Source organism: Zalophus californianus, chromosome 4 (assembly GCF_009762305.2).
Source record: "Zalophus californianus isolate mZalCal1 chromosome 4, mZalCal1.pri.v2, whole genome shotgun sequence".
Taxonomy (NCBI): domain Eukaryota; kingdom Metazoa; phylum Chordata; class Mammalia; order Carnivora; family Otariidae; genus Zalophus; species Zalophus californianus.
Genome location: NC_045598.1, coordinates 158496291 through 158568379, shown reverse-complemented (window position 1 = coordinate 158568379; position 72089 = coordinate 158496291).

Here is a 72089-nt window from a genome sequence, read left to right as displayed (position 1 = left end):
CTATAGGTAAACCTTGGAAGGAAATCTAGTCCATAAGCACAGCGATCAGATAATTTAGCAATAGGCAAGACCTAGAGTGAGTCTTAAACTATTAATGAAGTAGTTGACTGAGTATAAGGAAATGGAGCTGATATTAACATATCAGAGGTGCCCTCATTGACTAGAAGGAAGAAGGTTTAAATTCTAGAGACCTTCAAAAATTGCATGAAAAAAAAAATCAACATGAAGGATCATCTCTGCAACTGGACATTTTTCCTACATGATCAAAGTCTGAAAACCAATTAAGAGCAAGTTGACTTCTGAGCACTAAGGAATTAGTATTTGTCCCACTCAAAGAATTTATAACTATTACCAAAAAATCACATATAGCAATGCACACACATTTTTAAAAATGCCATATTAGGTTAGAATAGTACCCATCAATACACTTTTCTATCTTTGGAACTGCCCCTTGAAAATGTGTTCTTAGAGGTGAAGGTTTTATGAAGCTCAGTTTTAACAGCACTGATAAAAGAAAGAAATTTTTCATGACAAGGACAGACTATTGAAGGCAAAGAATCTGATGACAGCTCTAAAATTTCATACTTCGACTGAATTTTTCTCCTATTTACGTTACCATTGGAAATTAAATATATGAAAAGATAAAGTTCCCCAAATTCTGTGTGATTTTTAACCTGCTATGCCAAGTTAATCACTCTAAGCTCCAAGCTTCTACATCCAGCTGGCTATTGGATATTTCCACTTGTATGTACCATAAATCTCTGAAACTCATTGAATTCAAGGATAATGATCGCATTATCTTCATGTCCAAACCTGACCTTCCTACCCGGTTCCCTATTTCTATGAATATTGCTGTATACCGGAGCCAAAACCATTGTCTATTTCCCACATTCTCAACAACACTTAGACATCTGACATCCTTATTGACTCCTATTCTATATATTCCCCGAGCTACAACTTGTTGACTCAGCCCTCATTTTCCACATCTATATTATATCCATAACTACAGTCTCCTCACTGCTTTTTCTGACTTGCTTCTGGTTTTCCTCCAGTGTTCTCACCAGAGTGAGGTTTTAAACTACCAGTATGACCCCACAACTTCAACGGCTTTCACTGACCCGCGAAATAAAGTTCACATTCTCAGGCCACCCAAAGGCTAGTTACCCTGGCCCCTCTCCAGTCTACCTTTCCAATCATATCTGCTACCCCTCCACCTTACAGTCTATGCTGCAGCTATTCTAGAATATAAATGTTCCTGGAAATATCCTGCCTCAAATTGCTGTTCCTGTGAATGGAACATACTTCATCCTCTTCTTTTACCTGGAGAGTTCAGGCTGTCTTCAAGACTGACTCAGCTAAAATGGCAACTGGCTAAAACTAGGAAATATAGCTTGGAGATCAATGTTATAGCACAATCACTATTTCTACTGTGATTTCTTTTAAAACTGTTCAGTCCTCTCCTCCTCCAGGAAAAGCAAAGTAATCACAAGGACATCGGATTTTAACAAAAGACAGAAATAGCTGTTCATTCCTGGGAGCTTTTATTTTCTGCTCTGCAAAAATACCAAGGTAGGGAATTATTAAGGGCTTTTCTCCCCACTTGAAATCATGTAGGAGGGAACATTACAAAGAATACTGTGTCTCAAAAAATTATCCTTCCTAGTGGCCCTAATGCAAAGCAGGAGAGTAGAGTCAACATAGGATTTGGTAAAAGAAATTTTAATGGACCCTTTGGAATGTCTGCATGGCCTATAAACCAACGTCTCCTTCCTTTTCTGTGAACTACTCCTAACCACGTGACTCCAGGAGTGGGATTCCAGAAGCCATGTTTGATTCTTGATACTCGAGAAGTGGAAATCTTACAATAAAGGTTGAGGCAACAGAGATCTTTTCCCTACGAATTTGAATTGAAACTTAATCTGTAACAAATGAACTCAGGAGTTGTGGGACAGCTGTGTTTTCCACCATATTCCCTGAAGAGCAGAGGAAGCTGCTTTGAAGAAAGAGGCTATGACTGGTGTATTAGCCATTCTGACTGGGGACCTCATACCAGTCAGAATGGCTAAAATTAACAAGTCAGGAAAGGACAGATGTTGGCGAGGATGTGGAGAAAAGGGAACCCTCCTACACTGTTGGTGGGAATGCAAGCTGGCGCAGAAGCTCTGGAAAACAGTATGGAGGTTCCTCAAAAAGTTGAAAATAGAGCTACCATACGACCCAGCAATTGCACTACTGGGTATTTACCCCAAAGATACAAATGTAGGGATCCGAAGGGGCACGTGCACCCCAATGTTTATAGCAGCAATGTCCACAATAGCCAAACTATGGAAAGAGCCTAGATGTCCATCGACAGATGAATGGATAAAGAAGATGTGGTGTATATATACAATGGAATATTATGCAGCCATCAAAAGGAATGAAATCTTGCCATTTGCAATGATGTGGTTGGAACTGGAGGGTATTATGCTGAGCGAAATAAGTCAATCAGAGAAAGACATATATTGTATGATCTCACTGATATGAGGAATTCTTAATCTCAGGAAACAAACTGAAGTTTGCTGGAGTGGTGGGGGGTGGGAAGGATGGGGTGGCTGGGTGATAGACATTGGGGAGGGTATGTGCTATGGTGAGTGCTGTGAACTGTGTAAGACTGTTGAATCACAGACCTGTACCTTGGAAACTAATAATACATTATATGTTAAAAAAAAAAAGAAGAAGAAGAAGAAGATAGTAGGAAGGGAGAAATGAAGGGAGGGAAATCGGAGGGGGAGACGAACCATGAGAGACTATGGACTCTGAAAAACCAACCGAGGGTTCTAGAGGGGAGGGGGTTGGGGGGATGGGTTAGCCTGGTGATGGGTATTAAAGAGGGCACGTACTGCATGGAGCACTGGGTGTTATATGCAAACAATGAGTCATTGAACACTACATCAAAAACTAATGATGTAAGGTATGGTGATTAACATAACATAATAAAATTTTAAAAAAGGTATGTAATTTAAATGTCTCTATTATAAATATAAATACAATAAATATAAATAAATCTACTTTGTTATATTTTAGTGAATATACTCTATTTTGTTATGGATTTCTTTCATATGTTTATCATCCAACCCTCTAATAAACAGGCTATTGCCATTTTTATGCCATATGTACATAATTGAAATAAATTATGTTGTACTTCTTTAAAATACAACAAAAAAAGAAAGAGGCTATGAAAAAATGAAGCAGATGCACAGAAAACTGAGACAGAGAGAGATGGCCTTGATTTATTAATGCTTTCCAGTTTTCATTTTTATTTTTTTAAGACCTATACAACTTTCATGACCTTAGATTCTGTATAATCATAATACCTCTAAAATTTGTTTATTTCTGTTACTTGCAACAAAAACAGATGCAGAAACAATTGACTATAGTTTCCAAACTTACAAGCCTCAACCTCATTCATTCCTTTAATAAACATCTTTTGAGTGTCTTCCATGTGTCAGCACTATGCTAGGCACAGGGGTTACAAAAAAGAACTCATCATTGTCCTTGAACAAATCTCTAAATCTGAGCCTCCGTTTTTTTCTTCTATTTAACAAGGAGACTAATAACAACAATAGCAATATCAGACTTGGACAAAGTTCTAATGAGGCCATAGACATGAAAGAACTTTGCAGATGGTTAGTACCAAATGAAGATTATTTTACATTCAGTCCGGCATAATTTTGGCTCTCCATCTTTTTGGTCATTTTTATAATTTCTAGGAAGAGAGTGTCCCCAGTTTGACTTTATCTTGAAAAACTGCTCTTCCTAATAAGGCATGTTACTGGCATATTTCTAGGCCAGTTAACCCCAAATCATAAAGTGTTTTACTGTACATTTGAGTCTTCCCTGGTCATGGACACAAAGGTCATCAAAGTGAGACACCAGTACACCTGAAACTAATATTACACTATATGTCAACTAACTGGAATTTAAATAAAAACTTAAAAAAAAAAGAAGAAAAAGAAAGTTACCAAATCTAGCTTTATTCAGGTAGAAGCCCCTTGCTAGAGGCCCCTTTGCTGTCTACACTTCTGTTTAGCCATGTTTCTCCCCTTCAAACCTGCCAAATGAGAGGCCTGGATTTCCTTCTTCATTACACTCATTTAAATTTCCAGCCCAACTTACATATTTATGCCATATCTACACACACACACACACACACACACACACACACACACGTTTGTATGTATGCATATATTTAGTGTAAAGCTAAGTTCTCCTTACACAATAATGAAGCAAGTAATCTTTTCTTGTTTTTCTAGGTTCTGTCCCTCCCTCAAGTACAAAGTCAACCCAGCACTAACAAGTTTCTCTGACAGCAATTGTCCTCAAGAGCTGTACCAATCTGACCAGTCACATATCAAAAGTTTCTGAATATTTCTTTTCTTCCCCTTTTACTCTTCTGCTTTAGTATATACATGGGATTTAAGGTCACATCTTTCATTAATTTTGTGGCACTGTCTTTCTATCTACATACTACTCTCTTGTTCAATGAATGAAAAGAAGCATAGGGTTTTACTTATGGCAGGTGATAGTATACATTTAGCAAAGGAATAGTTAAGGTTATAGTTCAGTTCTATAACTTGGTTATGTGATTGGTTAATGAAAAGTCTGAGGCTCTAATGGAATTCAAGTTTATTTAAGAAGTTCTTAAAGATTCTTGACTCTAATAGCATTAGATGTGTTTGAATCTCTGTAAAAATGCAATTAAACAGTACTAGTATAGTATTTTTACCAATATATACCCTATCCCACATGTCAGTTTTTTCAAATATCACCCTAAGATTTAATTGCAATCAAAGAGCAAATCAAGTGTTCACTAGGCAGCTAAGCAACGTACTTACTAATGGCCTAGTACTTTTCTAAGAAGGTTATCAGTCTTCACTTTTCTTTCAAGTCTTATGACTTTTATCTATGGAATACATTTTAGCCACAGCATTAATGAAAAATACATAAAAGACTCATACAGATTTCAGATTACTAATCAACACACATAATTCATCACTAAGTACTAACCTAGCCTATCTTCTTAATGTACAACTTAGCTAAAACAAGAAAAACTATAGTGTATATTAACTCCAAAGACCTACTGCATCTCCAGAGAAGGATGGTTGTACACAATTTATTAACAGTAGGTTGCTGATTCCCAAATGGTGTGTTACTGATTATAAAACAATTTGACTGTGATCATTCTGCCGCTGTTCTTAAAGCAATGCACATTAACAGAAGATGAATTCTTTTTTCTTTTTTTTTTTTTTTGAGTATGGTTAAACAGTACAAATGTAAACACTGAAAATTCCCCAGACTGATATAAAGCAAATATCACACTGGGTAAAGATTCTCCATACGGAACTTTGATGTGTAGGGAGAAGTTAAGTGCCACAATGTTACACTCAAGTTTACTTTTTGGAGAGTACATCAGAAGGGAGCATAAGGCACAGTGTCTAGTGAAAAATACTCTTTCTATTTCCTGGGAAAGTACACAACCCCATTGGTTTATACCACATTAGGGAGATCTTTTAAGGCAAGAAAGAGGTAAATTGTTTCCAAATAAGATTGATTCTGTAAAATTTTACCACTGTTTTCTGGAGACTAGGTTATTATATCTGGGTACCAGTTATGCAACTGTGACTCTCAGTCCCAGCACCAGAGAGAAAATTCAGCAGAACCATTGTTTTTCCCTATATAGATTCCTACCGAGTCCTCATCTCTAGGATCTGCCTCTGTCATTGGTATTGTTAGAGCCCTGAGGACCTAAAATGCCTTAAGAATCACCCACAAGATCAGAGAAAGCTGAGCAGGGAGGATGCTAGGTTTCTCACTGCTCTTCAGGTAAGACATCCCTAGTTTTCTAAGTTTTTTTTTTTTTAAAGATCCCATTTATTTATTTGACAGAGAGAGAGATAGCGAGAGCAGGAACACAAGCAGGGGGAGTGGGAGAGGGAGAAGCAGGCTTCCCGCCGAGCAGGGAGCCCGATGCGGGGCTCGATCCCAGGACCCTGGGATCATGACCTCAGCCGAAGGCAGACGCCCAACGACTGAGCCACCCAGGCACCCCTGGTTTTCTAAGTTTCAGATATTTGCAGTTTGTTTGTTTTCCACAAAGCAGTCCTCTGTCAAATAAGTTTGAAAGGTGCTGCTCTAAAAAAAAATAGAATGACCCAATACATGACTTCATTTACCTGGGGCCTCTAAAGATGTGCCCAGGGAGGAAACCCCCATTAATTTTTGCCTACATACCTACTGCACCATTTATGCATCAATATATGTCTGAAACTTCCATCCTCTACAAGTTTGTAGTGCATTTTTTTGTGACTTCGTCTATTTTTTTTTTTTTAAAGATTCATTTATTTATATTAGAGAGAGAGAGCACAAGCAGGAGGGGCATAGGGAGAGGGAGAGAGAATTTCAAGCAGACTCTGGACCGAGTATAGAGTCCAATGTGGAGCTCAGTCTCACAACCCTGAGATCACACCCTGAGATTATGACCTGAGCCGAAACCTAGAGTTGGATGCTTAATGAATTGTACCACCCAGGCACCCCAATTTTAATATAAATACATGACTTTCAAATGAGTTGGAAATGAGAACCATCTTTCTGCTTTTGAAAAATACTGTGAAAAACTTTTTAATATAATATTTTGTGTTTTATTTTCCTATTTTCAAAAAGATTCTGGAACAGCAAATAATCACAAAATGGAGAAATAGCCTCAGAATTTGAAGTCCCTCTAGCCTCCAAAAATTTTTTAATAGGACAGAAAAGATATATTTAAAAAGTTTGAGGCACTCAAGGAGAAATTCTTTTTTTAAAAAAAAGATTTTATTTATTCATTCGAGAGAGAGAGAGAGTGAGAGAGAGCATGAGAGGGGAAAGGGTCAGAGGGAGAAGCAGACTCCCCACCGAGCGCCCCATGTGGGACTCGATCCCAGGACTCCAGGACCATGACCTGAGCTGAAGACAGTTGCTTAACCAACTGAACCACCCGGGTGCCCAAGGAGGAATTCTTTGATTGTAAGATGAGTGACTGTCAAGTTTGAAATAGTTGAGTGATTTTCACAGCTCATAAGAAGCAAAAATTAGAAACTGAGTTCTATGCTACTGAACAGTATCTAAGCCACGCTAAAAGGAAAGCTTCTCTGAGGAAAAGCAGACTCTTACTTCAACCACTTCAACTACTTGCAGCTAAGAGGGTCCAAATTTTGACTACATGATGTTTTAGTTTTATGAAAATTCCTTCTTGTAACGAGGGATGTGTTCTGGTACTTTCTTTCTCACTGGAGTAGCTTCATTGGATTCCTTCTTTCCCCAGTTTGCCCAGGCTTGAGGGACTATCCCTCTCTCATCTGCATCACCTCTCTTATTATCCAGAACCATGAATACTGATCTGAGACCAAGAAGTGTTGTTCATTAACGATGGGTCACATGAGGAACTGAGCACAATCCCAGGACACAAGCAAGCACCATTTCTGAAAGACAGTCAGGGATGCTGATGAGATGCTGTTGATGGGCTGTCTTCACTCTTCCACTATGAAAAGGATACTGTCTTAGCTCCTAGGCCCAGGTGGTGGACAGTCTTGCTAACATGGATCCATGCTGCTTTTGGATGCCACTTCACTTTACACCCACATCTGAGGCTCTGCCAATTGGAGGGATATAACCAAGTCTTTAACTGACTCCATTTTTCTGAGGAGGCCCAACTGGCATTAGAAACTTTTACAGATATTTTCTTTTTCTTTCATCCAATTTTCATGCTTATAAGCCCAAGAAATTTTGGAATGCTTTCCATACCTCTCTGGGAAATTCAAAGCTGTCTCTTGCCTTCTTCTTCCTAGACTTAGAATTCTACTAGAGCTGCTATATGGCATTTGCAATTATACGGTGGTTGCCTCCTCTCTGGGCCTCACACGACGTATGTGAAATACAGATTCTCTTTCCTATCAAAGAGTTGGACTGTCTATTGTGCACCCCACATGGCACAAGGGGAAAAGTCTACCTTGAGGGGCAGGGGGCAGAAAACACAGCCTTACATACTAACACTATTTCATCCATACTGTCTTTTCTCTTTCTCCACCTCCCAAATTCAGAGGTTCTATAATGAGTTTGGGTGGGAGGCATGTGGACACAGAATACATCTGATTTTGATCATTCTTCCTGCCTTCTAAAACATTTTATCTCACTCTTGCATTTCTCACCTTTTGTGTTATTCAGGATTCTCCAAAGAAACAGAAGAAATGGGATGTGCGTATATATGCACTGAGATTTATTTTAAGGAATTGGCACACACAACTGTGAAGACTTGGAGAGTTCAAAATCTAATGGTGGAAGCAAGCAGGCTGACAACTTGAGAAAGAGTTGCAGTTCAAGTCCAAAGTCAGTCTTCCATGAAATCAGGAAGAGCTGATGTTGCAAACAAAGTCTAAAGCAGTCTGCTTGGGAGTGGTCAGCCTTTTGTTCTATTCAGGCCTTCAACTGATTGAAGGCCTGAATGAGGCTCACTCACATTATGGAGGGCAATCTGCTTTACTTAAAGTCCATTGATTTAAGTGTAAGTCTCATCCAATCACACCTTCATCAAAACATCCCTTGGGGCTGGTGGTAGACCTATGTCTTAGAAAGAGAAATTATGGCCATAGTTGGAGAGAAGGGGAAAAGAAAAACCAGTCTTGTTGATATTCATTGAGCAAATATTTATTGATTACCTTCCATATAACAAGCACTCTTCTAGGTACCATGTCTCACGTGATTATTCTGCCACATCAGTACATATACAATTGTTTTTTTTTTCTTCTTAAATTGTATTGATCTCAAACCTGGAAGCATGCCAAAGATTTACTATTTATTACTTCATTCCAAAACAGGACCTCCACCTACAGGATGTTATTAAAAAACCAAAATTCTTCCCTAAAATATAAGACAGAATTAAAAATATATAAACTATGTTGAACTGCTGTTACTTACCTAAAGAGGTAAATTCTGGATTGTAATCTGGGTCCCTTTATTTTCTTTGCTGTACTGAGCATTGGTAATGCATGATATTGTCCCCCTAGGAAACATCACGCCCAGTCTTTAGACTCAAATGCTTGCATAGTAAATTGCTCTGAAACACCTGAAAATGTATTTTATAAGTAATTTCTTGAAATTGCATCTTTATTTGGGAGAAAATGGACTCTACCTAGATCAGATTTTGCCAATAAGTCTCTCACTGAGCCCTCTCACTTTAGAAAGTTTCTACCTCTTTCTCCTATCAATAAGGAGACATTGTCTTTTCAGGGCTGTTAGAACAAAGAGATTGTTTTCCCTTCCTGGGAAACCACTCAGACAGGATTAAGTGGCACAATCCTATGGCCATAACAGAGACAGATGTGTGGATCATAGACAATGAATGAACTGGCTTCATGCTTGGCGAGACCATGCCTATCACCAGTGAAAGAGAATGCTTGACTGTTCTCAGAGGAAAACTAAAGAAACCTGATCATCACTTGTATCAAGAAAGTCTTAGGCCACTTTCTACTATACAGGAACACTGAGGCAATGTTGGAGGAGAATTAATCAAAATATCTCACTGGCAAAGCTAAATCCATGCACAAAACTCTAATAACTTGTATGAACGGTTATTATAGAATAACAATTTTCAAACATTTCCATTTATGACCTATAAAGCCTTCTTACTTAAAATCCCTCTAAATGTAAAGCTTCTATTAAAGAGATTGTGTGTCTTAGAAATAGGACAATTTTGAACATTCATTTTTGACTTATGTTCCTGAGTAGGTGCTTGGGAATTATTTGTTAAATTGCTCTAAAGTCCCTCAATTTTTTCTGCCATGTTGTTGACTGTCTTTTATTGGAATTTCAAGTCTGTCTGTCTGTCTGTCTGTCTTTTTTAATTCTTCCTATTATTTTTTTTTTTTGAGAGAGAGAGAGAGTGTGTGAGTGGGGGCAGGGAAAGGGGGGGAGGGAGAAGGAGAGGGAGAATCCTAAGGTCCATGGCCAGCACCAGAGCCCAATTCAGGGCTCAATCTCACGACCCTGAGATCATGACCTGAGACAAAATTAAGAGTCAGACACTTAACCCACTGAGCCACCCTGGTGCCCCTTAATTCTTCCTATTACTTTAAAGGAGAGATAAAATTATGAAAGTTTCATGGATTAAGTGACATTTAAACTATACTTTGAAAGACACTAAACACAGTGTCTAGCAGATAATAGGAGCTTAATAATTATAAATGAATGAATGAGATTTTGATAGGCAGAGAGATAGGAATGAAAACTGGGCAGAAGAAGTAGTATAAGAAAGAGCTCAGAGCAGGAAATGACAAAGTGAAACTGAGACACAGGGAAGAGTTGAAATTGTATTTATGATACATAAAAAGAGTAGAGTATATAAATCTAGAAATGGATGTTTGTTGGGCCAGTATAATATAGGGCTTTTAATAATCACTCAAGGAATTTTTACATAATTTGACAGGAAATCATCACAAGAATATAAAAATGGAAAAACTGAAAAATGGAAAATATTTCTAAATTTTAAAATTATTTCCAAATCTGCTCATTTTTAGTATTGTAAATTGCAATATATATCTGAAAATACTATGGAGTAAAAACTCTCTGGATGTTCTTAAACTCAAGTGACATAACTTATCCATGCTGCCCAGTCAATGGTTATTACTGTGCTCCTGAAATGTTTGTTCACTTGTTAAAATCCATGTCACAAATCTTCAGTGCAGCAGCTAATATTTTACAATCGATCAAATAGTCTCAGATATATATTCCAAATATGTGACTTAATGAAAACAACATAAAGATTTATGCTCCATTTAATGTACTTAGTTAAACTCATGGGATTTCAAAAGAAGATAAAAAACAAAAGGCAACATGGGTTAATGCTTAGTTATCTTTTGGTTAACTTATATAGCTTAGCAATCGAAGAACATGAAAGAGGAACCTTTGATAAAACTCAGTGGCTTTTCAAAATCCATAAAAGGCAGCTGCTTTTTCTAGGAAGGACCATATTAACATTGGAATGTACAACTTTTAAACAAAGCTCTTGTTAAGCTTCATTTGTAATTGACAGCCAAGACACATTTTTTTAAGCTTATGCCACTCAGTGATGTTAGCAAAATGAACCTAGAATAGGATGACCTCTTTTCTTTACTTATTATATAAATGAAACTTCAGGGTCTTTCTCCACATTTCGTTGGGAACTTTAGTAGTTGAGAAAGAGTAGGCATGAATTTCTGTGGCTCATTGATGATAGGTGCAAACTTGATAGGACCAAAGGCATGACTAAATATTTGATGGACATCTGGGAGTGTCCGTTTTGTCTTGGGGTTCCTTCTGAAGACAATTTAAGCCAAATATCAAAGTTTACATAATTTTCTCAAATATATGTCATCATATTGCAAAATCCAAAAGTTCCCTTTAACAGTATGATCTTGAAATACAACATTCCAGCAACTCTGGAGCTCCATGAATCTCTCTTGGAAGCTACCATGAGAGGGAGAACTGGACCACACAGGAGGTTAAAATGGCAGAATTGGAGCTGTGATAGAGTGTGGCAGATGAAGAGTTGGGAGAAAACACAGATGGTGGTTTGATACTGAAAGAGCACTGCCCAAGTTTCATGGAATTCAAAGGGCTGGGACAGGGTAATGGTGGCTGATCATAGGACTCGGTCATCGACCATAATAGCACTGGGGACACTTATTCATTAGGTACAGAATCATACCCCAGATTATAAGACTAATCCTATTATTATGCAATGGAATCAAGAGAAGCAGGGACCATAACTGAACATTAACTTAGATTTGCTAATTAGTCCTTGTGCAGCAGTTATTTTTTTTTTTAAGATTTTATTTATTTGATAGAGAGCGAGAGAGCACAAGCAGGGGGAGCAGTAGAGGGAGAGGGAGAAGCAGGCTCCCCGCGGAGCAGGGAGCCTGATGCAGGGCTCGATCCCAATCAGGACCTGAGCCGAAGGCAGACGCTTAACCATCTGAGCCACCCAGGCGCCCCGTGCAGCAGTTATTTGACATGACCTGATACTTTTCCTAACCACCTTTGTCTACTATATTCCCTAGTACCCTTACAATTGACTTTCTCTAGGGGCACCTGGGTGGCTCAGTTGGTTAAGTTTCTGACTCTTGGTTTCAGCTCAGGTCATGATCTCAGGGTCATGAGTTCAAGCCCTGCATGGGGCTTCGCCCTCAGTGGGGTGTCTGCTCAAGATTCTCTTCCTCTCCCACTGCCCCTCCCCACTGTGCTCCCTCTCTCCAAAATAAATAAATCTAGAAAACCCCCAAACTAACTTTCTTTAGAAGTTCACCTAAGGTGCTTCCCATGAAATTAGATCTAAATTCAAGGTCTCTGTTAGAGATGCCTGTTGTGGAAAAGGCAACCTGTCTAATGAGCCTCTGGGAATGGCCTCTTAGGAACTTCCTCCAATGCTGAATTCCACCTGTCTCATTTGCAGCCCTTTACTAGGCACCTAGGCACTGCTTATTTTAGCTTTAGCTATTGCTGATTGCAAGAGCCCCTGGATTTCCTGATGATCTTCCCAAGTTCCTTACCTGACATTGTTGGCTTTGTCCTTTCTCTGGGCTCTAAAGTTCATTGTCTGGGCCATTCTAAGGCTTATTAACCTGCAGTCTATCCAGATGAGTGTTAGGCTGTCTGGCAAATATACAAATGATTAAAGCAGGAACTGGTGAGATTATTGCATGAAAATACCAGAGAGAAAAAGTGCTATAGGGACTTCTGTGTAGATGGGACGAATCAGTGTTTGATGGGTATGAATTTCCTAATCACACAATCAACAAAGTGGTATCTATAAAAAATGTTTTAACATTATCTTTCCAGAGCTTGAGCCCTTCTGTCTGGGACAGAAAACTTAATACAGTCACTTTTTTTTTTTTGTGAATGCACCATAATTTTTTAAAAATTTTATTTTATTATGTTATGTTAATCACCATACATTACATCATTAGTTTTTGATGTAGTGTTCCATGATTCATTGTTTGCCTATAACACCCAGTGCTCCATTCAATACATGCCCTCTTTAATACCCATCACCAGGCTAACCCATCCCCCCCTCCCCTCTAGAAACCTCAGTTTGTTTCTCAGAGTCCATAGTCTCTCATGGTTCGTCTCCCCCTCCAGTTCCCCCCCCTTCATTTTTCCCTTCCTATTTTTTTAACATATAATGTATTATTTGTTTCAGAGGTACAGGTCTGTGATTCATCAGTCTTACACAATTCACAGTGCTCACCATAGCACATGCCCTCCCCAATGTCTAGCACCCAGCCACCCTGTCCCTCCCACCCCCACCACTCCAGCAACCTTCAGTTTGTTTCCTGAGATTAAGAATTCCTCCTATCAGTGAGGTCATATGATACATGTCTTTCTCTGATTGACTTATTTTGCTTAGCGTAATACCCTCCAGTTCCATCCACGTCATTGCAAATGGCAAGATTCTGTGTTTTTTTGATGGCTGCATAATATTCCATTGTGTATATATATATATATATATATATATATATATATACCACTTCTTATTTATCCATTCATCTCTTGATGGCTCTTTCCATAGTTTGGCTATTGTGGACATTGCTGCTATAAACATTGGGGTGCACGTGCCCCACCAGATCACTACATTTGTATCTTTGGGGTAAATACCGAGTAGTGCAATTGCTGGGTCACACAGTAGCTCTATTTTCAACTTTTTGAGGAACCTCCATACTGTTTTCCAGAGTGGCTGCGCCAGCTTGCATTCCCACCAACAGTGTAGGAGGGTTCCCCTTTCTCCTCATCCCCACCAACATCCATCATTTCCTGACTTGTTAATTTTAGCCATTCTGACTGGTGTGAGGTGGTATCTCATGGAGGTTTTGATTTGGATTTCCCTGATGCCGAGCGATGTTGAGTACTTTTTCATGAGTCTGTTGGCCGTTTGGATGTCTTCTTTGGAAAAATGTTTGTTCATGTCTTCTGCCCATTTCTTGATTGGAGTATTTGTTCTTTGGGTGTTGAGTTTGATAAGTTCTTTATAGATTTTGGATACTAGCCCTTTATCTGATATGTCATTTGCAAATATCTTCTCCCATTTTGTCAGTTGTCTTTTGGTTTTGTTGACTGTTTCCTTTGCTGTGCAAAAACTTTATCTTGATGAAGTCCCAATAATTCATTTTTGCCCTTGCTTCCCTTGCCTTTGGTGATGTTTCTAGGAAGAAGTTGCTGCGGCTGAGGTCGAAGAGGTCGCTGCCTGTGTTCTCCTTTAGGATGTTGATGGACTCCTGTCTCACGTTTAGGTCTTTCAACCATTTGGAGTCTATTTTTGTGTGTGGTGTAAGGCAATGGTCCAGTTTCATTCTTCTGCATGTGGCTGTCCAATTTTCCCAATATCAGTTGTTGAAGGGACTGTCTTTTTTCCATTGGACATTCTTTCCTGCTTTGTCAAAGATAAGTTGACCATAGAGTTGAGAGTCCATTTCTGGGCTCTCTATTCTGTTGCATTGATCCATGTGTCTGTTTTTGTGCCAGAACCATACTGTCTTGATGATTACAGCTTTGTAATAGAGCTTGAAGTCTGGAATTGTGATGCTACCAGCTTTGCTTTTCTTTTTCAACATTCCTCTGGCTATTCGGGGTCTTTTCTGGTTGCATACAAATTTTAGCGTTATTTGTTCCATTTCTGTGAAAAAGGTTGATGGTATTTTGATAGGAATTATATTAAATGTGTAGATTGCTCTAGGTAGCATTGACATCTTCAAAATATTTGTTCTTCCAATCCAAGAACATGGAACGTTTTTTCCATTTCCTTGTGTCTTCTTCAATTTCTTTCATGAGCATTTTCTAGTTTTCTGAGTACAGATTCTTTGCCTCTTTGGTTAGATTTATTCCTAGGTATCTTATGTTTTGGGTGCAATTGTAAATGGGATCAATTCCTTAATTTCTCTCTCTTCTTATTGTTGGTGTATATAAATGCAACTGATTTCTGTACATTGATTTTATATCCTGCCACTTTACTGAATTTCTATGAGTTCTAGCAGTTTTGGGGTAGAGTCTTTTAGGTTTTCCACATAAAGTATCATATCATCTGCAAAGAGTGAGAGTTTGACTTCTTCTTTGCTGATTCATATGCCTTTTATTTCTTTTTGTTGTCTGATTAATGTGGCTAGGACTTCTAGTACTATGTTGAATAGCAGTGGTGATAGTGGACATCCCTGCCATGTTCCTGACTTTAGGAGGAAAGCTCTGTTTTTCCCCATTGGGAATGATACTCACTGTGGGTTTTTCACAGATGGCTTTTATAATTGGCTGCTCCCATGTTAGGGGCATAGATATTTACAATTGTTAGATCTTCTTGTTGGATAGACCCTTTAAGTATGACATAGTGTCCTTCCTTATCTCTTTTTACAGTCTTTGGTTTAAAATCTAATTTTTCTGATATAAGGATTGCCACCCCAGCTTTCTTTTGATGTCCATTAGCATGGTGTATAGTTTTCCACCCCCTCACTTTCAATCTGGAGGTGTCTTTGGGTCTTAAATGGGTCTCTTGCAGACAGCATATCGATGGGTCTTGTTTTTTTATCTAATCTGATACCCTGTGTCTTTGATTGGGGCATTTAGCCAATTTACATTCAGGGTAACTGTTGAAAGATATGAATTTAGTGCCATTGTATTGCCTGTAAGGTGACTGTTACTGTATATTGTCTCTGTTCCTTTCTGGTCTATGTTACTTTTAGGCTCTCTCTTTGCTTAGAGGACCCCTTTCAATATTTCTTGTAGGGCTGGTTTTGTGTTTGCAAATTCTTTTAGTTCTTGTTTGTCCTAGAAGCTTTTTATCTCACCTTCTATTTTCAGTGACAGCCTAGCTGGATATAGTATTCTTGGCTGCATATTTTTCTCGTTTAGTGCTCTGAAGATATCATGCCAGTCCTTTCTGGCCTGCCAGGTCTCTATGGATAGGTCTGTTGCCAATCTAATGTTTCTACCATTGTAGGTTACAGACCTCTTGTCCCGAGCTGCTTTCAGGATTTTTTCTTTGTCTCTGAGACTTGTAAGTTTTGCAATTTGATGTCGGGGTATTGACCTGTTTTTATTGATTTTGAGGGGGGTTCTCTGTGCCTTTTGGATTTTGATGCCTGTTTCCTTCCCCAAATTAGGGAAGTTCTCTTGCTCCAATATACCTTCTGCCCCTCTCTCTCTTTCTTCATCTTCTGTGATCCCAATTATTCTAATATTGTTTCATCTTATGGTATCACTTATCTCTCAAATTCTGCCCTCGTGATCCAGTAGTTGTTTATCTCTTTTTCTCAGCTTCTTTATTCTCCATCATTTGGTCTTCTATATCACTAATTCTCTCTTCTGTCTCATTTAGCCTAGCAGTTAGAGCCTCCATTTTTGATTGCACCTCATGAATAGCCTTTTTGATTTCGACTTGGTTAGATTTTATTTCTTTTATTTCTCCAGAAAGGGTTTCTCTAGTATCTTCCATGTTTTTTTCAAGCCCAGCTAGTATCTTTATAATTGTCATTCTGAACTCTAGTTCTGACATCTTACTAATGTCCATATTGATTAGGTCCCTGGCAGTCGACACTGCCTCTTGTTCTTTTTTTTGAGGTGAGTTTTTCCATCTTGCCATTTTGTCCAGAGGACAATAGATGAGTGAGAGAACAAAACACTAATAGGGTAACAATGACCCCAGAAAAATATACACTAAACAAATCAGAAGAGACCTGAAACTGGGGGAAAAGAAAGGGAAAGAAAGAAAAAAGAAAAAGAAAAAGAAAGTAATATGATCAAATATGATCAGGCTGGTGCATAGATCAGTGCCACACACTAGATTTTGGGCGTATTTTGGACTGTTAGAAGAAACTCCCTCCCAAAATTTTAAAGAAAGAAAAACTTATATATGTACAAAAATAAGAGTAAATATGATGAAGGGATGGAATATCACTGTAAAGATGAAAATTATAAAAGATTTTATAAAAGGAATTGATAAGATAAGAAGTTGGTTGAAAAAAGAAAGAAGAAATTAAAAAAAAAAAAGGAAGAGAATGTGATCAGGCAGGAGACTAGAATAAAGCCATACACTAGAGATTTAGGGTATAGTTTGGTCTGTAAGAAGAAACTGTATCCAAAATTTTAAAGAGAGAACAACTTATATATATATACCAAAAATAAGGTTAACTACAATGAAGGGATAGAATATGACTCTAAAAATGAAAAATAAAAAAGATTTCTTAAAAAGGGATTGATAAGATGTTGGTTGAAAAAGGGAAAAAGAAAAATTTTTAAAAAAAGAAAGTTAAAAAAATTAACTTTGAAAGACTAAAGAATCATGGGGAAAAAGCCATGAATTCTATGTGCAGTATTTCCCTAGCACTGGAGTTCTGCTCTTCTCATTGATCAGTAAACTTGGTCTTGGCTGGCTGTTCTTGTTGATCTTCTGGGGTGGGGGCCTGTTGCCGAGGTTCCCAAATGTCTTTGCTGGAGGTGGAATTGCCCCGCCCTTGTGGGTCCAAGCTAAGTAATCTGCTCGGGTTTGCTCTTGGGAGCTTTTGTTCCCTGCAAGCTTTCTGTACAGCTTTGGAGAACGAGAGTGAAAATGGCAGCCTCCTAATCTCCACCCCAGAGGAGCCGAGAACTCGGGGCTCCACTCCTCAGTGCGCCCCCAGGGAAAAGCAGTCAATCACTCCCGTCTCCCCAGTCTCCAGCCACACTCTGTGCTCACCCGACCTGTGACCGAGAGTTTCTGTATCTGGAACACGACCCTGTGTGGAGTCTCCAAACCCAACAGATCCCCGCAGTGCGCTCCCGTGCTGCCCCTCCCGGGGGAGGAATGGGAGTCTCCCTGGATCTGCCACTTGTTGGGTCCCTGCTGGAGGAGCAGTGGCCCGACTGTGCCACAGATCATGGTTTCTGGCAACCCCGAGCTGAGAGCCTGCGCCTCGGCTCCATCTCTGCAGCCAGCTTCTCCACTCTGATAACTGGGAGCTCTGCAGCACTCAGGCACCCCTGGTCTTTCTGTGACCCCAAGGGTCCTAAGACCACACTGTCCCAGCAAGGGTTCCACCCCCCACCCCACCCCCCCACCCCCCACCCCCCGCTTAGCCACTGGAGTGACATCCCTCAGTGGAGACTTCTAAAATTTCCAATTTGGGGCTCTGCTGCTCTATCACTTGCCAATAGTGGCAGGCGGAGGCCCCCTCCCCCACCGTCTATCTTCCCGAATATCACCTCAGATTCATTTCTCTGCATGTCCTACCTTCCAGAAAGTGGTCATTTTTCTGTTCAGAGAGTTGCTGCTATTCTTTTCTTCGATCTCCTGTTGAGTTCGTAGGTGTTCAGAATGGTCTGATCCCTATCCAGCTGAATTCCTGGGACCAGACGAAATTTAGGTCTCCTACTCCTCTGCCATCTTGCTCCTCCCCAATCCAGTCACTTTCTAATAGGCTTATCAAATTCAGTATCTTTTAAGTCATTTTTGATTTAAAATTCATCCACAGTCAGTGTCCCCCAGTCTTGCTGTTTTCCCTGGAATTGATGCAATGTTTTGGTGACTTATGTGAACAAAGACCATAAGAGAATTCTTGGTCTGCTTCTCAAGCCTCGATCTACCTTGGCTCTGTGCAGACCTCGTTCTCCAGTTGGATTCTTAGGTCTGACTTCTTCCATACAAGCACATTCTAAACCCCCATCTTGGCTTCCTCTGCTCTGAGACCCCTCTGCATACCCAATGGTGAACTCGCATTTGCTCAAGCATGCTTTCTCTATTTCTCTCTCTCACCTAATTTCTGAACCTTTTCTTATAAGCACTGGATGCTGATGCTTACTCCCACATCCTCCTGAGACCACTCTCCGTTGTTCCTACATCACATCCCAATACAAGTCTGTAGAACGACCCCCCAGAGCCTCAGATGGGAGCAATGAGACCTCTCTCCCCTCTCCACACTGAGTTTTACAAATCCATCTGGGATCGTAGAAATTGGCAAAATATAAATTTCTGATCTTTTTCTTTTCCTTTCTCCTTTTATTGCCTAGCTAATGGAGTCTTTAGTTGATCTGAAGTTTTTGGAAGAGGGGGTGAAGGACAGAAAGCCAGTTGGGATCACATGTTTTCACATTTTTCTTGTCTTCAATCTAAATCAAATAAAGAATTTAGCATCTTTATTTTCCGGTATTTTTACTGACATTCTGTAGTGTAATTAGTGTCCTCTAATTTAGCCACCTGAACCATGGATGCTTAAGGCCAAAAGAGATTTTTTTAAATTCACATATTTTGTCACAGATTCTTTGGGAATTAAAAAGCAGCACTCTCTACATATAAGGCACAGTCCTAGGTTCAGGATTATCCTGTTAAAGTGATTGTGGTAAGCTACCTGGGAGAAATGAGATATTCAATTTGGGTCTTGAAGGAAGAGGTTCTGTTGCTAGTGGATGGAGAGATTAGATGGGGGGGGTGGGAGGAAAAAGTTAAGACTCATTAAATGTAAGTCCTGTTCTACCATATTCTTATATATGTGTGTATGTGTATGTGTTGCCATCAGATTTTTTTCTAATTTCATATATTTCCTTTTTTTTCTTTTTCTTCTTTTCTTAAATTAACATAAAATGTATTATTTGTTTCAAGGGTACAGGTCTGTGATTCATCAGTCTTACACAATTCACAGTGCTCATCATAGCACATACCCTCCTCAATGTCCATCACCCAGCCACCCCATCCTTTCCCATATTTCCAATGACATTAGTAAATGTTTAAAGAAAATTTTAAAAAATAACTCAGAGCCACTGAAGCATTTCTCAGTCTTATTCTTTGATTTGCAGCATCATGAGCAAATGTCACTCTTATCCCTGAACATTTTTCTTCTCTTAGAAACAAGATTGTACAAAATCATGCATTCTAATTTCTCCCTCAGCTTCTCTGATCTCTTTCTTATGAGTCTGCTTCATTGTTTCTTTTCCTACCCCTTTTTTCTAACTGCATATCACTCCTTAGTTTCATTCCTTGGCCATTTGCTTTTCTTCCCCAAGAGATTTTCTAGAATTTTCAGGTTTTATCAGCCCATAAAAATGATTGTTATTTCTGGTGCTCTCCCCTTCCCTGGTCTCCAGCTTCCTCATAAATTGCCATTCAACATATTTATTTAGATGATTAGTTGTTTATTGAGTACCTACCATCTGCCACCTCTGTGCTAGAGTCTTGAGATTCAAAGATGAAAAGCAAAATCTCTCCTCGTGGTTACAGTAGAGCCCAAACAAGATATTTCCCATCCCAAACTCTCTTTTCTTTAACATTTTTATTTCAGTGTGTAACATCATCATTCTCTAAGTCAAAAAACCATCTTCCTTTCTTTTTTACTCCCTACATTGTCATGTCATCAATATCTCGGTATCTTATCTTGCCCTTAAAATTCCCATGACTACCACCCTATGATAATCCCCTAACTAAATAACTATCTAACTGGTCTCCCAATTTGGCTCTGGTATCTGATTGCACAAGTATGTCCTGCATGATATTGTCAAATTAATCTTCCTGAGTTACCATGATAGACATTTAGCTTGTGCTTTGATATCCAATCTACTGCACAGCCAATATGTCATATTCATATCTGCCCCTCATATTTTGAAGAGACTTCCTGTATTTAGAGAAGTTCCACATGATAAGTTCTGCTTTTGTACATAAGATTCAGACCTAAAATCCCAGCCTTCCTTGCAGCTAGGAAGCAGGCATATGACCGGAGCTCCACCAATCTGATATATCCACCTAACAGTTTGATTTGGAAATGAACAAGTTCTCTATGAAGTTTCCATTCTTTGTTGATGCTAGTAGGGATTGAAGCATGCAATTTTTGGAGATGGCAGCAATAGTGATGTTGCTTTCCCAATGATTACAAAGCGAAGTTCTTGTGCAGAAGTGACATGAGGGGTAGGCAAATGCACTGGCTTTTAGAACCAGTAAAGCCACAAAAGAGGAAGGAATTTCCTCATCAGGCCATTGTTCTGTAACATTGTTCTATTCTTGAAAGCTTAACTTCAATTCTGATCCTAGCCCTCACCTTAACCCTGTGAACAACCCCAAAAATACTTTCTGGGCATAATCAGCCAAGTCCTACTCTTGGATTGGAGATACTCAACCTAGAATAATCTCCCTATCCCTCTTACCAATGTTTACCTTATTTTGTTACATCCTACTAAGTCTCTTTTTCTATAAACACTTTTCCCAAGAGCTTTATTTGAATTATTTTCTTGCTGTCTAACCTTTTACTTAACTTGAATCTAACTCAGTACTTGGATTATATTTTATATTTATTGCTTATTACTTAATGTATAGAGCTATCTTCCTACTAAATTCTAGGTTACCTGAAGGTGTCTACTATATCTTTTTGAGTCCCAGAATTTGGCCCAGGGTCCTGCACATACCACATGTATAAAACAGAATGGCAAGGACCTCTCTACTTGCTACTGCTGTCATCCATTCTAACATGATGCTAGCAAGTAAAGCCTGTTAAAACTCTGAGGTTCTCAATTCACTCTCAGATAAATTTCAAGTCCTTCAGCTGGACACTTTGAGCCCTCTACAATCTAGTCCCAATTTCCCTTTCTCCTGAGAATGCTCACCAACCTGAGTATCTTAAGAATATTTGAAATTGTATGCTATTTTTCTTTCCAACCATAAGTCAATCATTTCAAGAAATTTTTTAAAAAGCAAATAAATCTCAGTATAGACTTTTGGTCAACCTCATTGTTTTGTGTCTATGACTATCTATATACTTGGTTTCATGGTTTTTCTGTATATGATTTTACATCATAAAAGTCCTTAAAATAGGAACACTACTCATTTTTCTGATTCAGTTTCTGATTCTAATTTAGTTGATTACTTTGCTCAGGACCTCACTGAACTAAAAGTGTTGACTGGGTGTTCTTTTCTAAAGAGTTGACTGGAGAAGCACAATTCAGGTGGTTGGCAAAATTCATTCCCTTGTGGCTGTATGACTTCAGGGCTCCTCTTCTTCCTGGCTGTCTGCTAGAGGCTGCTCTGAGGCCCTATGAGCTGCCTGCAGTTCCCAGCCACATGGTCCTCTCAGAGAGTAGCTTACAACATGGCTGCTTACTTCTTTAATGCCATCTGGGTTATCTCTCTCACTCCAGTCTACAAAAATAGAGCCTTATATAGTGTAACTCAGTCAAGGTAGTAACATTCCATCTCCTTTGTCACATTCAATTGGTTAGAAGCAAGTCACAGGTTCCACCTGTACTCAAGAAAAGGGAATTACCATGTGGGTGTAAGTAGAAGGTCACCTTAGGGTATATCTGCTACAGTGAACTTTTGGCCAAATTTTTTTTTTAAGTGTGAATATACTTTGAAAATTAAGACACTGTAGTAAGCAAAGCAACTTTCACATTGTGATTTCACAGGCAAAACTACTGCACTGTTTAGAAAGGAATATATACTATTAATTCAACTGGTTTGCTGTGGCTCAGGATGATGAATGCCGTCTCATATTTAATTGATCTAATTCCTTCTCTAGGCTGACAATATTTTTACTGCCAATTTTCAATTAAATTGTTTCTCTCAGGCCATCTTGACCTCTCAGTGCTCAGTTCTGAGGAGTCGTCTGGAAGCCTTCATCTAAGTAATGGTGTCTACCAAATTCAACAAATTCTTTGCAGTATGCCAGTAAATACAGGCAAACTAGACTTTCTAATATACTGACCCAGCCGGAATTACTAGTTCAAAAATACAAAGTTTGTCACCCTATTCTTGGATCATTTCCCTACAGAGAGGAAAATAAACCTTAGGAAGGCTGTGTTTCATAGCATCAAACACTGGACTTAAATAGAGTTCAATCAATCCTGCTGGCATAACTCAAAGAGTAGCTGAGATTGAAACACCATTTCTGCCAGTGATGATACTTAAATTCTGCCATTAAATGAAATCCTGGGCAAAGAGGTAAATGAAGGGTTAAATTTAAATGTCTGATGTGCATCCCCCTAGATCGTGCCCCTTACTGTGGGGAAGAGAAGATACTGGGATGTTTTCTTTTATAAATATTTCCTATGTAATTAAATATCCTGCCTTAGAAACTATTTACAGTGTCTGATTCACAGCATCCTATTTCATAGAAAGTACTGTATTCTAATTATACAACCTCAGGTTGACTATAAGGAAAACACCGTTCAGTTATATCTTTTCCTATCCAGCTACCAAAAGAATTAATTATAGATGGAATATATTGTCCTGACCATATACTTTGCCCTGTTAACATATAGAACAAATTAATATTTAACCATTATTTCTCTGTCATGTTTTTTAAAAGATTTTATTTATTTATTTATTTATTTATTTATTTGAGGGAGGGAGAACGAGAGAGAGACCAAGCATGAAGGTGGGGAGGGAGGACAGAAGGAGAGGGAGAAGTAGACTCTCCATGGAGCAGAGAGCCTGAGGCGGGGCTGAATCCCAGGACCCTGAGATCATGACCTGAGCCAAAGGCAGATGCTTAACTGACTGAGCCACCCAGGTGCCCCAGCTCTGTCATGTTTTAAGTGTATTGACCATTTTCATTATAACAGAGATCTACATAGATATTGCACAATTTGCTTCTTCCTGAAAGAAAATAAAAAATTTCCATGAAAATTTAGTTCATATTGATATTACTCAATTGAGTAATATGTCCTTGCACCTTAAATTTCCTCTATTGGCAATGAAAATTGAATGCACCAGTTTAATTCTATAGTTATAAAAATTGTATTCAATATTTCTGGATAATTATATAGCTCAAGCCATCTCTGACATTTTCCTCTGTTTTTCTTTGGGGTGACACATTTTCATCATTTGTTAATTTACTGATGATGATGATGACGATACCTAATCTTTATTGATCATCTACAATTTGCCAAGCACTTTAAGTGAAGTACTTAAACATCTATTACCTCATTAAGCTTCACAACACCTTATAATGATCCCCATTTAAAGATGAGAAAACAGGTTTAGAAGTTAATAATATGTCCAAACATCACACAGGTGGCAGATTCAACACTCAGACCCAGTTCATTCTATCATGAAATTAATTTGGCCTCTATACCCTATTCCAACCCCATGTCTTTTTAGTGGTTGAATTTTGTGAATCAACAATATGTTGGTCATAGAAAAATATATAAATCTCCAACATGTGTAAGCTGGAAACATTTTGACACTCTGTGCATAGTTATTACAATATTCTTTTTTCATACATTTGATAAGATTGCCACAAATATGGCACTGTATTTGACAATGTACCAGATTAAAGTAATTTTAGCTTCAAAATATCTGTGTTAGATATGATCTTGTTCTATAGCTTAGCAGAATGTGCATATCTTCCATTTGATATGATGCTTTCCTTAAAGGTGTTAATATATGCTATGATCATTTTGTAGAGTCTCCCTAGAAAACTTAGTGGCTAGATATAATTATATGCATGTTACCAATACAGAAAATGTATACAAAGAGACACATATTTTGTAATAAACTAAAAAGTGAATACTGACTGTCACAATATCAACAATATTCTTAATACCTTTTTAAGATTATAATCTTCACAAATGGGTAAATGAAACAGGGTAGCAAGATGGAGATGGAAGCTGTAGTAGTTTTCTAAAGATGCCATAACGAAGTATCAGAAACGGAGTGACTTAAGCAACACAAGTTTATTCTCTCAAAATTCTGGAAGCTAGAAGTCCAAGATTAAGGTGCAGGCAGGTTGGGTTTCTTTTGAGGTCTCTCTCCATAGAGTGCAGATGCCCACCTTCTCCCTGTCATCATATAGTCTTCCTTCTGTGTGTATCTGTGTCCTAATCTCTCTTCTTACAACAACACCAGTTATGTTGGATTAGGGATCACCGACATAACCTCATTTTTACTTAATTACCTCTTTAAAGGTCCTATCTCTAAATAAAATCACATTCTGAGACACTAGGGGGTTAGAACTTCAACATATATATTTTTGGGAGAGACACTATTCAACCTATAACAGAGGGATATACTTATATCTTCCTAGCAAATAATAAAAACACTCCTTTGGGTTGGTGCCAATTAATCCTTCCTATTTTGGGGGTGTGATTTCTTAATCACAATTGTCAGTAAGTTATTTCAGAAAATAAAAAAGTAAAAAATCTTACGTAGAAGTCATAATTTCTACCCCTCAAAAGAAAACAAACCAACAAGTAGTTAAAATTTGCAAAATGCAAAAATTTTCTCCTAAATCTCAGTCACGTACTCTACTATCCATCTCACACTATATAGTAAATAATTTTGACAAATTGTGCAAGATCAGTTTTTGGTAAAGGAAATAGTACTTTTTTTTCCCTATTGACTTTTATTATAAAAGTAGTGATGTGTCCCATGAGCACAACTGAAAGAGTCTCATGACCAGTCATCACATATCTGTTGCTTTTGGATCAGTTCCATCTGCCAACCCTTCAAATAAGCAAGTGATAAGTAGCAGTGACCCATGTGGCTCCTACATTGCATAGGGATTACAGATTTGTTTGGTTTTGCAATTAACACATTGTACTGTACCCTTCCTGAAATTTGTGATCAGGGCTACACAGGCCTAATTATTTGCTAATTCATCCTCACGTCTCACTTTGACTGGGGTTTGGCAAAGAACTTATAGTGGCAATTTAAGTTTAATGTTGGGGTTTTTTGATAGCATCAGGTAGTGATAAAGAAGAAGGTAGGATGACTATTTTTAAATGTCATAAAGCAGAGGTTATTGTTAATCATGTGTATTAAATTATGGACCACTTTGAAGAATTTATGAAAATTATAGAAGTTCATTTGCCCATAATCCCACAAAATTTTACAACATATTTTAAAGAGTTTAGATTTTTTTTGTAAATCAGTAGACCTCAGTTTAAAAATGTCTTCATTTAAAAAAACAAAACTTTAAAAAAAAAAGAGGGGGGCACATGGGGGCTCAGTTGGTTAGGCATCTGACTGTTGATTTTGACTCAGGTCATGATCTCAGGGTCATGAGATCGAGCCTCACATTGGGCTCCATGCTGGGAATGGAGCCTGCTTAAGATTCCCTCTCTTCTCCCTCTCCCTCTGCCCCTCTCTCCTCCTCTCTCTCTTTCTCCCTCCACCTCTGCCACTCACTCTCTTTTTCTCCCTAAAAAAAATAATAATAATAATAATAAAATTAAAAAGGCTTGGAGATACCAGTCTCACCTCAGGGACACAGAGTTCAAAAGAACCCAGCTTCTGATTAGATTAATACTAAGTTCCACACTGATGACCTAGAAAATGGTAAAAAGATTTATCTCAAACTATGAAAACTATTTTTCTCAGACTCTACTTCTACATAAAATGTCTGGCTTTCAAAAAAAATAACAAGGTATACAAAAGGTTAAAAACAATTCCCAAGGAACAAAGCAATCATCCAAACCAGACCCAGATATGAGACAGATGTTAGAACTATCTGAAAGGGTATTTCCAAATAACTATGATTAATATATTAAAGGATCTAACGGCAAAGGTGAACAACATGCAAGATCAGATGGGTAATTTTAGTAGAGCGATTAGAAGTATAAAAATTAAACATAAATGCTTGGTATGTATAACACAGTAACAGAGTTAAGGAATGTCATCAATCATCTGATAGGTGAACTCAACATAGCCAAGTAAAAAATAATTAAGTATATGTATGTATGTATGTATGTATTTATTTATTTAAAAAAATTTTAAAGTTCTTATTTATTTTTTGACAGAGAGAGACAGCAAAAGAGGGAACACAAGTAGGGGAATTGGGAGAGGGAGAAGCAGGCTTCCCACTGAGCAGGGAGCCTAATGCGGGGCTCAATCCCAGGACCCTGGGATTATGACCCCAGGTGAAGGCAGACACTTGACAACTGAGCCACCCAGGCACCCCAAGAGATAATTAAATTTAGTTAGATCTATAGAAATCACTCAAACTGAAGCAGAGAAAAAACAGCAGGGGGAAAAAAAACATGAGGAAATATCCAAGGGCTATTTTTTATTTGTTCCAATTATACTTAGTTTCAGTTTAAAATATTTTTAATTTCCTTAAAGATTTAATTCATGCATTTTTTAGAAGTCTATGTTTTATTTTTCAAATATTTGGATATTTTCTGTTATTGGTTTCTAGTTCTATTTCAATAAGTCAGTTATATTTTATATGATTTCTATTCTCTTAAGATTTATAAGGTTTGCTTACAACCCAGAGTATGGTCTATCTTCCTGAATTTTCCATGTGTATTTGAGAAAAATATGTATTCTGGTGCTATTGGATGGACTGTTCTAGAAATGAGTGTCAGGTCAAACTGAAGGTCCTGTTTTAATCATCTACACTCTTCCTTATTTTCTACCTACTTCTCTTCTTCATTTATTAAAAAGGATGTTATTATCTCCAATCCACAGAGTGGCCCAAAATATTTGAAAAACACATATCTGATAAATAAAGAACTTGTATCTAGAATATACAAAGAATTTTCAAAATTCAACAGTAATAAAACAAAACCCCATTTTTTTAAATGAGTAAAACATATGAACATACACTTCACCAAAGAAGAGATACAGAGGACAAATGAGCATATGAAAAGATATTTCATCTCATTAGTCACTAGAAAAATGCAAAATAAAATCACAATGAGTTATCACTACTTATCTATTAGAATAGTGTTGATAATATTAGAATGTATAATATTATATAACCAACAACCTCAGTATTTACCCAAGAGAACTGAAAACATATATTCACACACAAAAACCTATATGTTAATATTTATAACAGCAATATTCATAATATCTAAAAGCTGGAAACAGTCCAAATGACATTTAACAGAAGAATGGATAAACAAACCATGGTATTTCTATATAATGGAATACTACTTGGAAATAAAAATGAAATATTGACCCGTGTAATAATAAGAAGGAAACGTAAAAACATATTTTTCAAAGTGAAAAAAGCGAAAACCAAAGGCTATATATTGTATAATTCCATTCATATGACATTCTTGAAAAGACAATCTAAAAGGCTAAGAATCGGGGCACTTGGGTGGCTCAGTTCGTTAAGCATCTGCCTCTGGCTCAGGTCATGATCCCAGGGTCTTGGGATCGAGCCCCACGTCGGGCTCCCTGCTCAGTGGGGAGCCTGCTTCTCCCTCCCTCCCTGCTTGTGTGCACTCTCTCTGTCAAGTAAATAAAATCTTTTAAAAATTTTTAAAAAATAAAAGGATAGGAATCAGATCAGGGGTTGAGAATGGAGAAAGTGTTGACTACAAAGGAGCAGCATAAAAGAATTGTGGGTGCCTTAGAACCATCCTGCATGTTGGTAAATACACAACTTTATATATTTGTCGAAACCCATAGAAATAAACACCACAAAGAATTTAGGCAAAATTTTTATAATATCAACCACATTGTCAGGGGACCCAAAGATGGAATACAGAGCCTGACAATCATACCACGTAAAATGTTAACATTAGAGGAAGCTGGATGAAGGCTATTTGGGAATTCTGTGTACTATCTTCAAGCCTTAAAAGTATAAAAAAATTTAAAAATAAAAAATAAAATTATATAAAAATTAAAAAGTTTAAAAAAATACCTGGTTGCATCACTATTACTTAATATGACACTACCTTAACACCAAAAAAAAAAAGGATATAATCTCATAACAAAGCAAAGTTCCTAAAATTTACTAAATGTAATGTTTAAAACACAAAAAGTTTGGAGTTAATTACTCCAAACGTATCATTTTCCATTTCCTTTCCTGACACATTTTAAATACACATTTGTCTAGGAGGTGTTCAGGAAAGATCTCTGAATGAATAAATGAGTTAACAAATGTTCAAATTCAACTCGTCATCTTCCCCTTAGTCCCAATGACTTTTAATTTCACAATTTTATTTAATAATAACTATTTTTCTCAGCACCCCAGGCTCAAAATCTTGGTGTCCTTTTTAACTCCAGGTTTTTATGTCAACACTTCTCCCCACCCTATATCCATCAAGTAAGTCACCAACCATGCCGTTTCTATCCCTGCTTTTCATTTGCTACTCCTTATCACAACAGTTAAGGCTGCCATAAATTTTCATGCATGTGATTTCAATATGATTTTGAATAGCTCCCTTTTGTAAAATGGCTGCCAGATAAATCTCCCTTACTCTGATGATGGCATAATAATGCTCCTTAACTTTCAGTGATTCACCATTTCCTACTAAATAAACTATTACTTCTTTAGGGCAGTTAGTGGCTTCAAGTATTTCCCAAAACAGGCAAGCTGAACTGTTCATTATTTCCCAAGGACAGTATCAATTTTCACAGTTTTCGTGCCATTGTTATTATTATTCCTCCCACTGGAAAGTGCTGTTCCTATCTATTTATACAGATCCAACCACTTTAGTTCCCATTTCATAGTCTTCATAAAGCTTTGCCTGATTCCCTGAAAAATGGATGCAACTCCCATCCCCTCCAAAACCCCATATGATTTTATATGACCATCTCTTAACGGATCTCATTAAATTTTTACCTTGTATTATGATTATTTAACCATCTTATCTACTGCCTCTTTTTATATTGTAAATAAAATGGAAAGAAGGGCTGTGATTCATCTCTATTTTTAATATTCCTTACTAGACCAAGAAAAGTGCCTGGCATGTGACCATTAAACAATAAATAGTAACTTAATTAATCAAATGTCGATAGATGAATAACTCAATGTTATCTAGGTTGTGACGGGGGAAGTAAAGTTGTACTAGAGTTTTATTTTTAAAAAATAAGTTGTTCCTTTTCTTCTATAAAGAAGACGATTAGAGAAGAAAATTAGCTTAATAGCAAAGAACACCAATGCTTATTCACAATGTCTGCTGGCCACTGGACCCACTATTTTAGTCAAAGGCACATTGGGGACTGCATAAAATTCTTCAAGAAGCTTCTATGACAACAAAAGAAGACAGCCAGTCTCCTTCAGTCCTTCGAGCTGACTTTGTGAGCTCTGGCAATGGCTATCTTGATTTTAGGAATATAAGATTTTCCATCAGTTTCCATGTACTGAAAAAAAAAAGTATTAAGACACTTGCTTTATCTCTTTTACATAAAAGAAACTAGACTGTACAGGAAGAACACTAGAGAATTTACCTCAGATAATAGCAGTGTCAGTAGAAAGCACCTGCTGACCTATACAAAATTAAGACCTCACATGACACATACATCAAAGATACACATCAAATTAAATTCTAATACTCCAAATGATACTTTTCTTTATTAAACATGACTGAAAGCAAGAGCCTATGAGTGACAGGTATTTTCCTACTCAGACATTAGGTAAAGGATATTTTATGGCTGAAACATTTTTTAAACATCACATCGAAAGTCCCAAACAAAGCACACTGGTATTCTTTTTTTTCTTTTAAAAGACCAAGTCTTTCTTAGTGCTATTTTCCCACTGTGAAATATTTTGCATATTTACACAAAATTATTGGAAAATGTTTCACTTAGCCAGACAGATATTGCCTAAAATCATTCATGAATATATGAGAGATTAAGTACCCTACGAGACTTCAGCTACTTCATTCGCAGGACACATCAACACATGAATAACTAACCTTATTCATCTGGTGGCTAGTGTTAGAGAAGAACCCAATGTTGAAACAGCAATAATCTACCTCTAGGTTATTCAATTTGGCCTTTAAAATGTTGGCTTTGGGGCACCTGGGTGGCTCAGTCGGTTGAGCATCTGCCTTTGGCTCAGGTCATGATCCCGGGGTCCTGGGATCGAGCCCCACATAGGGCTCTCTGCTCAGTGGGAAGCCTGCTTCTCCCTCTCCTTCTGCTGCTCCCTCTGCTTATGCTGTGTCTCTCTCTGCCAAATAAATTAATAAAATCTAAAAAAATAAAAAATAATAAATAATAAATAAATTTTAAAAATGTTGGATTTAACATTTCCATACTCACCTCTTACTACTTTTATTTCCCCTCAGATAAATAACAGTGGAATTTTTAAAAATTCAACTGTTTATGGCAATACATTGGATATAGATTCTGTGCAGAGCCAAACTGTTCCAAACTCATTGTTTGGTATCATTTAGGTAAACTTTTTTTATAGCCCTGCACGCATGGTCAAAAACTTCCTTCCATGGCCGGATTGTAATATTTTCTGCACATAGCCAGCTCTTTAAATGGTCATCTATATTGGAGCTTTTCCTAAACTCACCTCTACTCTTAAATCATCATCAAAGATTATAATAGTTTTCACTAATAAATCTAGAATACACCTGTTCACACAAATTTTGGATTAATTCATGTTAAATGTGTAATAATCTGTAAAGCCCCTATTCTCAATACTGCTGAACCCTCACTTTAAGAAAAACTGCAATTAAAAAAAGGAAGAGAGTTTTTAAAGGAAGTCTCTAGTGAATCCTTTTGCAAAGTAAGGAATCACATTCTAACTTATCTGTTTTGCAACTTGAGAAACAAGATTCTCGTGCCTGTGTCTCCAGTAGAGGAGATGAGAATGAGGGCAAAGAGCATCTCTTGGCTGGCCCAGGAGGAAAGGGTAAGATGGGAGGAGACGGCAGCCGCCCGGGTTCTCTCCCTAGAAAGTTAAATGCCAGCAGGGTTAGGCCTTGCCAATATAAATACAATCACAATGATGGTATAAAAAGACATGTATTTTCACCTCTATTGACTTTTCACGTTCATGGGATAATTATTGTAACATTTTCTTAAAGGGCAAAAAGCTTTTGATGATGAATACATCTCATTACATGGAATTTTACGTGTAATCCTTACATGAATCTCATTGTAATTCAGTGGATGAATTACGTGTTAATGCTAGCATAACAAGCCTTTAACCTATTTGACTTAATTACAGGCATATCATGAGATTTACTGGGAAAAGGTTTCTTCCCCATGCTCTAAAAAGTCTTTTCACTTTTTTAACCCTCTGATTAAACCTTTGGAAGGCTGTATCAGCTTCTGTTACTCACAATCTGTCTCTTACTCCCACGTCCTATTGACTTCATCTATAGAAACAGGACAAAACATAGAGGACATTATCTTGTTTAACTTGATGAATTTCTGTCTAGAGGTTGGGAGCTCCCGGTATACCTGGCCCGTTATGAGAAGAACCTTTTTCAAATCAAAGATGTCGTGAAATAGCAAGAACTTGGCCTGGGACTTGGAAATCTAGTTCTGACGCTCACTAACAGAGTAGCTTTAGAAAAGTCAGTTAATCAGCATGAATCCAGCTCTCTTTTCTGTTAAATGGAGTTAATTACACTCACCTGCTTACTCACAGAGTTTTGGTGAAGACTTAACAATGTAATGTTAAGTGGTGTTTGGAATAGTGTTGCATAAAAAGTAAAACACAATACAATTAAAGTGTTGATAAAGAAGGAAGAAGAGGAGGAAGGGGAGGGGGAGGAGAGTGAAGAGGAAAGGAAGGAAAAGAAAAAAAAGAAGAAAAAGAATATTCAACAGTATTACAATAAATTAACACTTTAAAGAGAATTAATAAATATGCAATGCATGTGTGTACAAATGTACACAAAAGGGGCACATGACAGAAATAACCTAATTCAGAAAAGGACTCCCAGAGCTAACAACAACTAATCTGAGATTTGAAAAACAATTAGGAAAGAATTAGAATGAGAATTGTGTTGGGGATGAGGTAGATTATGGAAGTGAGACAGAGCAGGGACTGGACTTGATCCCCTCAATCCTGACCATGAAACCAGTGTTACTTCATAGCTGAAACGCTATGTCCCTTGAGTAGCATGTCTTGCACAAATGCAAAAGCAAGATACTTACCAAAGGCAGATTCAACTACGAAGACGGGCGAAGTCTGAACCAAACCAGTCTGCATCAAGGTGCTGACACTCCACTGACTTATCCCTATTATAATACTAAAAATCACGCGGGGGGTGGAGATTGAACATGCTAATGAGACATGAGATGCATAACAAAGCATGTTCTGTCCACTGCACATGCACACCCAATGGGCCATGCCGCTACTTTCTCACCTTAGCCTCTTTAAAACTCTCCCCAAGGGACGCCTGAGTGGTTCAGTCGGTTAAGCATCTGCCTTCAGCTCAGGTCATGATCCCAGGGTAGGTCATGATCCCAGGTCCTGGAATCGAGCCCCAAGTTGGGGCTCCTTATTCAGTGGGGATCCTGCTTCTCCCTCTCCCTCTGCCCTTCCCCCTGCTTGTGCTCTCTCTGTCAAATAAACAAAGTCTTTAAAGATAAACAAACAAACAAACAAATAAAAGCTTTCCCTGACCTTTGTTCACAGAATTGGCCTGAAGGACCCTTTCCTTTGTGCTGTCTCCCTTGTGCTCCAACATAAGCTCTAATAAAAATCTTGCCTGGAATTCTCACTTGGCCCCAACCAGTTTGGAGAGCCCAAGGACCCGAGTCAGTAACAGAGGTAAGAAGTCCCAGTCTTCCTGATACAGATAGTAATTTGTTCCTTACTACAAAGTCAGAACCCAGTAAAAATGTTGTTGAATGAAAGAGAGAGCATATTTGAGCATAGAGTATAAGATGAGAAGGGTTGGAGATGAGGGTGAGAGGGAAGTGGAGGGTTGGGTTTTAGAGTGGTGACTGTCTACTGTATGAAGAACTCCATGGAGAGGGATGGGGGCAGAGAAGCTGGCTGGGAGAATATGGCAGCAATTCCATGGCCTCGGAGAGACAGGGAAAAGCTTGACTGTTGATTGGAAGTGGGGCATAAATAAGGATGGTCTGAGGAAAGGGTTGAGGAAACACTGGCATCCCAGTTTTGACAAGGATGAGGGCACTAAGCAGAGATTCTAAACCTTCCTCCCAGTCACAGGAGCATATGACAAGAGTTAAAGAACTAAAATTCAACAGAGTAAATTTAAAGATCTAATTGGCTTTATTCAATGATTCATGAACTAGGCAGCATCCCATCTAACAAATAGAAAGGTACTCCAAGGAGTTGTATAAAATAGAAGGTTTTATAGGCGGAAACAGGGCTGGACAAGGAAGTTATTAGCCAAAGGGGAAAAAAGGATTATCTTAGGCAAAGTCACCTTCCTTTAGGGGGAAGGGTAGGGGCCTTAGCATGCAGACTACCTCACTAGTGCTGATCAGGAAATTCCAGACAGAATGGTTTAAAATTCTCCTGGGAGAGGCTGAGACTACACTTAGGGTAGGTATTAAATCTTGGTGGGGCTTAACATAAGTGACTCTATTTTGGGCCTGTTGTTCTTTTTAACAATTCCTCCCCTTTTTTTCAAACTCAGCCTGAGAGAAGTGATCAAAATGTAAGGCATTAAGGCATTAATGCCACTCTCAACTACTGCTTTATATTTCTAACAGCTTTTGTTGATTCTGGATTTTTTTGCTGAATTTCTGTGGTATTCAGAGATTCATAACTCCAGGAATACAATGTTTTAGTTGGTCATTCTCTGTTTTCCATTTTTGATGTTCCAGTCTTAAGGAGATCATTTGATTGGTGGTCAGTGGTTGTGAGCATGCACTTAAGGCTTTTGAAAGAATACAGTGCAGCAGGAAGATTATTATGATGACTACAGGTAGGATAATTCCCAATGTTTGGAGTGCACTTTGGAGCATGGTTTCCAAGACCCAAAATAATCAAAGAAAGACCCCATTGAAGAAGTCATCATTTTAAGCCATATGGTTTGCTCAGTGATCTAATATAGCTGAGTTTCAGCTTCCCCAGAAGTGGTAATCCTGGTAGAGTAGGTGGTGGTAGCCACAGCACAGATACTGCCTTGCTCGGCTAAAAGATAATCCTGTTTCAAGAACAACTTTAGCCAGAAATTCTAGCATCTTTGCTAGATGACGTCTTACCAATAGAATCTGCAATGTCTCCAAGAGTTCAGGAGAGGTTTTTGATCATATTCTTATTTCTATTTACTCCTAAACCATGGGTCAGTCAGATTTTTAGCATACGTGGGAAGAAAATCTCCTAGCTTGAAATAAAAAGTCATCCTAAATGCCTCATAAAGATGGATGCTGTATTACAAAGAGATGGTGAGGTCTTTTAGTGAGTGGAGTCAAATCTGATCTAGATAATCATGGGAACACAAAAATACTAAGATTCATGTAGGTCAATGTGTCCAATTGGGTACATACTTCTAAGGGGGGTCAATTGTAGTTTGCAATGACATTAAGAATAGAAGATAAATTGGTCACAGGGAAGACCAGGGGATCTTTCGCATTATGGCAAACCCAGCAATCTGAAAGTTTACCCCACTTAACAATGACCTAGGAGATATGGACAAAGGCATTATCTTTCCAGACCAATGCCAGAATAAAGAAAGAACAAGAAAGAGGGGTTTTCAGATTTAGTTAAAGTATGAAGTCTCAATCCATCTTCTTGGATGGAAGCAGTCTGTTTTGAAGCCATCCACTTCTTCGTCAGTTTGATTCATAGGTCTCCAGCATCTGTACAGGACCAGATGTCAGGTGGAGACTTCTTTAGCTGTGAGGTGTGTATCCAAGGCTCAATATTTTTTACTTTTGCAGCAGTATAGTGGGCAGGCATACTTGGTAAGATCCCTCGCAACAGGGGTCAAGGGTTGTCTTCCTCTAATGACACTTCCAGAATACTAATCGCCAGGTTCAGACTGTGACAAACAAGATCCCTTGCACTGGGATACAGAAAAGCTTTCTTAATCTGTTGATTTGATGCTTGAGCATAAGACATTGAAGACTTAACAGCAACTGATCATACCAGCATGAGACAGGGAATCAACAAAAGGTTATATACCAATAGACATTGGCTTGCAAGTGACTAGCTCATGTGATGTGTCTTTCTTTCCCCAAAGGGGTTACTGTAAACTATCCGTAAGATCAAAAACAATACCTTAAGCCAGGGGAGTTCAGTGGTTTTGGCAAGCTTAGCAATTTTAAGTTTGAGGACCTCATTAGTTCTCTCAAACTTGCCTGATGATTGAGAGTGGTAGGGGCAGTGATCATTCCGAGAGATTTGCTAGGTTTTCATTAAGGCTTGTATGATTTGTCTAGTGAGGCAGGTGCCTGGAAATTGTAGAAGGTATACCTCAAGCTGGAAACACATTTTCTAACAGTTTCTTGGCCACTGTAAGGGCATCAGCCTTTCAGCAGGGGAAAGCTTCAATCCATCTGGAAAACACACATACAATAACAAGAACATATTGACAACTCATACTAAGAGACAGCTGAATGCAGTCCAGCTGCAGGTGTTCAAATGGTCCAGAGAGAGGACGTCTGAGGCCACTGGGGACAAAAATAGTTTTTCCGAGATTATGGACGTAGCAGGTCAGATATCGCTGGTAGACTGTTTTTGCAATTTTAAAGAAGTCCCCCCATTTATGTCAATTCATAATTTGAGTTGTCTTAAATGTATTATGATGAGTGAAGGAATGCAAAAATGGAAAAATGGGGTTTGCCAGGGGCCGGGAAGAACCAAGCAGCTGTCTTATGTTTTCCAAAGCCTTGACTGTTCATTTAATTTACAGCCATTGTTTACCCATCTTACTTTCTCTGATTCAGGAGCAGAATGTTGCCATGTTACAAGGAAATCAGGATAGCAAAAATCTACCAATGAGGGGTCATTTTTTGCAGAAGCAGGATGGACTTCCTCCACGTGTGCCATAATCTTTATAGGTTCTGTTGCTGCTGCCTTCGCATAAAAGTCAGCTGTGGCATTTCTCATACTCAAACTCAGTCCTTTTAGTGTGAGTCTCAGTTTTGATGACAGCAGTTACAGAAGGTAAAAGAACAGCAGTAAGATCATTTACTTGTTGCCCATTTTTGATTGAGGTTCCAGAGGATGTAAGAAAACCCCTTTGTTCCCATAACATCCCCCAAATCATGGACAAATCAAAAGGCATACCAGCTATCAGCATAAATATTTATAGTTTGTCCTTTCTAATCACTGGCATGCTCAGGTAGGGCAAGGTGCCCTGCTTGTTGGGTGGATTTAGCTTGTGGGAGGTTCCCCCTTTCAAGTAGGTCATATTGAGTGGTAATAACATAACTAGCATGGCAATTCCTTTTTTCCTTTCTACAGTATCACCCATCAACAAACTAGATTACATCAGGACTAGTTAAAGGGGTATCTCATAAATCAGGACACAATGTCACCAAGTGGAGCATTATTACCTTTTAGTCACAGGGCTTGCCTTTCTCAGGGAGATGTAGTAACATGGCAGAATTAAGGACGTCGAGATGTTTAAGATGTAGATTAGGTTATAAAAGCAGAAATGTCTCATAAGGAGTTAGTCTATCTACAGTGAAATGTTGAGGCAATTCGGAGTTACGGATAGACGTTGTCAGAGTTGGACAGCTTGTGGAGTTTGCAAATAAACATCATTTCCTGGGGTCAAATCTGCTGAGGCTTCCACTAACTTTGCAGCTGTGGCCATAGTTTTAAGACAGCTGGGACAGGCACAGACAACTGAATCAATCTGTGTGCTCTACTAGGCAATAGGCCTGTGTTTATTACCATGTTCTCAAGTGAGCCTTCCCAGGGCTTGATTATCCCTTTCATCCACAGAGAAATTGAAAGGTTTTGAAGAGTTAGGTGGCCCTAAGCAGGCGGTTCTCACAGTGCTTGTTTTACCTCATAAAAGCCTACTCATATTTGTCTTCCCAATGAAAGCGTTCAGGAACTGAAAGTTTAGTAAGTTCATAGAGTGGAAAAGCTAAAAGGGAAAAATTAGGAACCCAGAGTCTGTAATAACCAGCCAAGACTAGAAATCCACAAAGCTGTCGCTTGTTGGCCTAGGAAAGTCCTGGATTTGCTTAATTCTTTTTGGAGAAGCTGAATTCCTTCAGTGCTTAGCTCATGACCTAGGTAATGAAGAGTGGCTAGAGATAATTGTGATTTTTCCTTAGGGGCTTTGTGCCCCTTTTCAGCTAACATTTGCAGGAAAGAAACAGAATCTTTTATGGACGCTTCTTCGGTTACTGAGCACAGCAAAAGATCATCTACATATTGTAGAAGGGTTGATTTCCAGGGGGAACTGGAGGGTGCTTAAATCTCAGTGAAGTATTTGAGAGAAATGAGGAATTTCAGAGAACCCCTGAGGCATGACTATCCAGGTATATTGGCAAGCATTTCAAATAAAGGCAATAGGTATTTGCTGTTGGGGCGTACAGGGCTGAACGGAGGTTTACAGCGTGAACCAACTTGAGTCTGGAAGAACTTGCCACAGAAGGGTGCTCAGGCTTGGGATGACTGGGAAATGGAGAATAACTATCCTATTGATGAAGGATAGTTGGAAGAAAGGCAGGCAGGGACAAGGGCACCCCCCTCCCTGCCCTAAGAGGAAACCACCCTTAAGAATTTTACACCACTCTGGAAGGAGTCCTCCACCATTTCCCACATGATAGATAGATGGCAAAAACCTCATTGGATGATAGGCACAGGGAAGGTTAATCAGATTAAAACAAGTCAGCCAACATGCCCATAAAAACCCCTAGACTTAGAAATTCTGGTGGCAACTCTCTGGGGTCCCCTGCCTCTTCAAGAGCTTTGTACTATCATTCAATAAACTTTGCTTTGCTGCCCACCACTCTTCGTCTGGTCTATCTCTTCATTCTTCAAAGCGGCCTGACCAAGAACCATGGGCACCGAAGGAAAAGCAATCCTGTAACACTAATAATCTCTCAAATCCTGGAGAAATCACCATCTCCATCCATCCATTAGGTTTCTAGACCAGTAAGACCTGTGTGTTGCAGGGACTAGTACAGGGAATAGTTAGCCCCTGGGCAAGCAATTAGATCTTCTACTATGGGTGTGAGGCCTTGATGGCCTCAGGCTTTAATAGATATTGAGGTAATTTAGGGAGGGATTTACTTCTATCTATATGAATCTTTTGTATGAAGGCATTCAGGAAGAATTTGCATAGGACCTTTGAGAACAATCTCTTTTACCAGTGTCCTAGTTAATTACAGCTGAGACATCAATCTGTGCACCAACATTTTGATGATGGACCCCAAGGGGGGTGCAATACGGGAAATCCAGGTGTTGTTTGGGGTCTCTGGCCTTGGAACTGTTAGTAGCTATAAAGTTAATAGCTTGGCAGATTTTGTTTGCGATATTGCTCCAGGGTCCTAACTGCTCAGCTGTAGTCAGGAGTTCAGTCAGGCTGGTGGCCTCCCATCTTATTTTCTGCCTTTTTATCAATCCACTAATCTCAGGAGATAATCCATTTACAAAGAAGGCAGCTAGAGTAGACTGGGTGACCTTATTTATTATATGAAACCCCACCTGCCATAGAAAAAGGGATTCCAAAGTGCTTTAAATTCCACCACAGATTCATCTTCTTTCTTTTGCAAATTTGTATAATAGACCAATCACTGTGGACAGGGAAGACTCTAGGGATGGCTTGTAAACTTTGGCTGCTATTTTGCAAGCTTTTTCTGGTTCCTGAGATGTTGAAGCCCAAGGATTTTGACAATTATCCTTGGGGTTTTGCCATCTTGCTTCTTGCATCCATTTTTGGGCCTCACCAGGTCCTACCAATATACATAAAAGCTGATAAAAATCTGGAAGCCTGGAGTTATAGGTCCAAATATGACTAAAATCTTCAAAAAATTTTGGGTTTCCTCTCTAGGTTTGGGAAATTCTTTATGGCCCTTAGTTGAGTCTTTGACCAACAGGTGAAGGATATCTGAGGAGATTCATCTGTAACTTTGGGTAGTTTTATTTCAGAAGGCAACTGTTCAATGGTCTCTTCAGAGTGGAAAGGCGCTTCAGACAGAGAATTAGTAAAACCTGAATATTCAGGTAAAAAAAAGCCGGGGGGTGGGGGGAAGGAGTAGTAGGAGTCACATCAGTCCTACCATCTGTTGTTTTAGGTAGCCCTTGTATCTTTAATTTTTCATTAGCCTTTTCTAACAAGTCCTTTAATGAAGATATTTTGGAATTTGGAAGCCTTTTGGAAGCTTCTGCATGCCAATTAAAGTGGATATCCCATTCTCCTTGCTCAACTTGGGATCCTTTCCTGTCGAATGCATTTCTTAAATGAGCAATCTTGTCTAATTGGAACATTTCCCATAATGGCCATTGTAATTCTAGGTTATTTTTAGTAAAATTTTGTTATTTTGCTACATATCTGAAGCTTCTGGGACTATAGTTCTTAAACATAAAATAAGCGGGTGTGTCAGAAGATACCACACTCAACTCAGGTATAAAGGATCCCACTTCTTTTATTTAGGCCTTTGGGTTTCCTGGAGCCAAACTAATACCTGAGAGGGCCTATCCCAAGAGTCTTCTTGAGGGACAAGCTCTCTAACAGCCATTAGGTTCTCAACCTGTGCCCACCATCATTTGAGTCTTCTTTGACTTACTAGATTCCCATTAGCAATTAGTTCTTACTTAATATTCACTGAGGTCTCCCATTGGACTCAGTTCGGCCCAAATTGGACCAGTCTGGTTTTTAAGTTGGACACAGTCCAACTGTGGCTGGTAGCCACCAAAGCTGCTGAAAGTCTCCTCCAGGTTCACTGCTGCCACCAAATCCATTAGAGACAAAATTCCACCAAGTAAATTTAAAGATCTAACTGGCTTTATTCAATAATACACGAGTGAGGCAGCATTCCATGTAACAAAGAGAAGGGAGCTCTGAGGACTTGTATAAAATGGCAGGTGTTTATAGGGAGATAGGAGCAGGACAAATAAGTTATGAGCAAAATAAAAGAAAGAATTGTTTCAGGCAAGGTCATCGTCCCTTAAGGGAAAGGGCAGGAGGTCCTATCATGCAGATTACCTCACTAGTGCAATCAGAAAATTCCAGACTGATTGGTTTAAAATTCCACCCTGAGAAAGGCTGAAACTGCACTTAAGACAGGTATTAAGTCTTGGAGGGTTTAACGTAAGTGTCTCCATTTGGGGTTTGTTGTTTCTTTTTAACAGAAGAAAGGCCAAAGTTTTAGTGTGTCAGTAGACACTTCCTGAAATAGGTTCCCATAGCTGTGTCCTGAAGGATGAGGAGGAGTTCACCAGTGAACAGTGTAAAGTGCCAGAAGAACTCATTTCTCATGCACCTGCAGGTCAGTAGGGCTAGCTATACTTCAGGTTATGGTGACTACAGTCCTCTTGCTGAAAATCTGCCCTTTGGGGAGGGGATGGGAGTCAGTTCTCTTCCACATATACTCATTCTGGAGTTCTGGAGCCTGGGCTGAGGGGCAGCCCTTACCAGGGAGCAGCTCTCCTTGGGGGAAATGGCAGAAGCACAAAAGGACCAATGGTAACATGCAAAGCTTGGAGTCAGCTTGGAATATGCACATTATCACCTCTGCCCATGTTCTATTGGCCAAAACAGGTCATATGACCAAGGCCAGAGTCAAGGGTCCAGGGGCAAGGAGCTGCACTCTGCTTTTAGTGCCAGGTATTACAAAAGTTACATAGCAAAGGGCATAAAAATAGGGGCCAGGGTGAGAGTCAGTGAAGAATGGGATCAGTAATTCCACCTACCAGCATCTGCATGAACTTCTAGAGAAAACCTCCATGAACGGAGCATATGAGATGATAAACCAGAAGTCAGTTTCAGTTCAGAGCACAGTGGAGTGGGGAAAGAGTGAGAAATTAGGATGGAGAAAGTTGGGCATGGGCTTCATGTAGGGCTTATTTTACATTGTGAGATATAAAAGTGCTATGATTCAAACAAGCACAGGGTGTTCTGGAAGCAGATGAAAGGCAGATGGGCTCCTAACCCAGTCTTAGGAAGTTGCTGGGGAGGCCTACCAGGCAGAGAGTGGCATGGGCCAAGACTGGAATTGCAAGCCTTTTAACAAAGCTGGAGCTCATTGATGGCAGGCACAGTGTCTTTGCGGTGCTATAATGCATATTTTGGAAGGATTTATGCTTGAGCAAAATAGCCAGGCTCTTCTGTTGTGGTTTGGTGGATACTGGGAAAGGTCCTCTACCCCCAAAAATAACCCCTCAACACATCTAGAAAGCCAATAGAGTCCAGAGTGTGTTGCATAAAAACAGAGGAGAGAGAGGACAGGGAGTCTGGCTTCGTGCTGGGCTGAGCCCAGCCCACCCCATGGCAGGTGATCCAGTGGGATTAAAGTGTTTGTTCTCCTGTCAGCAGGCTAGTTAATCCTCCGAATATTTGCCAGGGATATGCACACAGTAAACACTCTGCTCTGTGAGAGCTGTCCCATCAAAAACCAACAGAGTTGACTCCCCTGCAGATCTGCAAACCTCTCTTAGCCCCCTTTCTCTGCAATTAACAGAGGTGATAATTGATCTCCCAAAATGATGCCAGATTTCACAGAAGGCTTATTAATTCCTCCCATTTTTATCAGCCAAGTAAAAGTAGTGTGTGTGTGAGTGTGTGTATGTATGTGTGTGATTGAGTAAGGCCAACAAACTCTAGAGAGTTGCTTGAGGTCACACAGAGTCAGTGGCTCAATATGGATTAGCAAAGCCTCGTGGCCTGTCTGGTCCCCAATCCTTTTTATCAAACCACAGAACAAGTTGCCACATGAAGAAAACATTAAAGAGCACTAACCTCTGATAAGTTACATTTATTTTCTTGTACATTTGGCATTTATTTTGGTTGTTTCAATTTGTGTAGCTTAGTATATAAAGTCCTGTATGATTGCCCTCTGAATTCTGGGTCTTTTATTTCTTTTGTCTCTTATTTCTTAGTTAAAGTTACTGTTTTCCATTTCAATAAAAGTTGCCTCAAAAACCATCCTTGGCTTTGGTGTCATTGAAATGTGGAATTTCGCAGGATATTCTCCACTCCACACTAAGATGAAAAGTCTTTACAACATCAGCCATTCTTGTTCAACTGATTTGAATGTTTCCTGGGAGAACAAAATTATTTTAACTCTGATTTCCCAAATTTTCTTTGGTCGTTTTTCTCTCCCGTGAAAGCCCATAGCCTTTAAATACGCACTAACATCTCCCCCCCTCACAATGTAACTGGTGTCTGTTTAAATCTTTGGTACATTTCACATCTGTGCATGCCTGTAGTTAATTTTTTTTTTAAATGCAGAGCTGTTGACTTCAGGATAGCTGGACACAGTGGTCTCAGGGCCATTGGAGAGGCTGCTTTCTGGAAACAAGAGAAAGGACCCCCAGAAAATAAAGGGCTTTACTTGATACGATCTAAGTAGCCCATACATATATGCTTTACACTAACTGCTAAACATATGGTGAGATTCATAGATTGCCCGAGTACAAATGAGTATAGAGATGAACTCAATTCACTTTGCCACACCATTTTTTGCAAAAGACTGAAATCCACTTGAGATATATGAACAGTTCTCTATTTCTAAAGATTACTGTTTAAATGATCGTGTCGAGCTGGACAAACAAAACAGCATTACCATTTCCAATAATGTGATTTATTATAAAATTACCCAGTTTCTAAATTGGAAAGAAAATCGTTATATGCTATTGTGATGACATAGTCCTTAGCGAGCTTCATGGCTATCCACATCTAAGGGCATTCTTGCCTGCTGTGCTAGCAGGGCTGGAACTGGAGAGAGGTGGGAGCCTCGGAGGCAAAATTTAAGGGGGTGCCAACAACTCAGTAGCCAAGATAAATATTTTAGTGCAATATCTTATAAAACAAAATAATTGCAAAAATCCATGGTGAACAACAAATCAAATGTGATGGGTCAAAGTGGCTCGATTTTAAAGTTGCTGCCCTCCAGATAGGTGTAGTGCCACAGGATGGGATGAAAGGGCAATTGGCTTGAAATATACGGTTACTGGGGCAACATTCTATATGTTCTAAAGGACGTCAGAGAGAGAAGAGAGAGACAGAGACAGACAGACAGACAGAGAGAGCCTATGTTTATTCACTGTTTTGTTTTGTCTACTTTAGAGTAAAGGAGATTGGGAAATTGGAGAAGAGAGAGGCTCCCGGAAAAGGATAAAGAAGCTTTACAGCTGCTCAAGGCCATCATTAACCTTGATCTGTTCCATCTACTTAGGGCCCCCTACTCTGAAAAGGGGATGACATTCTCTGGCTTGGATCCGTGCTCTGCAATTGGCTCCATTCCTTTATTCATCAGCATCGTACCCTGGGAACTATCATCATATTCATGCCATAACTCAGTGTTCACTGAGGGCCTGGCTTTCAGGCCAAGGGGATGTGGTAAGTGACAATAGCCTGGGTAATTAGGCAAAAATATCTGGCTTAAATTGTCCTGAGAACCATCCGGTGGGATATATTAACCATTAAAATTGTATTTGGAGACAGTGGAGAAAAAAGTTTGTCATGAAAAGATCGGGTGTTAAAATGTGTGCCGGATACCATTCAAGTGTGAAGTGTTACCCATCACAATCACACACCCAGGCACCGCTTCGGGAGAGCAGGTCCCTGAGCAGAGGACAAGTGTGCATCCCATGTAGGGCAGGATGAAGCCACTGTCTGGGGGCTGCTTGATATTTTATTAATTTCCACTGCTGAGAATTTCAAATCTTTTCATTATTAGTATATTTTACTAAGTTTGTGCCTTCAGGCTTTTCAAGGAAAGGGCACAATTTTTTAAAAATTAAACTTTAAATCATCATACATTAAAAGTTGTTCATTACCATGAATATATTTAAAAATGGGGTGCTGAAGTTATCCCATAAATCTCCCAAACACAAATAAGCTAAAGAGAAAATGTTTCTTTGAGAAAGGGAGACCCAGGACAAACAAGTCAGATCAAAGAGGACAAGGTCCACACTGTTTCCATCTGCCTGCCTTTATGTCTGGGCAGCCAGACCCAATGAATGGATCATAAACCCGGTGCATGTATTCATTCAGTCACTCAGTCATTCAGTCATTCATTCATTCATTCCACACATCTTTATTGAGGGTCTACTAGGTGTCCATCTTTGTTGAGGGTCTACTAGGTGTCAAGCACTGAACTAGATCCTGAACAAAACAGATCTAGTCCCTGCTCCCATGGAGCTTACAGTCCTGTGCACAAGACAGCATTTAAGAGAATCATCATCTAAGTAAATGTGGAAGGATACATAATTGGAGGACCTGAACTAAGCTAGGGTTCAGGGAAGACTTTACTGAGAAAATGAACTGTAAGTTCATGCCTGGAGGGGTAAGTTAGAGCTAACTTGATGAGAGGGTGCCTTATGGGAAGAGGGGAAGCATTTGAGAAAAGGTGCAAAGAAAAAATCTATGATAATAAAGAATAGCAAAAAAAAATTTTTTTAAGGTTTAAAGCAAATACAGAGAAACAGCAGGAGAGGTAGGCAGGTGTGGGTTAACATAGAAACTGGAGCTTAGGGAAAAGTAAGAAGAGGCAGACAAGTGAAAGTGCAGAAGGATGCAACTGGAAAATCTGAGAAAAGGTGACCAACAGCTTCAGCCTAGAGGACCAGAGTGTGAATAGGGAGACGACCTCTCAGAGAAGGTTGTAAAGCCCACCACAACACAGAGTGAGAAATTCCAGAAAGGTCTGTGAAGCTGCTGAGTATCTGACCAAGCCCTGTGTCTGAACCACACTGCTGCTTGAGAATAATGGCATCCCATTCACGTCTGCCTTTCACATCTCGCCTTTCACATCTCAAATCAGGTCCTGTCGTTGGCAATTTCCAACCCAGGACCATGAAAAAGGAGGATTCTAGAAACTGTTGCTCCCAATCTTAGGCAGAGGGGTGGCACAGAAACAGTGAAGCATGCACAGACCATTTAGGGCTGGTTCTGCTGCTCAGAATTTGAGCTCAGATCCTAAAGTCAATGGGAAGCCATTGGGGGAGTACCATAATTAGCATAACTATAACATAATTATATATATATATTATATAATACAATATAATTCACTAAGGCTGTGCTACCTTGTACAGATTAGAAGGTAGCCAGGGAGAAGCAGAAATAAGGATTGGAAGACTGTTGTAAAGCAGGAGATGATCATTTGAACTAGAGTAGAGACTGCAAGAAGTGAAAAGAGTAAGATGTAAAATAGGACTGCTAACAGATAGAGATGTGGAAGACGAGCAAGGAGGCAGCAGAAAGCACATGGGTTTCATGGGTGGCACAAGTCTCCTAGGCTTCAGATTCAGAGACTATCAGGAACACAGGGGCTTCAGGTCAATTTGCCTAATTCCGTCCCTACTTCCGACTGATTCCCATCTTAACACCATGTTGATTGGGGGAGGGTGCATGCATGCTTATTTCAGGAATTATTTTCAGTCCACATGATATTCATGTCTTTGCATGAAAAAGTCACTGTGACAGCATGGATTCAGGAATTACAGTGCACACATTTTCTTTTTTAATGCCGATGCGTTGTAGGAAGTAGGACAAGCCAGGTCCAGCGTTCAGTGAAGATAGGATCCCCCCCGCCCCACTTCTAAACCTGTATCTGGATCAGTAGTCAGAAGATCAAGTTTAGAGATGGGTCAGAGTGGAGCTTAAAGGGGATTTGAAGGTGATGAGAAGAAACCCTATTTCTATGTGAATAGAGAAGTAGATACTGCAGGCAGTGAAGCCAACACTCCTCACCATCTCTTTTATCTGTCTTGGAAGCTCCGTGGATTGGCAGGAGCTGCCTCACTTAGAGAGGAGTGCTAAGATAAGTTAATTATATGTTTATATTTGATACCATGTGTTACAAAAATGCCAACTTTGTACCGTTGAGCAATGTAGCTATTGTAAATGAGAAACTCCGATGATACAAGTGTATCTTGCTCTAAGTAAATTTGATTATAGGCTTTCAAGTTTATAAAACTTTACCAAATTAGTAGGAAGCTAATGTCTTCCTGAAACTTTGAACTTGGACATTTTGTGAGTCACGTGTAAGATGGTAAGACCTACCTGCAAAGTGTAATGTTATGGTCTGGTATACTTATGGAGATTAATGACCTAGGTGTGGTTTTAGCTTGTAAACCCAGGAAGAGTGCAAGAAAGCTTTGTTGGGTTTGAGTGTGGAGTCAAGGAACTGCCAGAAAGGAGAAAATTATGTATGGGTCCACCTAAACCAAGAAGAAAATAATAGGGAGAGGTGACAGCTAACACTCAGAAGAAAGGATATCTTCAAGTTAAGAAAATGCCTTAAGGAAAAGGCAAGTTTCTAGTTCAAAGCTCTATATAACCAATATCTTATAATCCAGTGATACAGTATGAGGTCCAGTAGCTCTAGAATTGGCAATTTCTGAACTGCTTGTACCCCCAAACACTTCAAATCTCCCTTGTGGTACATACTCCTTTGGAGGAATTTATTTTTAATTTTATAATGAGAACTCCAACCAGACATAGCATTCACCTTCAAAAACTATGTTTTATAAAAAAAATTCATTGTAAGATACACAGTTGTGTTTTATAAACATCTTATAGGCGTGTTATAGGACATACATGTTTATTCTTATGAAAAGGTATAAGTAATCAACCTTCTCTAAAATATCACAGAACTATTAAACCGTTATTTCAATTTTAAAATAAAAAAAGATGAGATGCAGTTATAAAAATTGAGTCTTCATCACTGTTACTCAGAAATACAATGCCTCTCTCTTCTTTATAACTCCTTAATATATAGTTGTCAACCAATGAAGCATGAAGCATTCAATCAAATTACTTTCAAATATAAAATAACAATGTATTTTGAAAAATCAATTTTAATTCCTGTACTGAAAGCAAATTTTTAAAAATTGTGATGTGTTATTCAAACTCAGAAGGACCAATACTGAAGATTTTAAGAAAAGATTAGTGGCAGCATCTAAAATAATTAAGTTGATGAATGATGCAAAACCAGTTTAGAGGGACCTGTTTGCCTCCTGAGTGGGATCATGTGGTTTCAAACATATTGAAGGCATCACATATTAATGCCTGAAGGTGGTCTGAGATTATGAACGCTCATCAACCTCTTAATAACATCCCCAAATCACATTCCTGCTGCATTTCTAGTGTTTCACTGTATGAAAAATAGCACAATGGTAACAACCTCCAAAGTTTTTGCAAAGTTTAATTGAAAGACAATGCATGTAAAGCATTTAACACAATACCTAACACAAAGTTAATGCTCAATAAAAAATTGCTATCATTATAATTTGACCTTCCTGCCAGCTGGAGAGGTTCAATTACCTGGAACATGAGTACAACTTTCTGACTGGGGGTTGAGGTACTCTCAATAATTTATACTCTGTCATCTTCACCTAAGAACAGTAAAAGAGAGTCAACCCCACATCATTTAGTTATCATTTGCAGGTGAATTTTAAGGAGATATAAGTCATCTGAATGTCCTAAATCTGAAATAATTTAGTAAATGGCTCCAGGTTTTAAAACTTCAAAAAAGTACTTAAAAATCCACAATAATCTGTGCTATCTGTGCAAGTTGAATCAAAAGACAGGGTTTGTATTCTTAATTTACATGGTAATTTACATGGTAAGTCTTCTGACATATCAGAAGACCTCTTGATGCAGTTGTGTTTTGATCTGTAAAATAAGGGTATTAACTATATTATCTCATGTACAAATTTCCACAGAGTGCTGTGAGGCTAAGAGTCCAGATAACGATGGTTCTCTTCTCTTGCTTCTTTGTCTCTCCTTTTCTGCAATTCAGCTTGCCTAAATAGTCACCATAGTTGAGTTTAGCCAAAATAAGCAACCATTTTGGCTCCCAACAGCAACAACAACAAAATCAAAGTGGTTTGAATGGTAGGGGGACTGTATTGTTCATGTTCTAGAAAAATCCAGAAGTAAAGCAGCTTCTGGACAGTTTTGATCAGCGCTCTTGCTCTGTTTCTGCACCAGTGCATTGTTGCTGTGCCCTCCTTCAAGGTCAGCCTCGTCCTCAGGCTGACTCTCCACATGGGGCAAAAGGCCTCACTGGACCCAGGTGTTATATCCACACATGGCTTTTTTTCCAAGAAGTACGACTTTTCTTTTCCTACCCATCAAATACAAGTCCTGAGCTTCCCTTTGACTGGGCCACCTTCTGTTCTGTGTATACTGCAAACCAATCCTTATGGCAGGAGGTTGAAATTACACTGATTGGCTCAGAGGACAGAGGCAGAATTACTACCATCCACAGCAAGGCTACTACACAGTGAGGCATGATGGATGTTAAGACAGCACAAGTTGTACCATTTGTTAGATTCTGCCACAGGGGCTAGGAAGTACATCAAGGGATGTACAGAGATTCTTTTGTGACCAGCTCTGTTATATTTACCACCTCTGGGATCAACCCAAGTTCTGGATTGCCAAAGAACAATCTGAAAGTTATATATATAACAAAGAAATAACTTTGTTAAAAATTGGCACTCTCCTGACAACAGCTCATTGTCCTGAGACCAAACTTGTTTACTTCTTTCATTTCTTCTTCACTTGAGATGAATTCTTTTCAGAAAATGCCTTGGTCCCTTAATCAAACAAGCTCTTGTTAATCCCCCAGACTGCTGGGTATGTGGCTTACATTGGAGTCTAAAACCTCTGCTGTACATGTATACGGAAACCTTATATGGCAATGAATAATTTTATAAGAACGGATCGGGATTCAAAGTTCCTGGAGAAAAGTCAATGAATGAGTAAGAAAACATAAATAGAAATCATATGGATTCCTCCCTGGATGGATTTCAGCACACAGGGCCATGTGTGTCCATTTTTTTAAAGAGTGTGATGTAGGAAATGTTATAATGTCATATTGCACTTTGTCTGACCCTCATTTTTTAGATTGGAAGAAATAACCCAAAGACCTTCAGGTCCTGAAATTTTCTCAAGAGTTTTCAAAAATGATTTAGAACTTGAACGATATGCTTTAACATGTTTAAATCATCTTCAAAAGAATTATTTTTCTTTGTGGAGTTTAACTGAAAAGGTAATACGCTCATTTCTTTTCCATGTATTTAATGTGTCAAAATTACCATCTTGCTATTCATCTTGAAAGGAATAAATGCAGATCACCTATCAAAAGAAAGCACAAACGCCAAAAAACAAAAACAAAAACAAAAACCCCATAGCTTATGGGAAAGTGAGGGGGGAATATATATATATGGATATGTGTACATAATGTATGTATATATATTTTCAAACTTTCTCAGGCCACCCAAGCCATCCACTTAACAGAATTATATGTCTCTCTCTCTTTCTCTCTCTCTGAATATGTGTTTGTGTCTTTAGAGAATTTTGAGTTTTCTATAAAAATTGTATAATCTTTTTGAGCTAAGAACCCCTTGGGCTCTGTGGTGACACCTATGGAATCCTCTCAGAAAAATAAGATTAGTAAGAAAATCAAGGATATTAAAATATAGTTGTCAAAACAACAAATGTGTGACATGACAATATACAGGCTTCTTTATTAATGTGTTCAAGAATATTGTTTGAGACTGAATGTTTATATTTGCAGAGAAGCTAACTAAGGTTCAGAGAGCAGGGCTAACATGCATGAGCAGCTACAGTTACAGGGGGTTTGGTTTTAGTTTCAGTTGTGTGACCCTCAAATGCATGCAATTGGACAAACCATAATCATTGCTTCAGGACATACCAACATTAGTGTTCCAGGCATTACCTTCTTTTCTTTAATTAATGAAGTAAGTGAAATAAAATAATGAATATCCATAAACACACCTCTCAACGCAAGGACTCAACACTAACAACCTCTATCTACAACTGCTATCTTATCCTTTCCCTTCCAACCTGAGGTAGCCAGAAGGTTTATTGGACTTTACACACACATGCATGTGTGTGTGTGCAGGCGTGTGCGCACACACACACACACACACACTTTTTTATAAATCATGTCTAAATATAGGCATATTTGTTCAATGTTGTTTAATCTTAGTAGTTTTTTAACTTTAGTATACAATAGGCAATCTTCTGGAACTTATTTTTCACACTCCCCTCACAGTACTAGGAGTTATTCATCCACATTGCTGAGTATACCTATAGTTCAGTCACTGGAAGAAACAAAAAAACAAAACAAAAAACCCCACAAAGTCCAGCTCTATACTGGTAATAGTAAATAAATTTGAACATTGACCTCCTAACTGAAAGACCAGCACTTGCTCCATTACCCTAGAACTGCCACTCCTGCCCTCCAACATCACTTTCTCTTGGGAGCAACATATTTATTCAGAGGGAGTCCTTCCTAGGAGCCCTGAATCACAACAGTAGGTGGCTGCCAACCATACCTTTGGGTAAGGCTGGCTTGTTATCTGAAACATGAAAAATAAATTGACATTCGGCTTCTATGCTCTGGTGGACAGAAAAAGGAAAATCCAGCTCACAAAACAGTACAAAGACCAGGGGAAGGAGCCTACCTGGGGAGGAAAGGTAGTTCAAAATCATGACAGATTGGGCTGTGAGGAAGACCATCCCATTGCTTCACTTGGGCTAAGACCAAAAACCAAGCACAGCTAGACCTTTAGGGGCAGGACTCAGTGCCATGTTGCTATGGTGATTCTTCCACCAGCTCAGATGCTTCCTCTGCCCTCTAGCAGAGCCCAGCCTCCAAGTTGGGAAGTGGGGAAAGTCATGGGGAGGAAAAGATAGGGTTGCCAAAGCCAGGGACAGAAGGATTCTACTATGGGATGATCATGAGATGAAAATCCCCCTCTTCCCTGTGTGAACACACATGTGTGGGTTTCTGTGTGCATGTGTGCATGTGCCCACATTGGAGAGGGAAGGATGTGGACTCTTTGCTACATGCCCATCACAGGAGTGTAGCTTTGACCAATTCACTCCAAATCTTACCCTCTTCCCAATTGATATGTAACTCAGGTAACAGAATGTTGCAGAATTTCTGTTTTCCTAGACTGTGAAGATATCTTATATGACTAGCCCCTTCCACAACACACACACACACACACCACCACCACCACACACACCCCATACACCCTTCTGCCATCCTTTCTAAACAAACAACAGATTGCATTGCTGCTGTCCAGAATATTATGCCAGGAAAACAGGGAGAAATTAAAAACACACACACACACACAAAACTTCTTCATCAAGATTCAAACCAAATGTATGTGCCCACCAAGTGATACACTGCACAATTATAAGCACTTGATAAATGTTCATCTAAGCCTATGCCTGCAAAGATTCAGGGAAATTGTTGCCCAGGCTTACTCTCTGGAGAAGGGCCATATGAGAAAGTGAGTCATATTTGCCATCTATACAGTGTATTCCAGAATGCTCAGCAAGCATCCTCTATAAGGTCACTTACAATCCCCATTTTACAGATGGACAATCAAAGTGAGAGAGGTGATGTGATGCCTTTCTCTACTGTTTCTGAGTATCCTCAGGTATGAGTAAGCTCCTTTTATTCATTGAAATGACTTAAAAAGAAAACAAGCAACAACTTTTGCCAGATCGCAGTTTTCACCAGGAAACATGGCATCTACCATGACCGCCACCAAGTACAAAAAGAAGAGCATATTTCTTTCTCCTTTCTGGGGTAATGCAACTTGAAACTTAACATGGCAGATGCTCATAGGCCACTGTACCAAACACCATCAACAAATCTGGATAAGACTCACGTAAGAACAAAGACCCTGTTGTACTGTGGCATCTTTGCGATTATATTTTTAAAGTGAAATAAAGTGAAGATGTTTAAAATCCATTAATTTTTGTAAAGTAAAAATTTACAGCTTTAGCAACAATTGAAAAAAGAAAGCCTGCCCACTCAACAAAAATTCTAATGACATTACTAGAGTATGTCATTATTCTATATATGATCTTGAGAAAATTACCTTAATCTTCCTCATTTGTCTCATCTGTAAAATGGGGGCATAAATAGTATCAACCTCTCAACTCAAGTGATTTTGATGATTAAATGAGTTATTGTGCATGTAAAGATCTTGGCATGGTGCCTAAGAACTGAGTAAATATTAGGAATTCTTAAAAGGTACCAAGTTCAAATGTCTTCCTTGAACTGGCAAATGATTACTCTTCCCAATGGAAGTGTAAAGAGATCCCTACTTTGTGAATTAGAGACAGGCATTAGCAAAATACTGCCTGTTGACAAATTCACCCTCAAATTATTGTTGAGCATCCATTATTTATAATTTACATGAAAAGAGGACGACTATACAATTTCTCAAATCATGACAGTACTTTCTGCCCCAAGGTGAACTCTGCCACAGACTTGGGTGAGCTGAAGTGTGGAAACCATATGCAGGGAAGGATCCAGGTTGTTTCAGGGCATAGATTCCAACTTTGTGGCATGGATGTGTGCAGCTGGGCAAGTTGCATCAGCCTGGCAGCCGCTAAGCCTGGAGCAGCTCCTTTGAATAAAGGTTTCCAGCTGACTGCACATCTAAATGGCAGGGTCACAAATGGCCTCAGGTTCTGAGAGACAAGGCTGTATCCACGATTTGAGAAGAGCCTTTGCTCCAGGGATGTACAAAGAGGAGGGCGCACCCCTAGCAGTCTCTTAAGCCACAGACACATATGTTAGGAAGGAGGACCCCCAAAAGCTGTCACCTTAGAATAACAGAGAATGGCTGGTTATTACAGAGTTCCATAACTCAGTGGGTGTGTTCGTTTGTAAGACTCCTGTTATAACATGACTTCTCCCTGTAACTGCCCTAAGAGACAAATTGCTATTCATCTCATTATCAATTGATAAACGAGGTAATTCAGTTAGTTTGTGGCAACGTCATCATGGAGCCCCAGACTCATAAGCACCCACAGAGAAGTTAGACATCACCTAATTCACTGTCAAGAAAGAGATTTGTTGACCAGTCCAAGCCCTCATAATTCTTCACACTAGCTGAAAAGCAGCAATTCAGGGCTCCTCCCAAATTTCACTAAGGTTACCTTTCTAATGCAAACATAGTATGCTGCCATGTAGAAAACCAACAACTTGGGAAGTGTTGTTTTTCATTTCCTAGCACTCTTCATGTCCTCATAGTCTTCCTGTCTGTGATGTACAAATTGCGACCATCCCTAGAAAAGCATAATTATTTTTTGTTTTGTTTTTATGGAAGTAAAATGTAAATACAATAAAATTCACTCTTTTAAAGTAAAAAGAAAAAAAAAGCAAAACTCATTAAGATTAATAATTTAGTTGAGGAATTGTCTGTCACCACTACCCAATCGGTGGATCATGACTTAAATATTCTGTCAGTTTAACCAAAAAAAAAAAAAAAAAAAAATACCGATCTTCACGAGTTCTAGGAAATGGCCAGCCATGGATGAAACAGCCTCTTCCTTTCTGGAAATCTCCCTAACCTGTTCTTCTACTCACTTGGTGCTGAACAAGGACAACCAAATATACTTAAAGGCCAATCACAAAACTTCCTCACACCCCTTCTAAAAGTCTCACCCTAATAGACTGTCTCCTTTTTACTCTACAAAGTTCACTCTCCTTTCGAAGTCTCTTTGAACTCATGCAGGAACAAAAGTGGGAGATGGTTCTCTTGCAACCATATAAATAAATACTCTTTGCTAATTTGGTATCTTAGCTTAGTTTTGGTTTTAGCACAGTAGAATTTGGATATGAAAGTATTTCTAAAAAACCCTGCTCATTGAATAACAATTTGAAAATATAAGATCTTGAACCTAGCGGCTCCTCAACACCTTCACAGCTCTCTCTCCATGAGCTGTTTGGACTGGGCAGTGCAAAGCTCATGTATGATTCTCCAGAATCTTTCTTCCTCTGTTACAGCTACCAAGAACATTCAAGATGTCAAGTTTTCTGTCATTCTGCGTCCCTGAGTCACTGATGGTGGAGAAATCCATACTGATCCACTTTGTACATGTAGTATGAGATATAAACTTGCGTGTGTCAAAACATGGAAATTTGGGGAAGTTGCTGTTACAGCACCATAGCATATCTCATCCTTACTAATACACATTGAATAAGTACACAAAGGAAATTTATTCACTCGAATTTATTGGAAAGAATTGATTTAACAGCTAATTTCTCCAACTTATGGCCCACATCATCCAAATTTTCAAAAGATCTAGTCCATTCATGGAGACTAAAAAAGACATATGGAAGGCATAGACACAAATACCCATTACTGCAAAGTCAGCCCATGTCAAATGCTATAATAGAAAGATAAAGTGATCTGCAAGCACAGAGTGAGGTTGGATTAGCTCTGATTAGGGGAATATGTGAGGAAAGGAGGATATATCACTAAGTCATTAAATCTATGTCTAGAGAAACTTCTCTGGGTGGAAATGAGAAACAAGGGGAACAATATGAATAAAGGCCCACCCTGCATTTCTGTTGGGCCATAAGTCTAAAATAATAATTAAATAAGAGCTTACAGTAGTCTCCTGTGGTTTTAGCAACTGATAAAACCAAAAGATCATTTTTTAGCTGTTAAATGATTTCCCTAGAAGTTTGCTTGAGAAAGATGATACTTTTAAGTAGGTAGCTCGTAGGAGGGATAGTTATTCAGGTGTTTGGGAACCATTAGATCCTAAAATCTGTATTTTAAAAATGTTATTCAATAAGAAGGCATTTTACCCTTTTTATTTTTCAATTTTTATTTATTTTTTTAAAAATGCATTAATAATATTTTAGTATGTTTTTTTTTTAAGATTTTATTTATTTATTTGACAGAGAGAGAGAGAGCGAGAGCAGGAACACAAGCAGGGGGAGTGGGAGAGGGAGAAGCAGGCTTCCCGCTGAGCAGGGAGCCCGACGTGGGACTCGATCCCAGGACCCTGGGATCATGACCTGAGCTGAAGGCAGATGCTTAATGACTGAGCCACCCAGGCGCCCAATTTTTTAGTATGTTTGATGTACAATGTTACGTTATTTCCAGGCATACAACATAGTGATTCAACTTCTCTATACATTATGCTACGCTCACCCCAATAAGCAAGGCTTTTAAAAAACATCTTCAAATTCAAATTCTACTGTGTCAGAAACAAAATTTAGTTAGAATTAGTGCAGGCCGTTTATTCACACACTTGCTGTAGCAAAGGAACCGCACTTCCACTCCTGTCTCATTGTGTCCTGCAATCCCACAGTGCTGTAGCGTGACCCTTCCCAAGGGACTCCCTCAAGGTAGTGTTATTCCTTAAGGCAGCACGCAATTAACTCAGCTTTGTCTTAGCAAGAAGTTCTTTTTCAGAACCAACATTCAATAACCACCACCTTTCCAGTCTCTGGTACCTGTTGGTTCACTACATGTGACCTGATCACTAAAACCAAATACATATTTTTGTATTTTTGTTCCGCACCACCCTAGAGTGGGTACCAATGTCTATGTTAGTCAAAATAGACTGATTATACTGTAGTAACAAATAACCCTAAAGTCTCAATAACTTAATATGATGAAAGTACATTTCTTGCACACTCACAAACACTACATGCACAGTATGAGTCACATATAGGGCTGTCCTTCACACAGTTACTCATGAACACAGGCTGACAGGGGCACCACCATCTGGAACATTGTTAGCCTCCAAAACAAAGGAGAGAGACACTGCAGGATGGTTCATGGGTTTTTTGCTGCCTCAGCTTAACACTGACAAGTATTATTTCATTGGCCAGAATAATCCAGATGGCACACTTAACTTCCTGGGGCCAGGGAAAGCATATTTGATGAAAATTATTATCCCTGACACACTAAGCTTGTGTGAAGATATCCACAATAAGGCAAATGAAGGGACTGCCAGAAAGGGCCTTCAAGTCTGCTGAAGGAAAACACTCTAACACAAGACACATGACAAATACATTTCTGAAATCTTTTTCATCTGGAGCTGCTTCAAAACCAAGTCATGATTACTTGCAGAGAACCATCAGCAGGTAGGCTGGATCTAGACGTCCCCCACCTCCCCATCCCCACCCCACCCCCACCATGCTTTTTGCTCCAATCTAGGCAAGAAACAGTCCAGGTCATTTGTGTATGTGTTCTGGAACTCTCCTCCTTTACCCACCCCAGTGTTCCCTTAATCAGATTTGACCTTGGAAGATTTGGGAGCTGAAAAATGACCTGTTAGCCTGGAAAACCTCTGCAGCTCAAGATAATAATATGATAACATTTAGCTTACTCAGAACCAATGTGAAGGAAACAACTTGTAAAACCCTAAATTCATTACAGACACTAGTAGATATGAGTAAGGTCACCCTCCGTACACTAGAAGCTCTGTTGGATTTGAACATTGCTGTCATCCCAGTTTACTCCTGGCGTGGGGGAGGTGGAAGTCCTCTATTTGACTGCTGGAAATCTGGCTCCTCCATGAGCTTCTGTGGTCCAAGGTCCTACTTCAGTGCTTTAGAGCCTGGTATTGGGTCTAATCAAGTCCACATACATTCGTACATCTGTTCTCATTCATTCAGATGGCGAGATGCCCATTGGAAATACCATGATCCTGAGGCTGTGGATGTCAAAGCCCTGATAAACTGAGATAAACCACCTGAGAAACATGACGACTGACAGCCCTTTTGCAGGAAGCCCCTTCTGAGCAACAGTGATGCCATGTTGACCCCATAAGGCTCTCTCCATAGTACTCTTAATCTATTCATATGTCTATTCCAAATCTAAGAATAGCTGCAAGCAAAAGAAAACAAACACCCAGAATCTAAATGCCTTTCTCTCTGCCAGGAGGACAGACTGCAGAGCCGCAGGTGCTCAGGAAACCCAAGACAGCCCTCTCCAGACCAGCCAAGGCATGGAAAATAACAAATGTGTTTGCATTTAAAAAAAAAATAAATATTTAAAATGTACGATTTCCCCCACTTCACATTTTCTTTTGTCTTTACTTCCATCTTCCTGAAGGTAAGCCATGCTGGCAGTTCTCACAATTATTTCAACCTCCTTAAAAGATACCAACTTCATCTGTGGAATTGGCCTGTCATGCTGTACATATCTATTGAGTATGGTATGAAATCCCTTTTTATTAAACTGTGCCAATGAAGTCAGATCGAGGAGCAAGTGCTTATACCTCATGTAGGGAGCCACTGTGGGAGTCCCACAGAGAAGCAAATTCTGATTGCATCAAGACAGAACAAACCTGAGAGGGAAGGAGAAGAAAGTAAGGGGTTTTTCTGAGAAAGGGGCCTGGAATCCTGATGTTCTATGGCTGAGGCTGCAACTATGAACCTCAGAGGAGTGGGGAGGGGTAGGAGGAATGGTACCCAGAGCCTGAGCTGATGACAAGTGAGAACAGGGCACCCAGAGAATGCATCAAGCAGAAAGACTTTTTTGGAAGCTCTGCTTGCTTTGGCTAAGAGGATCCCGAAAGGGAATAGCATTTAGCTGCCTAGAGAAAGAACACTCAGCCGTAAATCACAGAAAGAACGCATGAATGAGGAAGAAGAAACCCTAGTTCAGGTCTCAAAATAATGGAATCTTAGAATGAGGTCATTTATGCCATCTATTAAGTTTCTAAAGAAGGAAATGGAGGTGCAGGAAGACATTGTGAGTTGGTCGAAGCCACAGAGTCCCTGAGGTATTGAGTTGCAATACATTTTAGGTGAACTCCCACAAATTTCCTTTGTAAAACAAAAGTAAGAAAGCATATACCATTGCCGATTATTCTAACTGGAGTCTCCCCAGCAGTGAGCCCAAGGACAAGGACTCATTTGCAAGTTTGAGAGAGGCAGGCGAGACTGGTTAGGGGAGTGGGGAAGGAACACAGACATGGACAAAGTGCCAGGAAAGCAATAAAGGGCGTGTTATTGAGCAAGTTGCCCCTCTGGGCACTTGGAGATAATCCAACTGCGGAAGTCTGGGAGATGGGTAGACTGCGTACTTCAGATTCTCCCACTTGAGGAAGAAGGAGCCAGTGTATTTATCTATCAACTTTCCTCCATCACTGGCTGGGGGAGCCCCTAAAAAGAGACAATTCCCTGGTCCTTCCAGACTGCCCTGCAAGTGGGCTGTGCAGACCTCTGTTGCTGCAGAAAAAGTCCTCAGACAAAACGTTGCAGATGCTGCCAACTGTAAATCAGCCTGAGAGCAAGCCGTGTAAGGATTTGAAGGATGTGTATGAGGCATCAACAGTGTCTGTTATATATTTAGCTGTATTTCTGCTCACCTCTATTCCAGAGATAATTAAGAGGTGGAGGCACCCATTTCTTCTTACTCACTATGTGACTTGGTTCTTTACAAGCATTATAGGGGTGGCATGCACTAAAATGCAACCTCAATAACTCAGTTTTGCCATTGATCTATTTTTGCAAACTCTGCACTGTAAATGCCACATCATGGGCTTAAAATACATATAATGTGGTTTATAGCCAAATCCCCCTATGTACCAATGTGTATCATCATAACACAGAGCACAGATGCACAGGTACAGAGTTCATTTTGTTAGCTTCCAAACTGGCATAAGTATGTCCTAAACTTCTGAACATTATAGCATTTAAGTTTAATGAACTGTGAAAAGATTGAATTGATACCTATAATTCAGGTCATGAAATTTAAAAACATGACCTAACCCCCAGAGTCTTTGTTAATGTATCAAAGGGATATATAGGCATATGTCACATCAGCTTTACAAATAAACAAGTATATCTCATTGAATTTAAGAAGAAGTCTATATCTCAAATAAAATTGTATGTCTTCTTCTGGTGCTGTCTGAAATACCATTTGGAAAGTTGACTTCTGGAATAGTTAAATTTAAAGTCATTTTAATGTACAAATCTCTGACAAGAACTAGAAGTGCAACCTATCACCCTGAAAAAAAAGATAAAATAAATGTAGATTGAAAAAGGACTTGAATTTCTTTAAAGCTCTCAGAAAATGTTACCATTTAGTAATGACATTCCCTATTCATTTGACCTCAGCTTGACACGCTGAATTGCTCTGAACATCTGTGGCCAGACACATAAATTCTACATCTTAACTCTTGCTTTTCTAATTTGTACAGAAATGCACATTAAAAGAATGCCAAGGCTAGAGCCAGAGACAATAAAAGAAGAAAACTCACAAGTAATTATAAAATCCACATCTACCAGTGCAAAGAGGTTACCAACATCTCTCTGCCAACTTTGATAACATTCCACATGGAAATAGCTCAGACTTGGAGATATTTCATGCCCCTTACCTGATTCCATGGATTCAAAATGCCTGGGTTAGTAATACCTGAACTTATGTCTCTAGAACTAAAATAAAATAGGAACACCCACATGACTGTTGGACTACTAAATAGATTATAATGTGATTGATTATAAAGGATATGAGGTATAGGGAAGAGGTATAGGATTATTTCAATACAGGCAAGAAAATTTAGGAAGTGAGTCGACCTACAAACTAATTTTCATGAATGTGTTAGCTGTTCCTTATAATGTAACCCTAGTATAACTCAGTCCCATAAAGCTGAAAAAGAGCAATAGACTTTGTGGTCACAGTTTTCAGTGATTCTTCATGGTTCTCAGCCCTGGCCACACATTCAAATAACCTGAATTTAAAAACACAGTTCCCAGGCCTCACCTGGCATCTCTGAGATTAAAACCCAAGAATTAAGATGATTTTAATGTTCAGTCATAGTTAAGGATCACCACCCATTTTCGACAGTAAAGAACAACAATTCAAGTGGCTTTAGTAGACACCATTTGTTAATTTCCTAAGAAACCATAAGTGAACTACTCTATTAGAATAAACATTTTATGTTAAAAGTAAATAATTAATATATTGACTTTTCCACTCAAGAGAAATTCACTGAACACCTATCATGTACCAGATATAGTGATAAATAATATGTGTGCAAAGATTAATAAAACATGGTTGCTGTGACCTCATGTTCAGATGGGAGGAAACATATTTGTTGATAGGATGATTATGAGGTACTGGAAGAAATGTTCTAAGAGTTTATACAAGATATAGATGGAAAATAGAAAAAGCAGAAATAAGTGCAATCTCTATCCTTCCAGATTTTATAGTCTAGTGGCAGAGATAAACAAATACATTTTTGTCAATTACTTGAAGATTAGAATTATACTTTATGCATATGTTTATCTTCCTTGCCTCCTTCCATCCCATCCCTACCACCATCCCCACCATTGTTCCCAGAATTGTTCAGAAACTTAATGAGAGAATAAATGAATGGTTTAAATTTCTAACATCAGAACTCTGTATGTAAAAAAGCCCGAGTTGAAAGAAAGCTTAAAAATTGTGTAGAATAAATCCCTCACTTTATAAATGAGAAAGTGGTATTAAAACTATTGTATTGTAACTTGTTCAAGGTCATAGCTAAAATCTCTGTCCTTTATTTCATCCAGGGCTTTTTATCACAAGACCCTTATACATTGTCAAAAGCCTTTCTTATGGCCTCAGTGAAAATTCCTCTTTGGGATAACTTGAGACATGAGAAACACATAGAACATCACAAATTATATCAATATTTGTCAAAGTAAGAATAAACAGTAATACATGGCTAAAGACATTTTGAAAAAGAAGCTTAACGGAGGAAGGGAAACACTTACCTTCCCAGAATGCAATATATTATAAAGCCGCTATGATTGAAGATGTGATAAAGCTACACAGACAAATTAACAGAAAAGAGTAAGTAGCCCAGACACAGAGTGAAGAACATATTGAAGTTTAGTATGGTATAAAATGGGCATCACATATTGGAGGGCAATTTAAAATTACTTTTTTAAAGGTGCTAGAACAATTGAGAAATAATAAAGGAAAAAATTATATTTTCCTTTTATACTTTATACTAAAATTCCAGATGGATTTAAGAATTAAATGTAGAACAATAGACTGACCAAAAAAATCCAAAAAAATTGTAAGCAAATATTTATTAAGTCTTCAGAGGAAAGAAGACTTTTTAAGTAATGGGAAAACTCACGAAGAAAGTGACAGGTATCATTATAAAATGTTAAAGCTGTAAGCTTCAGAAGTTTACAAAAATTGAAAGGGAAAAAACAATATAATAAATATTTGTATTTATATTTGTAAATATTTGCAGGAAATGTAACCGAATTGTAAAACTTGTATTCTACTAAAAACTCATAAATCAATAAAGAAAATACCACAAACCTATAGGGAGGAATTACTGAGACAATAATATGATAATTATGAACATAAAATTAATAGACAATTTATGAACATAAAATCAAATTGCTAATAAGCACATGGGAAAATACCTTTTTTTAAAGATTTGTTTATTTATTTGAGAGAGAGCACACAAGCAGGGGACAGAGGCAGAGGGAGAGGGAGAAGCAGACTCCCCACTGAGCCCGGAGCCCAACATGGGACTCAATCCCTGGACCCTGGGATCATGACCTGAGCCAAAGGCAGACACTTAACCGACTGAGCCACCCAGGTGCCCCACACATGGGAAAATACTTTATGTCAAAGGCCACCAAGACATATATTCACCCATAAGCCAGGAACAGGTCCCAGACCACACAAGGAAGAATAAGAAGTAATAAGAGGCAAAATTTCTCTCAGATTATAAAGTGAAGAGATGCTCATTTGTTTCAGGGAGTCCCCTCATGACAAGCCTCAACTTTCTTATGTACAAAACTTGGGGGTCAATCTCTTAGGTTGCCTTTTCAAAACAAAGTAATTTAACGCTAAAGAGAAAGAAAACGTGATTGTTGAGGAAGGAATAAATGAGTAAGTAGATGGATGAATGGATGAACCAATTATATCTTAGCACCATTTGTTACTTTAAAATTCAGATAAAAATATAGGAAAAGAAAATCAACAAAGCACAAGAAAGCAACAATAGGAAAATTAAAAATGTTATTGGGTGCCAAACTGTATATATTTGACCAAGATGACACAAGTGAAGCCATGTCTAGTTTTTCGCTTCAGCAAAGCAAGTGATTCTGTGAATAGAAGAGTAGGTTCGGATAATACAGAAAGTATGAATTCCTATTAATGCTCAAGAGATCGTAGAGTCCTTTTGGAGGGTAGCTGCAGGATATATATGAATATTTAGCTGGAGGAAACATCCATCTGACTACCATGCAGGGGAGGAGAAGATGATGGTAGGCTACAGAAGCCACCTACCCTTACACTGTGCTGGGGTAGGTTGATACTCTAGAAAAAAGTCTAACACAAGAGACCAGAGACCTGGGTTCTGGTTCTAGAGAGAAATCAAGGACAGAATCCTAAGAAACCACAAAATGGAACTGGAAAGGAACAGAGAAGAAAGCTTAAGGAGAAGCAGGAGAATTTGGTTACAAACTGAAAAGAAAAGAGAATGATAAGTAATGAATGACTAACAGAAAGGTATTCCCCACAGAAATCAAGACAGCTTATGGTTAAAAACAAGCCATAACAATTGGTAATGAAGATATTATTAGAGAACCTAACGAAAGCTGTTGCATCAGGGTAGGGGGATCATAAACCAGGCTACAGTGGAGTGGACAGTCAACACAGAGGAAATAAAAAATGTAAAACATTTTTTCAAGAAGTTTGATGGGAATGGGATAATGGAATTGCTTTGAAGTAACGTTGGTGAATTTTAAAAATGAACAAAAAGTTAAAATTGACCAAAGCAGTATATATGCATTAACTTGCCATGACAATGAATCATGAAAAAATTGTCCCAATTTTTAAATAAGTTGTTTCAAATTTCATGTCATATTTCAGATTCAGAAACCCCTAAATATTTCCCAATATCTGTTAGTGCACTTATATCATTTCTAATAGCCTTAGAACTCTAATGTCTATTAGATTTTTGTAAGTGGAATCAAAGGATCTCATGTCCCATCCCAATTTTTTCAATGCAGCATTATTTGGTATTCACTAAGCATCAGTAATCCTTTCTGTCAAGGCCATTTGATTTTGTCTTGTTCATGTAACCCTTGGCAATATAACCCCTGCCACGCAACTCTTTTGTCAGCTACATTCTTCTACCAATAGCCTTTAGAGGTATTCCTTTCATATGCTATCTACCTTGCAGGAAAATCACCCTTATTAACAGGTTATAGGAAAGAAATTTAGCTAACAGAAACAATTCATTGCAAACAAAAAGGCAAAGGGCTCAGGAAAGCCCTATGTTTCTTGTGTAAGGACTTTCATTAAATTCCCAGGCAATGGGCAAGAAAAAGGCATGGGGAGCCATGGTCATCTCACAGTCTTCTGTGTTCCTCATGTGCATCCTAAACCGTGCTTTTGTTTGCAGTTCTTCCACAACTGCTGTCTTGCTCCCTAACCACCATCTACTCCATTTCAACTTATTACATATTCTTGGCATGGCCACATCAGGGAACCTAGAGAGGGAGCCATGAGCATGCTTCAGTTCAAGAGGCAATTGTACCCATTTTGAACATGGGCAGAGGCTCATGACCAGGCCACCTCCCAAGAAACACATACCACCTACCTGACATCAGAATTCTATTATGAGAAATGACTATGCCTTGCAGGCCGCCCTATCAGTTGTTCTCATGCCAGCATAGGTCAAATACTTTGCCTAATCGGAGGTATTTTCTAACAAGGTATCTAAAACTTACCCTCAACAGGAATATAATTGGACAATTAATCTAACACAGACTCACATTTTCCAAATTTAGGACTTCCTAGACTTGGCCCTCAGACGTACAGAATGCCAAAGGACCTATTTGAGGAAAACAGTCAACTCTATATAAACACACGAGGAAGAGTGGAATCTAGACCCTGTGGTTATGCCACTATGGCATTTTGGCTGGCCAACCCATGAAAGGAAATGGTTCAGGTGTCAAGGACCTTGGTCTAGCCAACCCAAGGCAACATTGCTTCCAGAATAGCCCCCAGTTCTATCATGTTATGAGTCATCTCTGAATACCTCCTCCCTCAATCATGAGAGCACCCTGGTAGTTGTGGTACGTTTTGACTCCTGCATTTTCATTACCTCTAATCCATCTACTCCCTCTCACCACAGACCCCATCGGCAGCCCTGCTCTTGGTAATGTTGTATAATGCATTTGAGATTCATGTCCACCTAGCCACTGTTGTCAGATAGATTATTGGAGCATACTGATGCTTGGAAAAATTCCTTCATTGGTATACTACTCATCTGCAGTTGTCCCACTTCCTCAGCCCCAAGTCTGTTTCTATCAATATGCACCATCAGAGCAATTACAGCACCCATTCTGAATGCCACAAGCTTCGTCCACAAGCCTTGTCCAGGGAAACGCTGCCCTAACTCAGGTCCCTAGTATGTCTAAAGGAGAGCTAGTCTCCTGCTATCAGACCCTGGCCCACCTAGGAGTGTAAAACAGAAATTCACTGGCCATTGGTAACTTTCAACAGGTCAACACAGGGAAATCTCAGTGCAATTCTAAGAGTGGTCAAACAAAAGTACACGCTTTACTGGTTTCTGTCCCATTATAAAATCTCAGCTCATCCCCAGAAGCGACCGTCAAAGTAGCATTAAAAGCCTTCTCCACTTGGGAATTACTTCAGAATTATGTCCCTTCCTTTGACTTTTCTACAACTCATCCTTTGGCTTCCCTCTGTCTCAGGCTCATAGGACGTTATAAATTAGTTGGCTTGCTTGCTCGCTCTCTTTTTTTTGTTCTCTCTCTCTCTCTCTTTCTCTTTTTTCTTTATACTCATTTGGCTGAGTGACCAAATTTTCTACTGTTTACTTTGTTTGTGTTCTGGCATTTTGATGCTCAGCTCTCCATCTCTCAAGCCCCACACCCTGCAGGATCCCCAGCTCACCATTAGAGGGAAGACAAGTAGAGCCCCAATCTTGTCATTATCAAGGTACAAGAGATACACCGAGAAAAATGCCACTCTGTTTCTTCTCAATGACTATCAGCTTTTGTCTACTAAATCTTCTCCTTTCTCAGAAACAGTCCACAAACTCAGAGGTTGCTCACTTTAGCCTGACTCCAAGCTTTATAAAGTGAAGTACCCACCATCCACCTCTCTCCCTGACTACATGACCAAATTGAAAAGGAGACTAGTCATAATTCTTCTAGATTCAAATCCTAGCCATTCCACTTATCAATTCTATGAAACTTTGTACTCTGCTACCACTTGAGTGAAATGTGGGTAACAATATTTGTATATACTACATGTGGTACATATACCATTGAAGAGATTGAACTATTTAAAGGTCCACGCAAACCATCCATATACCCCTGTAGCAAATGCTCAATGACTTATAGCTTTATTTCTATTTCTACTTATAGACTTTTGGCACCACAAAATTAAGACACAAATCAGCTCTTTTAATGTTTGTTCTTGACAATTATTACAAGATTTCACATAGTTCAAGAAAATACCAGAAAACGAAAAGCGAGAACCAATCAGGTTCTCCTTCAATTAACCCATTAAACTCATTTTGTTTTTTGAAAAATTGAAAGAATCTCATACCTTAGGATAATTTTTTCAAAGTTTTCATCTATTTGCATTTGCTTCAGGGAAGTTGAAGTCTTCCCCATACCTCATCCCAGCCCCTACCTTTTTCTCTGGAAAGTTATATTTTTTTAAATGCCTCAGGGACAATCTATTAGGTGAATAATTTGGAGCCAAAAATGTCTGTTTCATTTTCTTTTTTTTACTCTAGTTTGATAAAGTGGCCAATATCACTTGACTTGTCCCTAAAGTATTCAGTGTTAGATTTCTTTCCTTACTGAGAAAATAGCACATACAGTAATTCTTCCTCTACTATATATAAATTCCAAATGCTACCTTAGCAGAATTATTAAATAAAAATGAATGCTTTTTTAAAACATTTATGGAGACCAGGGAATAAATGATAGAATTTTCTTATATTTCTTGTATATGCAGATAACAGATACATTTAATGCAAGAAGGAAATAGAATTTTAATAGAATTTTTAACTAAAGATCTTGAAACAAAACTAGACATACATTTTAATTGAATTTCTGGCTCAAATTACAGCAAACCATTATAAATCATTAGGAATCAGTTTTAAAACTGCTTTCACTTTTCCCCATATTACAAACACAGAGGTAAGCTTTTACAGCTTCAGATAAGTGTTAATAAATTACCCGAATTTCAAAATTAATGGCTGCCCGGCTGCTTTGGGGAGATATCATTGTGTTTCATGAATATTTTGATTTTGTGATTAGATCAAAATGCACTGAATTCCTAAACAGTCATAACCAAGGTCTGCTGATCATAAACTGTTCTTTTTTAATAAATTATATTCCTCACAAATCTGCTGATATGGAATAATTAGAAATTGGTTGCCTGCATTTACTGTAATATTTGCATGACTTTAGATCTCCACCTACTGATCTAGAGGCTGGCAGGAAATGTACATTTTGTACATTTCTAAATATACCTTGCCTGCAGAGATAATGGTTTATATTATGATGGTAAGAAGGTTTTTATTTGCAAAAAACAAAGAGGTGTCACTTGCCAGTTCTGGAAGACATTGATTAGGCAGTTTATGTCATTCCTATTCAGAACTTATTATTTACAGCTTTCTTGTTTCCTTTCCTTTGTAGGAGATAAAGATCTGTATCTTATAAACTGCTTAAAGTGTGTCTATTTTGTCTTTTAGAAAGTCTTGAAATACATTTTATAGAATGCAAGCATCCTGAAACTAAATGTAAACTGAGTAAAATACAGTATCCCAATTTATTATAATATCTCCAAGTATAATCTTTAAATTAAGTGGTTTATAAAAAGTTACTCTGAGAAAAAAAAAAAATCCCCAGTGTAAATCCATCTTTTACTACCTAAAGCACATTTGTCTAAATTTGAACCTCTATAACCTACACTACGTAATCTGATAATTAAGTACAGTCATTGTAGAAACCACTGACTGCAAACACATAAGGCTATTTTTATTCTACTAAATCTAATGGTCTTTTACAAAGTTGAGTGACTCCAGGAGCTAAAAGTTTGTGTTTTAGAATATTCTAATACAAGAATATTTATGGAGTATTTCGGCAAGGCTCATTGAGAGAGAGGTTTTCACCAACGGTGAACAATAGCAATTCTTGATAAAATGCAGGAGAAGGGTACAGGAAACTTTCAGCTGCTTCTTGTTACCATTTATTTAGAGGTCTGGAGGAGTAAAGAAAGGACTCCTGGGGGCATTGTTTCCTCCAGTAACTGTATAGTTGCCTTCCTCTGAGTCTTCATAAGCTGAGGCCAAGGAGTTCAGAGTTTCCCAAGCCTAGTGGAGTTCCAACACAGAGCATTCTCTGCATGGGTTCTCAGGTTGGGACTGGGCTCAGATCACTTGCCTTGGTTGTGGTTCATGGCACCTGGCATTTCCTCAAAGAGCTCTCAGCCTTGGCCAGTCATAATTGCTTACTCTTGGGATTCATGGCAACTCCTCAATTAACCACAAACACAAGAGGAAGTAAAAAGAATAGCTAGATTCAAATGATTAACAGTCCAGGGAAAGATTTTCAATGAACAACATTTAACCTTAATGATAGATTCTGCCAGTCCAAAATAGTAAATGCACAAATGTTCATTTGTTTGTAGGAAAGTAAAAGGGGGATAACAGTCGTATTTATAATTGGGAAGCCAGACCTACTGTGGCTTGGCATGTTAGCGAATATCTCTAAGAATCCACCCCAAAATCCTGATTAGAGCCCATGAAAGGAAAATTCAGAATGTAAACAAAAGAAGAGCATGAACTCAAATTTAACTAGTTTACCTCCCAGGGCTGTTATGTGGATTAAATGAAATAAAGTATATGAGATGCTTAAGTGCTTGGAGTATTCAGATGGCTCACGACTTACGATGGTTCAACTTAAGATGTGTTGACTTTATGATGATGTGAAAACAATACATATTCAACAGAAATGGCATTTTGAATTTTGAAGTTTTGTAGTCTGGTGATATGCAGGACAGCCCTCTCCCATAACACTGAGCAGGAGCAGCAAGCTGCATATCACAGCCATAAATCACAAAGGTAAACAACCAAAACATTTAACAACCATTCCATACCAACAAAGTATTCTGTGCTTCACTTTCAGTATCAACACTTTGTTATAAAATAGGCTTTGTTAGATGATTTTGCCCAACCGTAAGCCAATGTAAGTGTTCGAAGCAAGTTTAAGGTAGGATAAACTAAGCTCTCATGTTTGGTAGGTTAAGTGTATTAAATGCATTTTCCACTTACTGTATTTTCAGCTTAAGATGGGTTTATGGGGACTATAACCTTGTCATGAGTCAAGGAAGATCTGTATAAATAATAAATATTACATAATAACACAAAACAAACACCAACAACAGAAATACTAAGGTTTTTATGGAGATAAACTTTCAGCATGGATTTTTTTGTTGTTGTTCTCATCTGACCTCTTTTGCACATTCATTCTGTTTCAGCTATCTGCAATTTCTACATAAATCTTTATGTTTCCATTTGCATTGAAAAAATTCAGGTGAGAATCTTTTTTTTTTATAACTCAAAAGAAAGGGTGCCTACATTTGTCATACATGTCAGCATTTGCATACACAGAAGGCATCTCTACAGCTACAAGCAGCTCTGTGCTCCTTAATGTAAGGTGGAATCCGCAGTGTAGAGCGACAGTTTTCCCAGAATCAAACCTGTCATCAGAAAGCTGAAATCAAGTTAAAATGTTTTCTTCCCTCTGAATATGTTTATGTACCACAGATGTGTATTCTTAACATTTAACTAGCTCTTTTCCGAATACACGGTTACTATTTTAAAATAAGGGAGGCAGTTCTAGTAATAGAGAATAGGTTACTCAAGACTGATTTATCCACTTAACAAATATTTATTGAACATCTGTTGTATGGCAGGCACCGTGCTAGGCCCTTGGGATACAGAGATGAATAAGACCAGATTCCATCTTAAGGAAACTGAGTCTATTGGGCAGAGAGAAGACCATGTGTCCAGAGAGAAGACCATGTGTTCAGTGTAATCAGTTCTATGATGGAAGCATGCACAATATACTGTGTGAACAAAGGAAAGTCTCTGAAATAGATGGAGTGGTCACATAAGACTCGCTGAGATTCCTGGAGTTTGGAAAAACCAGGAGGGGTGTCACGGACTAAGGGGAGTAAATTGTGTTCCCTCGAAATTCATGTTGAAGTCCTAACCCCCACTGTGAGAGTGTTTGGAAATGGGGCCCTTAGGGGAGATAATTAGGGTTAAATGAGTTCATGAGGGTGGATCCTCAGAGTGGGATTAGTGCCCTTGTAAGAAAAGGAAAAGATCTCTCTCTGTGTGCACATGTCATGTGAGCACACAGCAAGGTGATGGCCACCTCCCAATCAAGAGAACAAACCTCAGAATGAAACCTACCTTCTTAACATCTTGATCTTGAATTTCCCAGCCTCCAGAATTAATAGAACAACTACGTTCTAAGGAAGAACAACTAAGGAGAAACTGAGCCAGGAAATAGAAGACCTAAACAACAATAAACCAATCAAACCTAATAGACATTTATAGAACATGGCACCTAACAATAGTAGAATGTATATTCTTCTCACGTGCACTATTCTCCAAGATAGACCATATGCTAGGCCATAAAACAAACCTCGATCAATTTAAAGGGATAGAATTAACACAAGATATGTTCTCTGACCACAGTAGGATGAAATTAAAAATTAATCCAAGAAATATACAAAGCACAGAAGTATGTGGAAATTAAACAACACACTCCTAAATAACCACTGGATTAAAGAAATCAAAATGGAAATTAAAAATACTTTGAGATGAATGAAAATGAAGACACAACATCCCAAAACTAATGGGATACAGTTAAAACAGTGCTTATTAGGAAATTTATACCTGCAAAGGCCCATGTTAAGAAGGAAGAAAGATCCCGAGTCAATAACCTAAACTTTCACCTTAAGACATTGGGGAAATAGAAGAGGAAACAAAACTCCCCAATGAACAGGAGCCCATGACCCTAAGATCATGATGTAAGCCGGAGGCAGAGGCTTAAGGCGACCGACTTTTGATTTCAGCTCAGGTTATGATCTCAGGGTCGTGAGATTGAGCCCCGTGTCAGGCTCTGCGCTGGACATGGAGCTTACTTAAGATTTTCTCTCCCTCTCCCTTCCACCCTACCCTGACCCCTCTCCCCCACCGTATAAAACAAACAAACAAAAAAACCACATGGGTTTTTTTTTTTTTATAATGAGTACATTTATAGATACATTATTTAGTAGAATGCCTACCGTACAAGGAAATACATGTTGGTACTAATTCTTTTCTACAAAGGATTTATACATACAAATCTTATTTAATTCTCACAATCAACTTGGGAAATATTTTATTCTCACCCAACAAATCGGGAGCGAGCGGCTCAGAAGCCAAAGTTTGCCATGGATCCACATCTGTAAAATGGATTTAAATGCAGGTTATTTTTCTTTCTAGTCCAATGCTTTTCACACGGCCATAATGCCAGAAGGCAGTAGAATATATTGAGGAAAGTACATGGACTACATAGCAGTAGACTTGGTTTAATCCCACGTTGTCCACCTTCTAGTCATGGGTCTTTGGCTGAGGTACTTTACTTCTGAGCCATGTTTGTAAGATGAGTATACTAATTGCTACTTCATGAGGCTATTATAAAAATAACTGAGAAAAACTACCTAGCATAGTGTCTGTTACATATTATGTGATCAACAAATGTTAATTTTCTTTTTTTCACCTGTCCTCTTAGCAATGAAAATATTCCTTCCTTACAGTAAGCTTTGCTCAAGAGAATCCCTCTGTGGCTGACAGATCAAGAGAGTCAGCTTTGAAATGCTCTCTCAGTGCTTTGTAATGTTAAACATTTAATACAATTATTGTAACTGAGATGTGCTCATTATTAGTGGATGGGATGAATGTAAAAAATGAGACTTCTAATAGTAAGTTTGTCATAATTTTAATGTACCGAAATGCCATTTGTAGAGGCAGGAAGAATCTCAATTTTATTTTGCTTTTTTGAGCCCTAAAAAATACAACAAAATAAGAAGTAAGTAAATTTCAAAACAAAAATTAAAATGGCAGGGGTCCTAGGAGAGATAACACTTATATAGATAACATTAGTCTAGTTATGGGGAAATAGTCCATATGCCCAGCCTTTCTAATAAAAAGGAATATTCAGACTTATGTGACCAAGTTGAATATTCACTATAAATTAGAAGACTTATATGAGTGGAGGGGAAAATTACTAAAGGTATAAAACAAAATTTCTGCAGTGGCATATAATTTTTTTTTGTCTTCTGAACACAGGAGGAGAGAAAACGTAAAAGTACTTGCCAAATCAAATAACTAAAGCAAAGAAAAAAAAAGAGAGATCCCCTTAATATTGTTTTCTAAGAGGAACCTGACAGAAGAGAAAGGTA